Source organism: Astatotilapia calliptera, chromosome 2 (genome assembly GCF_964374335.1).
Source record: "Astatotilapia calliptera chromosome 2, fAstCal68.1, whole genome shotgun sequence".
NCBI lineage: Eukaryota > Metazoa > Chordata > Actinopteri > Cichliformes > Cichlidae > Astatotilapia > Astatotilapia calliptera.
In genome coordinates, this window is record NC_137423.1 from 2,640,557 (window position 1) to 2,712,645 (window position 72,089).

General features: G+C 44.2%; 1 long non-coding RNA gene and 1 other non-coding gene across 2 annotated transcripts; both read left to right on the forward strand.

Moving 5' to 3' along the window:
• The first annotated feature begins 30,697 nt into the window (after positions 1-30,697).
• Positions 30,698-30,753, forward strand: LOC113009622 (U7 small nuclear RNA). The gene has a single exon (XR_003270213.1). It is a non-coding gene; the product is annotated as a U7 small nuclear RNA (small nuclear RNA).
• LOC145432285 (uncharacterized) lies at positions 30,750-31,067 on the forward strand. The gene is made up of 2 exons (XR_013912571.1): positions 30,750-30,860; positions 30,941-31,067. It is a non-coding gene; the product is annotated as an uncharacterized LOC145432285 (long non-coding RNA).
• The last annotated feature ends 41,022 nt before the right edge of the window (positions 31,068-72,089 follow it).

Consider the following 72,089-nt stretch of genomic DNA (forward strand, 5'->3'; position numbering starts at 1 on the left):
CTCGAACCTTAATGACCCTCTGAAGTGCCTTTCTGTGTGCCATGGTGCAGCTGGAGAACCATACAGAGATGCAGTATGTAGTCTGCCTCTCAGTGTTTTCTGTTTTAATTTGACAGTCATGTGTCCTGTGTGTTTTGCTTTGTTTCTCCTGCCTCGTTATGTATAATTCATTCCTGCTGTGTTCTCATGTGTTTTCACTTCCCTCATCAGCCTTCAGTGTTTATATTGTCCCTGTCCTCCTCAGGCCTTTGTCAGTTCATCTGTTCACAGATCATGACATATTATGCTTAAATGAAAGCTGTCAGCTTCTGCTGGTGATGTCTTTCACGACTAGAAATCTTACAATGATCAAGTCGAGGGGTGCTATATCCACCAGTCACTCGCTATGTGTTTATACGCCTCTTTGCATTGATTCATTGCTTATTATTAATCTCTGGCTCTCTTCCACAGCCTGTCTTTATCCTGTCTTTCACCTGCTTCACCCCATCAGCTGTGGCTGATGGGGTGAAGCAGGTTTCTTCCTATTAAAAGGGAGTTTTTCCTTCCCAATGTACTTGCTCATAAGGGTGTCATGATTGTTGGGTTTTTCTCTGTATGTATTCTTGTTGGGTCTAAAGCACCTTTAGATGACTCTTGTTGTGTTTGGCACTGTATAAATAAATAAATAAATCGAAACCGAACTGGATGCAGTAACTTTGAAGTATAATTTGTTTTGTTCAATTCAAACCATAGCTTCAACTTTGAGCTATAGATCATATGGTATAGCAGTGGTCCACTGTTAAATTTTTTTGGTGATGTTCCCAAGCTATTTGACGGACATGTACTGGGTCTCCTCCCAGAAAGCGTCCAGGAGGCATCTTAGTCATTTCCTGACTTGGCTCCCAAGTTTCAATGTTGTGGTGTAGCTGAGCTGCTCTAATACCTCCCAAATGACCAAGCTTCTCAATCTATCGCTTAGGATGACCCACAACTCATGGTAATGTGTAAGAGTAGGAATGTAGATGGACTAGTAAACTGACAGCTCACTAGCTCAATACTCTATTTACCAAAGCAGACTGGTACAGTGATGCAGGTACAACCCTCACCTATTAATCTCCTGCTCAAATCTTCTTCCACAAGATCCTGATTTATTCAAAGCCTTCCACTTTAGGCTGCAATAAGACATCAAAATTTATCTCAGAAATTGGATGTCAGAGATTTGCTTGTCATTATTCCCAAGTTAATGAAATGACAGTAATAATGTCTCATTCATTCATTCATCAGCTCGTTCATCACTAGTAATACAACACAATGTCTGTCATGGTCCTGGGTCGTTGACCCAGCGTTTTGTGTTTTGTGATTATTTCCCTCTGTTCTAGTTATTCTGTGTCCTCCCCCCTTGTGTCCGGTTCGGGTTCTAGATTTCCTGTTTTGTTCTGAAAGTCTGTGTCTGTTGTCATTGTGTTCAGCTTGTGTCCTCCAGTCATCATGTGTATTCAGATCAGCTGTTCTTCCCTCCTGTGTGCGATTACCTGATTACCTTGTGTGTGTGTGTATATATATAGTGGGTGTCGGTCTGTGTTCGTTGTCGGCTCGTCTGCGTTCTATGGTGTTCCTGTCTCTGCGTCTCTCTGCCCCGCACCCCTTTTGTATGGTCCCAGGTTTGTCACTTAGTTTCTCCCAGTTTAGGTTTCCGTTTGTAATTACTCATGCTTCATTGCCTGTTTTTGCCACTACCACCCTGTAAATAAACGTCACTCGTATCATCAGTTTGCTGCATTTTGGGTCCTCCTTTTCCTCCACACCACACGGCTCCCTCCGCCAGCCGTGACAATGTCTGACATTTTGCACTTAAAAACTGCTGCATTATGTTATATCTTTGTCAGATATAACAGCTGAACACAGCCGTGGCTTCTTTCTACAACAGAAATCAAATCTTCTCCCATATCTGTAACAGAAGTTCCCATGAATGTGGACCTCGTAGCTGCTTTGCTTTCACTCTTCTGTCCAGTTCAAACCAGCTTGGTGGGGTTTAAGTCTGGAGACTGTACTGGACCTCCATGTTTCCAAGCTCATCTTGTTCTTTGTTCCTGAGGTGGTTCTACCATACCTTGGACTTAGGTTTTGGGTCTTTATCTTGCTGTAGGATGAAGCCCTGACCAACTAGGTTCATACCAGAGGATCCTGCATGGTGCTGCATGATTGCTGTGGTAGCTGTTCTGGTTCAGGGAGCCTCTCACTCTGTACCAGTCACTGACCCTGGATCGGCAAACAGCCTCAGACCATCACACTTCCTCCTCCATGTTTGACAGTTGATGCCACACACTGTGGAACTTTCACCTACTCCACGGCGTACAAAGATCCTGCGTGACGAACCAAAGATTTCATATTTTGATTCATCAGTCCATAAAACCTTCTTCCAGTCTTCAGTAGTCCAATGGCAGTGTTTGGTGGCCCACACAAGCTTCTTTGTCTTATTCTGGCGACTTAGCGACAGCTTTCTTGCTGGAACACCTTGACTTTCTTTGCATTTTCTCTGTAGGACAGACCTACATTTTTAAGTGTTATGATGGTCTGTCTCTCTTCCACTGTTCATTTCCTTTTTCTTGCCATTTTTGTAGCAACACTCTACTTTCTGCAGTACAATACTGCTCAACTGATGCACACGAGGGTCTGGTACCACAGTGTGTTCAACACTGCTTTTATGCAGACAGAGGGGGCTGGAAGCAATCTACCTGTAGGGATTAGTAGCAGCAGCTTTCAAAGGTTGATCAACCTCCATTGCTGCAGAACAGATTTTAAATTGTTAACCCATGTTGTGTTCACTGATAAAAGGCCTTTTTGTACAATTCTGAAATGTACATTACTTTTCCATTTTGGGTAACTTTACCTTTTTGTCACGGCTGCTGAGGCGAGCCGTGTGGAGTTGGAGGAAGAAGGACCCAAGATGCAAGCAGTGGATGAAATGCTAGTGAAGTTTATTTACAAAGAGGGGAAGTGGCAAAACAGGCAACGAGGGGGAACAATAAACTAAAGAAACCTAAACTGGGAGAACTAAACCACAAACCTGGGATGATACAAAAAGGGATGAGAGGCAGAGACGACAAACAGACCACCGTGAACCACAGAACACCGCAGACTGACTGGGCATAACGCAGACGAACCGGCAACAGGCAGGAGAAGACACAGGGCTTAAATACACACACCGGTAATCAGGGGATGAGAGACAGGAGGGCAACACAGCTGGGAGAAATCAGAGCTGACGGGACAGGGGAAACGTAAATTGAACACACTCACATCAGACAGAGACCTTCACAATAAAACAGGAAACTCAGACACGGGGAACCAAACAAGACAGAACTAAACAGACAGATTCACAAACAGACGGGTGACACCATAGACAGACAGAGACACAGACGCAGACTCAGAGGCAGACCGAATATAACACAGAACTCGAACAATAATAATCATCATAATAAACTAGAAAATGATAATAAACTAAAAGCGCTGGGTCGGTGACCCAGGTCGGTGACCCAGCGCTTTTAGTTTATTATCACCGACCCAGGACCATGACACTTTTTTTGTCTCTGGTAGTTAACCACTTACCCTTACCCTTTCCATTTCAAGCTATTAACTTGAATTACTTGAATTGCATTAAATAAGTGGAAAAATCGGGGTGTTTTAAAACCTTAGTAGTGTATATTAAAACCAATGCGATGCAGTGTTTGGAGTTTTCCATTGCACTTCTAATTTAGTCTTCACCCCCTCAGAGGAAAACAAGTCCACCCAGCTAGCAAATTAAGCAATGTGCAGCAGATCCAAGAATAGCCCGAGGCCCCCTTTTTCCTGCACACCTGAACTAACTTGGTCAGAAGCAATACTGTTAGGAATTATATTTTTCTGTTTAATACATTTGGAAATCCTAGCTGTATAGCATCCTGCTTTTTCCTTTGTTTTCCAAGTTCACACACACACACACACACACACACACACACACACACACACACACACACACACACACACACACACACACACACACACACACACACACACACACACACACACACACGTATACATATAGATATAGATATATTTTATAGTAGACTCATGAACACTGACCTTAACTGAGGCAAGTGAAGGTTCTCCACTGGTCCATGTTGTTGCCATTTGTGAATACCGGCTCTCACTGTGGTTCGTTGCAGTCCCACAGCTTTAGAAATGGGTCTATAACCTTTTCCAGACTCAGCAATCGCAATCACTTTGTTTCTCATACATTCCTGAATTTCCTTGGATAGTGGTATGATGTCTGGCTTTTGAGGATCTTCTCATGTACTCCACATTGTCAGGCAGGTGCTATTTAAGTTATAAGAACAGGCGTGGCAGTAATCAGGTCTGGGTGTGTCAGCTTTCCAAAGATGTGATATACCACAGTTAATTTATGTCATAAAATGGGGGTGAAATTTAGAATTGCTGGTTCCGTATTTTGATATAAGTTCTTCAAATAAAATAAACTTTCCATTCTAGATAACAGGTTCTAGATTTCTTATCTGTTTCTTATGCCAAATTTAGTATTTTCTTTTTCTGAGGGATAAAGACTTGTCTGATGTAAACATAATTTTTGTTTTAATTCCAGCTGTCAGAGAGATGTTGAGGCTTTTAAAGCAGTTATGATGCATAATACTGAAGAAAGGCAGAGATTTTTAACTTTTCCACACAGTGCTTGTTCTAGGTCGGGTCAGGGACAGTCTAATAAGCTTGGTTTAATCCTGTCAAGGCTGGAAGCCCAGTACATGGGAGTGGATCCGGATGCAGACATAACACAGAGTGTTAATGAGATTTTACAAGTTTCATTGAAAACACGGGAGCAAACAATGGCAAGACGTGAGTATTTGGTGAGGGAACCTCGGACGAGGATACACTGAAACTGAGGGAGCGTATGGTTAGAATCTGAGTGAGCGAACGTGGTAGTGGAGGGATGGTGGTTTGTGGCCAACCTGCAGATGGAGACATGAGGCTCCACGGAAGGGGGTAGCGGAATGAGCTAGGCATGGGTAAGTAAGTTCCAACCTCAGATTCCAACGTTCCAGAGAAGTTGTTGGAGACCAGTGTCTGATAGAAGCCAGGAATCATGTATGTGAAAGGTCACATAGAGAGAGAGAGAGAGAAGCAACAAAATGTGACTTAAAAAAGGGTGATGCAGATGTAACCGTGTGATATGAGCGTCAAAGAGAGGGAGGAGAGAGGAGAGAATCCACATGAGCAAATGAGTCTAAAAGGAACATTTGAGGTTTTTCCATTCGTCTCCTGCAAAATAAGCAAAAAAAAGTCTGGATCTAAGTATTCAACTTTAGAAATTACAGCAGAGATGCTAGAGGGATCAATCTCTGCAAAAACTGTGGACTTAAAATTTGGTTTTTTTTAGCACATATTTTTTTGTGCTATTTTTTGTTGTATTGGATTGCAACTTTCAAGGATATGAAGGGTATCTACATGGAGCAGAGATAAGCGCATCATGGCCAAGGCATGGTCATTCTTGTGAGCTGTGAAGGAACAGACTTCAGCATTAATGACCAGTTTCCCAGAGAATTCCTGGAGTGAAGCAAATGTCCTGTTCCCAATCCGTAAAAAGTTAATTCAAGGAAGCTCCTGAGCTGTCATTGCAATCGATTAGCTGTATGTCAACAAGCAGCTTTATTGCAACCAGACACCACTCCATGGCTGCTGAGTGAGTTGATCCGTAGCTACACATAGACTTTTTTCTGATTCTCTTTCTCATTCTTTTTTTCCACTGATCTAATAGACTTGTCTAAATAGAAGAATCAATGCCGGTTTAATCAGCATAGAGTTTTTTCTTGAGGAAATTGATAAAAAATCAAATAGATAAGTGATATCAATAATAAAATTCTTCTTTTATCAGTTTCCATTCCTAATCTTAACACTGCAGCCAGTTTGGACTTAATGACAAGAAGCTTGATTGACTAGTCAAGCCGCAACCTGGAGCTCCACCTTAAACCACCAATAAGTGTCGGGGCTGTGGTGACACAGCCCACGCACTGGGCAGCTGCTGCTGAGGACGGGGTTGTAGGATGGTGCGGAGGTAATCAGAGATCAAGGGAGGTAGCGCCTCCCATAACCAGGGAAACACAGTGACGGTCACCCGCAATGGGTGGAGTAACTCCTCCATTATCCTCCTCCCCAGAACGTTACATCCACTTGCAGCATATCGCTTCCACTGTCTGAATAATCTCTGTCACGAGCTGCTGTGGCAGACCGTTTGGGGAGTGTATGGAGGACCCAGGTGTGAACACAGACAGGGAGACGGAATTAACAAAAGGTGAGCCTTTATTATGGCTGATACAGGGGCAACATAAAGCAGCAAGGGCAGTGACGAAACTAAACGAGAACCTACACTGGGAAAACTGAAAACTAAGAAAATGACTTAACTATGACAAAACTAGGAGGACTGGCAATGACTGTGAACAGGACCTGAGTGCATGACAAAACTATGAAATACATGAATCACTTACAGGAACATGAACTGCACAACAATCCTGAAACCACTTAACCTGACATCACATGAGGGATGTAACACAGACGACGCAACGCAGACTGAATGAGACACAGAGACTAAATACCCACAGGGATGATCAGGGGAAGTGGAAACACAAGGAGAACAGCTGACACACATGAACCTAATAACAGGACAGGGGAAATGAAACTAAATACAATGAACAAAGAACACCAGACTCCTTCAAAATAAAACAGGAAACATGGAGACATAGACATGACACGAACTTGACAACTAGGACCACACAAACATGTAACATGACAGGTAGACGCATGGACCAGGGAGACTTAGTACAGGGGGAGTTGACAAAAAGAACTAAGAAACAAAGGACTAAACTGCAACCTAGAAATTAACTAGATGAGCTAAACTAGAACACAAATGAATACCAGAGATACATAAAAACTCAAACACTGGGTCACATGACCAAGTAGCGTGACACAGACGGCATCTGAGACTGAAGGGCTTAAAAAACAAAAAATGTCTTTAAAGGCTTCTTCTCCTTGAACGCCACAGAACCAACTGTTTGAACTTTGCAAAAGAGCACCAAACACGGGACACTGGAAGGAGGAAGACAGTTCTCTTCTCTGATGAGAGAAAAATTAACCTTAATGGTCCTGATGGTTTCCAACGTTACTGGCATGACAAACAGATCCCACCTGAGATGTTTTCTACGCCCCACAGTGGAGGGAGCACCATAATGGTCTGGGGTGCTTTTTTCTTCAGTGAAACAATGGAGCTGCAGGAGGTGGGACTAATAAAGGTTATCTTATCTAATCTTGAAACAGCCTATTTCAGTTTAAGCATTGTTTTCAATAAATTGCATGCTCAAATATAAATAAATTAATAAATTAATAAATTAATAAATAAATATAAATATTTATAAATAAATATAAATTAAAATATGAAAACAAAAAGAAAATGCACATTCTCTATATTTCACATCTTAACTGCACTACTGTTATAATTCTGTATAAATAATCATTCTGTACAATACGACAATTTTAATTCTACAACTGTTTATAACTTGCATAGTTCACATTTCTGTATAGTTTTTTTATTTCATGTTTCTGTATAGTTTTCATATTTATATCCTGTTCACAGCCTGTACATACTTATAGTTATAGCATATTCATAACATTCCTTCATAACGTGTACATTATAACTTACCCATAATAGACCCATATTTTGTACCCTCGTACCTATAACAGACCCATTTCTGTAATATATTTATGTGTCTATATTATTGCTAATATGTATTTTGTAATATATCTATTTCATGGCTAAAGCACTTCTGGATGGATGCAAACTGCATTTCGTTGCCTTGTACTTGCGACATGTGTAATGACAATAAAGTTGAATTCTATTCTATTCTATTCTATATGGACCTGCATGAATAAACTTTCTGAATCCTTTATCATCTGCAACTGAAAATAGTTGTGGGTGATTACTATACCTTTCTAATGTGATGTTGTTGTCCCTGGCTCTCTTTCTCTCCCTCCCGCTCTGTTCCTGTGCTACTGCGAGTGTAACTACCGCCCCTCCCCTCTCTGCTCAGCGCAAAGCACAAGGCTCGCGTGCAGTGAAGCGGGGAAAAAGTGCGAGAGAGAGAGAAAGAAAAAAAACCCACGGCTCACGTCGTTCACTTCAAAGAGTTGGCTCTAAGAGCCGTTTCGTTCGCGACCAGCACATCACTATACCTCTGGTTTGCACAGGAAATATAAATTAGTCAGGTGTAACACATGATGAAGGGGTGGCTGTTGCTCAGGAGGTAGAGCAGGTCATTTATTAATGGGTGGTGGTTTGATCCCCGTCTGCTCCAGTCTGCACACCAAATATCCTTAGAAGATGCTAACCCCAAATTTCTCTCCGATGCATTCATCAGTATGAATTAAAGACTCAGATATCTTCTAAGACTGTTGTTGTGTCAATGCAAAACAAACAAGCGACTCTGATAGGGAGTAAAATTCATTTTGGGTCATTTCAAACACATTGTATGGTAAATGGGCTTTTATTTTTGCTCAATGAGCACTGCAACCTCTTTGAGTTTCATCTTGCTTCTGAAAAAGAAAGATGGTGATCAATTGCCAACATGAATGAGTAGACAAAGAAGTGAGTACTGCTGACAGAAACTTCAAATACAAGAACAGACAGTCACACAGGTACCACCTTCAGTTAGCATCAAGGCCTTTACTGCTGCTGTTTCTCCCCTTAATGTTTGAATGGGACTGCTGTGACAACAGTGTGGTCCTCTCCATGCTTAGCAGTGTCAGTGTTGTTGTCTGATTGTCTGTGTAGAGGTAAATATGTCCATGTTAATACCTCTGTCAGCATTGTTTTTGCTGCTTCATTGTCATTCTGGGGAGAGGTAAGTGCTTTTAATTGTGCAGCAGCATCCAACACTCCTCTCTTACTTTGTCTTATTCTGCTTTTCTCTCATTTGTTTCCCCCTTTGTCCTGATCCCCTCTCTCTCTCTCTGTCTCTCTCTCTCTCTCTGTCAGCATCTTCCTAGCTTTCTTCATTTACAGTCTTCAACACACTCCCTCTTTTTCAAATTCCATTTCAGTGTCTTGCTTTGGCAGGACATGCTGAGCTAGTGCCAAGGCAATAATGAGAACTGTCAAGCAGCAACAAATGATCAGGTGCGAGAGACGCACGGAGAAAGAAAGAGAGATGAAGAGAGAGCTGTGGATATGAAGTACTGGCAGTGCTGTGACTACTGACAGTTCACTCACGCATACATGGACACACAAGTAGGCTCGCATACAGCTATCTGCATTGGCTTTGCGGAGTTACACTGACGCATCTTTTACAGCTGACACACGAAAATGGATACTTTTACAATAAAGTGGTTTTTCCCCTTTGTGTGAAAGGTGCAAACATAAATTTACCATATGTCTATATTTATATATATCTATATATATCTATATATATCTATATCTATATAACAAAACAACACCCAGCACGCCCCTGCGGGCGGTTTATCCTTCAAGCTCGGGTCCTCTACCAGAGGCCTGGGAGCTTGAGGGTCCTGCGCAGTATCTTAGCTGTTCCCAGGACTGCGCTCTTCTGGACAGAGATCTCCGATGTTGTTCCCGGGATCTGCTGGAGCCACTCGCCTAGCTTGGGAGTCACCGCACCTAGTGCTCCGATTACCACGGGGACCACCGTCACCTTCACCCTCCACATCCTCTCGAGCTCTTCTCTGAGCCCTTGGTATTTCTCCAGCTTCTCGTGTTCCTTCTTCCTGATATTGCTGTCATTCGGAACCGCTACATCGATCACTACGGCCGTCTTCTTCTGTTTGTCTACCACCACTATGTCCGGTTGGTTAGCCACCACCATTTTGTCCGTCTGTATCTGGAAGTCCCACAGGATCTTAGCTCGGTCATTCTCCACCACCCTTCGGGGCATATCCCATTTTGACCTCGGGACTTCCAGGTTATACTCAGCACAGATGTTCCTGTACACTATGCCGGCCACTTGGTTATGGCGTTCCATGTATGCCTTGCCTGCTAGCATCTTGCACCCTGCTGTTATGTGCTGGGTTGTCTCTGGGGCATCTTTACACAGCCTGCACCTGGGGTCTTGCCAGGTGCAGGCTATATATATATATATATATATATATATATATAGCCTGCACCTATATATATATATATATATATATATATATATATATATATATATATATATATATATATATATATATATATATACATTTGTCCAACAACCTGTCCCTTGTCTAACTAACTAAATTTTTTCAGTTTTTTCCTACTTTTCTAACACATCAGCTTTGGGGACAAAATGTTCACTCCCTAAAATACCAACAGGTGCAACAGTGAAGAGATAATCATTGTTATGCTTGATCGAATCAGTTCTAATTAAACTGACAGTTTACTATAGCAACAATACAACTGTACTGTGGTGTTGAAAGGCAGTGTGTCATTTACAGACCAAGAGTGTACACATATGAGATGTAGAAAACAATGTGTCAGCAATAGATACATGTGTGTATGAATGTGAGTGAATATGTAGAACAATGCATAACGATTTCCTAACAGTCCTTAAAGTCCTTATGTGAGTGTAAAACATGAACAGTTGGTTACAGATGGAGCTGAGTTGTGTTTGTATTTGTTTCCTGCATATGACTGTGGCAGATATTTTACCAGACTAAGGATCGCCACACATTAGCTGAGCACTTTATACTTTGATTACCGTATCACTGCCAGGAGATTTTTTTAAAGACCTTTGCATGTGAACTGCTCTATCCATCCATCGATCCATCTTCATCCGCTTTATCCGAGGCCGGGTCGCGGGGGTAGCAGCCTAAGCAAAGAGGCCCAGACCTCCCTCTCCCCAGCCACCTCCTCCAGCTTATCCGGGGGAACACCAAGGCGTTCCCAGGCCAGCCGAGAGATATAATCTCTCCAGCGTGTCCTGGGTCTGCCCCGGGGCCTCCTCCCGGTGGGACATGCCTGGAACACCTCACCCAGGAGGCGCCCAGGGGGCATCCTTGTCAGATGCCCGAACCACCTCAGCTGGCTCCTTCCGATGTGGAGCAGCAGCTGCTCTACTCTGAGCCCCTCCCGGATGGCCGAACTTCTCACCCTATCTCTAAGGGAGAGGCCAGCCACCCTTCGGAGGAAGCTCATTTCTGCCGCTTGTATCCGCGATCTCGTTCTTTCGGTCACTACCCACAGCTCGTGGCCATAGGTGAGGGTAGGGACGTAGATCGACCGGTAAATTGAGAGCTTCGCTTTTACACTCAGCTCCCTCTTCACCACGACGGACCGGTGCAGCATCCGCATTACTGCAGCTGCAGCCCCAATCCGTCTGTCGATCTCCGGCTCCCTTCTCCCATCACTCGCGAACAAGACCCCGAGATACTTGAACTCCTCCACTTGGGGCAGGAACTCATCCCCGACCCGGAGTGGGCACTCCACCCTTTTCCAGCTGAAAACCATGGCCTCAGATTTGGAGGTGCTGATCCTCATTCCCGCTGCTTCACACTCGGCAGCGAACCGTTCCAGTGCGAGCTGGAGGCCCTCACCCGATGAAGCCAACAGAACCACATCATCTGCAAAAATCAGAGATGAGATTCTTTTTTTTTTTTTTTTTTGCCTGTCCCGTTTGGCTCTTTTGCCATCAGAATTGTTGTCTAAAGGCAAAGAAAGATGCCCAACGAATCTACTTTACCAAATTGACCATCCCAGCCTTGCCGTAATGGTCCATTTGATTCACCTTTTATTGTTTATTTTATTTTCACTTACTGAATACGGGACAGACTTGACTGGGGGAAAGAAGGGGAGAAAGAAAGAGGGAAAGAGAAACAGCTGAGAAGAGGAATGGGGGAGAAGGGCAAAAGACAAAAACCAACAGAATGAGCACAGAGATGAGATTCTGAGGCCACCAAAGCAAAAGCCCTCCGCCACTTGGCTGCGCCTAGAAATCCTGTCCATAAAAATTATGAACAGAACCGGAGACAAAGGGCAGCCCTGGCGGAGCCTATCACCCACCGGGAACGAGTCCGACTTATTGCCGGCAATGCGAACCAAGCTCTTGCAACGGTTGTATAGGGATTGAATGGCCCGTAGCAATGGGCCAGACACCCCATACTCCCGCAACACCTTGTGCCCAGGAGATATTTTATTTTGTATTCTCATGACCACAGTTATAATCAGAATTATCATTGATTAATCATTTACCATTGTTGAATCAGTTGACAGAATAATCTTTGAATAACATCTATGTTACTCTGAGCAAATATTAATGCACGCAGATTATCAGTACTCTATAGTCTATTGTTGTTCTGTATGATTCTTTCTATTTGCTTAAGCAGTTAACCGCTCGGACTGGTGGGTCCTTTTGGACCCAGCCCTGTGTAACAGGCAGTTCTGCACGTACTCAGGCCTGTAACAACATGCACACACTTATGTAAGACACGCACGTACACACACACTTAGTAAGAGTAGGAAGGTTGTCTGAGGACAGTTTTTCTGATAGATATACTTTCACAAAATGCACAATATAATACACACTTGTTTTTCTCTAAAAGTAGCAGTTGATGTCCATATAAGGAGAACTTTTTGAGAGGTGGGCAATTGTTATCATTTCCAGTAAAGATCTAACTGTGATGTCATCATGGCAATATAAGGAGGCGAGACGGTCCATTCGAGGAAGGATTGTATTGCAAATTGTCTTCCCACACTGACTGCGCAAAGTGTGTACAATAAAGATCACTATTTTTGTCACCTACTCGGACTCAGCCTGCTTTTCTTCTCTTACCCAAACTGAACGAACTTTAACAACCTCCCACAGGACACCCCGAGGGACACGGTCGAATGCCTTCTCCAAGTTCACAAAACACATGTAGACTGGTTGGGCAAACTCCCATGCACCCTCGAGTATCCTTGAGAGGATAAAGAGCTGGTCCAGTGTTCCGCGACCAGGACGAAAACCGCATTGTTCCTCCTGTATCCGAGGTTCGACTAGCGGACGAACTCTCCTTTCCAGCACCCTGGCATAGACTTTCCCAGGGAGGCTGAGGAGTGTGATCCCCCTGTAGTTGGAACACACCCTCCGGTCCCCCTTCTTAAAGATGGGGACCACCACCCCGGTCTGCCAGTCCACAGGTACTGCCCCTGATCTCCACGCAACATTGCAGAGGCGTGTCAACCAGGACAGCCCAGAGCCTTCAGGAACTCGGGGCGGACCTCATCAACACCAGGGGCTCTGCCACCAAGGAGTTGTTTAACTGCCTCAGTGACCTCGCCCCCGGAAATTGGCGGGTCATTCCCCTCATCCCCAGACTCTGCTTCCTCCTCGGAAGACTTGTCAGTGGGATTAAGGAGGTCCTCGAAGTATTCCTTCCACCGCCTGACAATTTTCTCAGTCGACATCAGCAGCGCTCCGCCAGCACTATACACAGTGCAGGTAGAGCACCGCTTTCCCCTCCTGAGATGCCTGACGGTTTGCCAGAATCTCTTCGAGGCAGTCCGAAAGTCTTTTTCCATGGCCTCTCCGAACTCCTCCCACACCCGAGTTTTTGCTTCAGCCACTGCCCGAGCAGCATTCCGCTTGGCCTGTCGATACCTGTCGGCTGCCTCCGGAGTCCCACAGGCTAACCAGCCTGGTGGCTCCCTTCACCTCTGGTGTCCACCATTTGGTTCGGGGATTACCACCACGGCAGGCCCCAACCACCTTGCGGCCGCAGCTCAATGCAGCAGCTTCGGCAATGGAGACGCTGAACATGGTCCATTCAGACTCAATGTTCCCAGTCTCCCTCGGAATGCTGTTGAAGCTCTGCCGGAGGTGTGCGTTGAAGATCTCGCGGACTGGGGCCTCTGCTAGACGTTCCCAGCACACCCTCACTACGCGTTTAGGTGCACCAGGTCTGTCCAGCGTCCTCCCCCGCCACCTGATCCAACTCACCACCAGGTGGTGATCAGTTGACAGCTCAGCCCCTCTCTTTACCCGAGTGTCCAGAACATATGGTCGCAGGTCTGGTGATACGATTACAAAATCGATCATCGACCTACGGCCTAGAGCGTCCTGGTGCCACGTGCACTTATGGACACTCTTATGTTCGAACAGGGAGTTCGTTATGGCCAAACTGTGATTAGCACAGAAGTCCAATAACAAAGCACCGCTCGGGTTCAGATCAGGGAGGCCGTTCCTTCCAATCACGCCCATCCAGGTCTCGCTGTCGTTACCCACGTGAGCATTGAAGTCTCCCAGCAGGATAACAGAGTCTCCAGGAGCACCTCCCAGCACCCCCCCCCCCCCCCCCCAGGGACTCTAAGATGGCTGGGTACTCTGAACTGCCACTCGGCGCATAAGCGCAGATGACAGTCAGGACCCGCTCCCCGACCCTAAGGCGCAGGGAACAAACCCTCTCGTCCGCCGGGAAAAACCCCAACATACCGGCAGCAAGCCGAGGGGATATTAGAATACCCACCCCAGCCAGCCGCCTCTCACCAGGGGCAACTCCAGACTGAGCCAGAGTCCAGCCCCTCTCCAGGAGACTGGTTCCAGAGCCCAAACCATGCGTAGAGGTGAGCCCGACTATATCTAGCCGGTACCTCTCAACCTCACGCACTAACTCAGGCTCCTTCCCCACCAGAGAGGTGACATTCCATGTCCCTATTGCCAGTCTTGGCAGCCGGGGGTCAGTCCGCCAGGGCCTCCGCTCCTGGCCGCCACCCGACACACAATGCACCCGACCCCAATGGCTCCTCCTGCGGGTGGTGGGCCTGCGGGAGGATGGGCCCATGGCTCCTCTTCGGGCTGTGCCCGGCCGGGCCCCATGGACTAAGGCCCGGCCACCAGACTCTCGCCCTCGGGCACCCTCCCCGGGCCTGGCTCCAGGGCAGGGCCCCGGTAACCCTATCCCGGGCAGGGTAAACTGTTCCCTCGATATCCTTTTCATAAGGGTCTTCTGAATCGCTCTTTGTCTGGTCCCTCACCCAGGACCAATTTGCCATGGGAGACCCTACCAGGGGGCAAAAGCCCCTAGACAACATAGCCCCTGGGATCCCTGGGACACACAAACCCCTCCACCACGATAAGGTAGCGATTCAAGGAGGAGTGAACTGCTCTATTTTATTCAAATTAGAATTTTCATAGATTAACGTTTTAGTCCCTTTTAGTACTTATTGTAGCATAAGCTTTAGCATGTGCAAGTGAAAACAACTGAAGCGCAGATGTCATTTTAGACAAAAAAGAAGTTATGACCACAAATGTCACCTGTTTCGACCACTATGTGTTAAACCATGATAAAAAAAAAACAAAAAACGTTATTCTTAATTAAACCGCTGCTTTTGTAACAACAGAGGGCAGTGAGGATGGGGGGGGAGTTGGAGGCTGCATGCTCCGCTGGAAGGCTTTCATTTGTTTTATTTGTGTTTGTTTAATTCAAAAAAGGAAAATCAGAATCAAAGTTAGACTTACACATGCTCCACCTCAGGGTGAGAGGGTCGTATCGGAGCAAAAATCCCCAAGAGAGTCAGGTGCATCTTCACACTACTATACACTTTAAAATATATAAAAGACTTCAGGTTAAAAACAGTTAAACTCTCGGCCAGATAACATGGCTTCCTCTGGTACGTCACAGCATTTTTGCTCGTGTCTTATTTTTAAATGTTTTTAAACTTGTTTCTTTTCTTTATTCGTTTTTAGACTCTGATTTAAGTAAAGTCTTTTCCAGCCCTCTATCCATTCCAGATATCGGTGAGTTTGTAATTGTTCTGATGAATGTGTATAATTTTAGACAATAACAATAACATTATTTTAATGTTTTGTTTGTTTTTTAAAACTGTTTAGATTTCTTGGATTTGGATTATTTTCTCTTTAGTCAGCCTCACCGCTGTCTTCAGAAGTGGGTCCAGCACCACCAACACCACCAGCCCCCGTCGTGGGACACAAAAATATTCACTTAACAGTTTCGGAAAGAGACCGATTGTTGGAGGAGCTAGGCCACCTGACTTTCAGGCCACGCAATGACCAGTGAGAGAGGCCTCCGAGTCTCAGAGGCCTAGATGAACGAATCCCATTCTAGGGGTGTTTTAACTTGGCTTACTTACTTCCTTTTTCTCTTCACTGTCTATTTAGGGGGGAACTTTAATCGTCTCAGAACGTGAAGAACGGGAAGGTCAAAAAGAGGAGGAGGAGGAAGAAGAGGAATAACAGACATCAGTATGTCTCTTTGTTGTTTCGTACAGTCTGTCTCTTTTCAATGTTAAAATAAGAATAAATTATCTGGGGTTTTTTTAAGTTTTTTATTTTACATTTGTGAGTGAAAACAGAGTCGGAGGGAGAGGACATCAATCAGAAATCAGAAACTTAGCTCCAGCCATGATAAACTCAATAGCTCTGATTCTGACAACACACTTTCACAAAACAATGACCCCACTGTGAACAATCGTAACGACCTCAATTTTGCCTTAGCTCAATTACCACGAAGTGTTTTGCAAAATAGCTGTCACTGTTCAGGTGTGGAGACAGAAGTACCCCAGATGCAGTCAAACGATAATGAGGCTCAAAACACACTGTCACAAAACATTTCAGCTGATCCTTTCCATTAAAGCCATTAATCAAGCTTCAGAGGAGCTGGCACAAAGAGCGGGAGATGTTCATATACCCTCTGAGTAGCTGATTCATTTTAACAAGGTGGAAATGCAGAACAGAGTCACAGTGATGATTCATCACACTCTACTGTAGATGTCAGAAATAAATTCAATAACATGGAAATTAGACAAATTTAGAATTTTCCACCTCCAGACAATATACCCAATTATGCAGAATATTATGAAGGTGTTATGGGGAGTGCACGTAAGCTCATTCTGGCAACCTTGTACAGTTAGAGCTAAGGGGGCATATAATCATAACTAGTCTGAAATTGAAAATTTGAAACTGTACAGTCTAATTAGTCAGTAATGTGCGACGGGTCGCTTGAGTATCAGAGCACAGATCGTCAGATCCCCCTCTCTGGTAGCGCTAAACGTTTGCTTAGACAGATACTTAACACAATGAAGTGATTAAAAGTTGAAGAAAAGGTGTTTTTTGTGCATGGTCCATAACCCAAAAACTCATTTATGTTTTGCAATAAGTCTGGCTCACCTTCTGAATCTGGTGGGAGGAGCTCTCAAACACCTGGACCCAGCTATATAAATAAAATTGAATTGAATTGAATTGAATTGAATTGAATCCACATTTTCACGATCTTCAGGCAGAAACCTTCCGTAGATAAATTTAACAAAAACGGGGTCTAAGTAATCAGACACCAGTGAGCTTTAATGGCATTAATACATTTGAAAGGGTTGTTGGCTGTAAAATTTACTGTAATGAGGACAATCGCAAGTCTGTGTAAATTTCAGACTGCTACACACACCACACCGAATTCCTTTATTGAATGTTTTCTGAAAAATATAAAGTGAGATATTTCTGTTTGTCAGCAATGAAGTGGCCTGTGAGAGGGTCAAATTTGAATCTGTAAAGAAACTTTCCTGTTTTATTTTGAAAGACTCTGGTGTTCTTTGTTCATTGTATTTAGTTTCACCTCCCCTGTCCCGTCATTAGGTTCATGTGTGTCAGCTGTGTCCTCATGTGTCTCCACTAGGGATGGGTACCGGTATCCGGTGCCATGATGGCACCGGTTCTGACATAAACGGTAGTAACCTGACCGAAAAGCAGCGCACATTTCGGTGCTTTATTTCCTCAGATGTGATACACTTTGAATTCTAGCCAATCATTTTACGTTTCCAAAGATAGTAGGCGGGTCCAGGTACGTTCTTTTAGAGCAGAGCTACAGATTAAAAATGCCCAAGGCGAAGCGGTCAAAGTCTGGCTGTACTTCATAGCAAAATATGCAAACTCAGCAGCCTGCAACAAGCGCTTTAAGCTGATACTGTGATACTGTCAAAGGAGGTAACACCTCAAATCCGATGAAACACTATGTAATTGTAATAATAATATAATAATATAGCTTCATACTGATTACAGGACATCAGACTACTTGTTCTTATTGCTTAATAATGCAGAATAATCATATAGAAATAAAAAAATCCTGAAGGTGTGCACTATTTCAGCATATCGCCTGCCTGCAGCACTAAAGGACTCCACGAGGGACGTCTGTCTTCCCTAGCAGCACCTGTCCCTGTCCTCCTCTTCAGTTCGCCTCAACATAAGCTCGTCGTATTCTGTGATATGATTTACTCTGAGGTGTTTGACGAGGTCGGTGGTGTTGCCACAACATCTCACTATCTTACCACATGTATCGCAAACTGCATCTTGGCTGTTTGTGGAGGTAAAATACGTCCACACATGACTGTTTACGCTCAGCCAATGTTGTGAGTGTGCATGCCAGGGACATTTATACAGCCGTATTTCGCATATGACTATGAAAGGTGGAAGAGGGAGTAGTTCCTTCCAAATTAGATGATCCGAATGATATACAGGGAGTGCAGAATTATTAGGCAAATGAGTATTTTGTCCACATCATCCTCTTCATGCATGTTGTCTTACTCCAAGCTGTATAGGCTCGAAAGCCTACTACCAATTAAGCATATTAGGTGATGTGCATCTCTGTAATGAGAAGGGGTGTGGTCTAATGACATCAACACCCTATATCAGGTGTGCATAATTATTAGGCAACGTCCTTTCCTTTGGCAAAATGGGTCAACAGAAGGACTTGACAGGCTCAGAAAAGTCAAAAATAGTGAGATATCTTGCAGAGGGATGCAGCAGTCTCAAAATTGCAAAGCTTCTGAAGCGTGATCATCGAACAATCAAGCGTTTCATTCAAAATAGTCAACAGGGTCGCAAGAAGCGTGTGGAAAAACCAAGGCGCAAAATAACTGCCCATGAACTGAGAAAAGTCAAGCGTGCAGCTGCCAAGATGCCACTTGCCACCAGTTTGGCCATATTTCAGAGCTGCAACATCACTGGAGTGCCCAAAAGCACAAGGTGTGCAATACTCAGAGACATGGCCAAGGTAAGAAAGGCTGAAAGACGACCACCACTGAACAAGACACACAAGCTGAAACGTCAAGACTGGGCCAAGAAATATCTCAAGACTGGTTTTTCTAAGGTTTTATGGACTGATGAAATGAGAGTGAGTCTTGATGGGCCAGATGGATGGGCCCGTGGCTGGATTGGTAAAGGGCAGAGAGCTCCAGTCCGACTCAGACGCCAGCAAGGTGGAGGTGGAGTACTGGTTTGGGCTGGTATCATCAAAGATGAGCTTCTTCAAAGACACCTTCTTCAAGCAGTGGTACAGGAAGAAGTCTGCATCCTTCAAGAAAAACATGATTTTCATGCAGGACAATGCTCCATCACACGCGTCCAAGTACTCCACAGCGTGGCTGCAAGAAAGGGTATAAAAGAAGAAAAACTAATGACATGGCCACCTTGTTCACCTGATCTGAACCTGCTGCTGGGGGCTTCCCATGATGCACTGGGTGTTTCTTTTTCATTCACCTTTCATTGGAGACCTAAATATTCTTTCATACTGTCCTTCTAACCCTCTGGTAAAAGATTTTATTAATCTTATCAAAGCTTTAATTTTGTATAATTTATAATGACTCCCATGCAAAAGCAAGGACACAATCTATATCTGGTTGTATCTTGTGGTATTCCTGTTTTTAATGTTGAAATATCTGATGCTCCCAATGTTGATGCTGATCTTCTTGGATCACTTGTCTGTTTTATTCAACACATCTTTATCCTGTTATTCTAAGCAGGCTGTGGTGCACACTCTGAAAAAAGAAAATAAAGACTGCAGCAGCCAGAGACTAAACCACCAACCTGCCAATTAGCAGATGCTCTACCATCTCAGGTACAGCCACCCACAATAGAGACAAAAAGCAGTGTCTTTGTTTTTCATACTTCACGCCTCAGTGGCCCCACCACCAGCAACCAAGGCAGAAACACAGCCACAGCTGTAGGGCTCCAGCTCCCAGGGAGATACCTGCAGTCCTAAAGACCATCCCATGCCACCTCACAGGCACACAGGGAGACAAAGCGAGTTTCACATGTTTATTGACTTGCCAGGAAGCAACACAGAAAGTTTATGTAAGTGCTCACTGGGGGGTGGGGGGATTCTGCCAAGTCTTTTTACACATCTTTTATTTATGTGAACCAATCTACACTCATCCACAGGACAGACGTGACCTACCTGCATATTCCTTCAAAGAACACAGTTCATTTAAACAGCGTTCTACAGCATAATGCTAATAGTAAGCATAGGGCAGGCAAGGGCAGTGAACCCTTCTAATGCTTTAGCAACTGTTCCATCAGGTGCAGTGTTTAGGGAGGAATGTTCAACAGGTACCTTTGAACTTTCTACATACTCCACCCCTTTCTGCCAAAGCCAATCTATTCTCCTAAGCCATCACAGAAGTTGCATGCAGTTGTTCAGAAAGCCCATTCACAGCATCCCAGATGTGATTTGGGAATCTTTGTTGGTTGTGGTAGAGATAATTGATCCAATCTCCATTTTTATTAATTGTTATAGTCACCAAAAAAGGGTGACTCAAACCCAACAGCTATTTGACTTCTAGTTTTATATTTGTTGGGCACTCCTCATTGAACACCAGTCATGTCCACAAACACACCTCCAGAGTCTGGGGATATTAACTCACGTTTTTTTGGTCCTTTATGGCTTTGGTTAGTTGCTTAAAGTCCAAGAAGGTGAACATTTTAAAAGGCAAAACTGGTGCACAGGTTTCTTTCCAATCAGGAGGGAGTTTAGCTCTCAGCCTTCAATCCCCACAAAATCATCACACATTAGCCCTTCCAGTGGTATGGTTAACAAACCAGTGCTTGTGGTAAGGGTCAGTGGCTTGTGCAATGTAATAGTTGATGTTAAACCAGTCGTGCAGGTCCCAACCTTGCCTATTCCCATAAAAAGAGTATAAAAGTGAATTTAACATTGTGGTTTTATAGGTGGGTGCAGATGACACAGAGTACCTGATATGGGCCTTCCAACCAGGGTTGTGATCATGTTTTTCTCCTTATCGCTTTGACCCAGACTCCAGGCTTCACCAGTTCGCCTCCTGTGTGTTGTTGTTTGGAGGAAAAATGTTAGCTGCCGTTACTTCTTTGATTTGTCTCATAAAATGGAAGGGTTATGGTTCCACTTCTTTGTCCTCCCTGGATAACAGCTGTATTACTTTAAATGGTGTTAAACCACTAACACTTGGTGTCATGTGCTGGTTTCTTTCTTTCCATCATAGCTTTCTGGCTAATTTGGCTGGCTGTCCACATTTCTCTTCACGATCTATATGGTCGACTTAAAGCACATCACATAAACTTGTTTTCTCCAGAAATTCAGATGACACGACCATTATCTGGAGTGTGGAGATGGGACAAGAGGAGGAATACAGAGGTCTGATTGACCGCTTTATCCCCTACACCTGAATGTGGCCAAAACAAAGCTGTTGGAGGTGGATTTTGGCAGGAAGAAATCCCCACCCTGCCCTGTCTGCATTGGTGGGACCAATGTGGAAATAGTCACATCCTACAAGTGGGAGTCCAACTAGCTGACAAGTTGGAGTGGTCTGCCAACACAGACACGTTGCCTGCAAAAAGTGTCCTTCAGCTCAGTCAGCATGCTATTGCATCTGTTTTATCAGTACTGCAAGCACTCTTCTTTTTGCTGTGGTGTGCTGGGGTACAGGCATCAAGGCAGAGGATGCAAACAGACTGAATAAAGTCATCAGGAAGGCCGAGTCTATTTTCAGCATGAAGCTCGCCACCCTCAGTGACAGATTTCTGGCAAGACTGCTAGCACTGTCACTATGTATGCAACGTATACTTACACACTTGTACACTTAATCTGTAATATCCCAGAAACATAAATGTTAATATATATATATTTTTTATGTATACATTTATTTATATCTCTATTTCTATGCTTCATTTTATACAATCACTTTGTCTGTTGTATGTATGCGCAGCTATGACGACTACATTTTCCTCTGGGATTGATAAAGTTTCTCTGATTCGATTTTTTTTATCCTCCCTTGTTCAACTTTGGCCCTCTAGTTTTGGTATAACCATATATCATCATGTCTCTCTTCTCTCTCTTATCTGTCTGTTTTACATTTGTATAGTTGTGATTGTATAATTTGTAGTTTTAGATTTGTTTCTATTGCTAGCTATTTATTTGTTTTTATTGTTAAATCTTGCTACCATGGCGTTGGTTCTAATTTCATTGAACATTTGATATTTAATGACAATAAAAGGATTCTGATCCTCTCTCTAACATTTCTCCACATACTCTCCACTCCTCAGCCCGAACCCTATTTTTCTCGCCTCTCTTTGTCTCTTTCCTCTTTCGACTGCCAACTTGACTCACTTGGGGATGCTTCTTTCTTAAACCCTCCACTCTTTTCCCAATAACTCAATACTTTCAATTTACTGTCCTCCTCTCTAATCTACCCCTCCATTCATCCTGTGCTTCATGTCATTATCTCTCCCTATCGTCCTCCACCTTCTCTCCTCATCTTGCTTTCAGCTTGTCTGAAGGATGGATTCAAGGATTCTCTTTCAGGAACTCTTATACTGTATGTTCACACTGTTGAATGTGTTTATGTGAGTGAGAGGGAGAGAGAGTGTTGTCTGTTCTTTTTAGTGAAGTTGAGCTCAGCAGGTATCCTTTGACAACATGCAGGATTAACACTGAGAACAGGCATATTTACAGTTTTTCTCAATTGCTGGCAGGCTTCTCCCCACTGAGGAGCAGAAGCAGCTTCCAGTCCAGGTTATTCTTCCTCGGAGGAAGTGCAGCCTTTGTTGGCCCTCTTTATCAGGGCGTTTGTGTTGTGGGTCCTGATCTACATTTATAAAGAGAGTAAAGTGGATCTGTCTGTGCCTCCTGTCCCGATTCGTGATTGAGGTGAGAGACAAACGACCACAGGTCCAAGTGCGTCAAAACAATGATTTTATTAAACACACGTGTGGAGGAAATACACCGTCACAATCCTCAGCATGAATCCCACAAGAAAGCATACTTAAAATGTTTTTATATGTCAGGGTATCACGCCGCCTCTACATAACATGCATAAGTTACAGTAACCACAGCTCTTCTGTTGACAACCTTTGACACACACTCAAAAAGACATTTTCTCCGTCTCCACGCCAGGTGCTTCCTGTCGATCTTCTTCTCGCTTATCTCTGGAACATCAGAAGCACATTCTACAAAAAACGCTGTTGCTTATGCAGGCACAAAATGCAGTTACAAGCTAAATATGTCTTAATTCTTACCTAGAAATGAATCTATATACTGTCTGTCTATGCAGGCAAGCTGTCTCGACCTCACTGCACTCTGTCTCACCTCTCACCTCGCCAGATACAGCTTGTAACCTCTTACAGACAGAAGGCCAACTCTTCTATGAGCACATTTTACAATATGTGTAATAACTAGGGATGGCACGATACCACTTTTTTATGTCCGATACCGATACCGATATCATAAATTTGGATATCTGCCGATACCGATAGGAATCCGATATATCTATTTTTTAAACTGTTTTTGTATAAGTTCAAAGTCAAATTTAAAAAGACAAAACACTAAAGCTATTCTCTTATACTTGAATGCAAGAAAAAGACTGCACCCAAAATATTGCTCACTTCAACAATGCATATCTCTTTATTTAAACTTTAGCACTGTTTAGCTGTCACCACTATCAAAATATCCATCCTGAAAGTGTGCACCATTATGCAGAACTTTAAATCTTGAAGTATTTAAAGTAAAATTCAAGTAAATAAAAGTGCAACTTTATGTAAATTTCAGAACCCCTTTGGTACTGAAAAAAGGTGCAATTTTAGCAGAGCAAACAACATTCTTGTAATAATGCAGTTGTAACTTTTTTTTTTTCACTTGAGAGGTAGGTTCTTCTTCAGAAAGATCAACATTTCAACCTTCTCAGCTGTCAGTCTGCTTCTCCTTTCATCAATGGTAATGGAGGCTGTACTGAAGAGTCTCTCACTCTCAATACTTGTGGTAGGTGCACAGAGAAATTTAGCTGCTGTAGAAACCAGAGTGGGAAATCTAAGTTTGTTGGCTTGCCAGTACAGCAGTGGATTATCTGAGCGTTGAATGGTTGGCTCACTAAGGTAAGTTTGCACTTTTCCTCCATAGCTGCAGCGATGGACTCTCCTGTGTGTGAACCACGAAACTCTTTGGCCTGCAACACTGCTTTTTGCATTGTAAAACTCGAGTCTATCCAGTGTACAGTCAGGCTTAGCAGGGACAACGGACAAACGTCCGAGCTCCAGATATCAGTCATCATGCTTAACGTGGGAATTATTTCCAAACTTTCGGAGATGAACTTGCGCACCTGTTTGTACTTGCCTGGGATAGCTTCCTCCGAGATGAAATGCCGGTTTGGCAGCATGTAGCGAGGCTCTAAATGCTCAATCAAGCGTCGAAAACCATCATTTTCCACAACGGAAAGGGGCTGGTCATCAAGCACAACAAATTCAACTATTTTCTCCGTTATCAGCTTCGCTCTATTGCTTTCCGGAGGGAATTTCTCACGTCTCTGAATATTTTCCAAAAGCGTTTGTTGATACGGTACACTTTTCTGCTTAGCTTTGGAGGCCAGGCTAAATTCCGTGTCCCCCCTGTTTCTGTAAGTGTTTAATCATGTTTGTGGTGTTAAAATTCCCCACACTGCTACCACCCCGCGAAACACTTGCATCGCATAAGTTGCATTCGGCAGTCTTGCTTTTTTTGTCTTTTAGTTTGAAATAAATCCACACTGCTGACATGATGGCTCTGAGCTCTCCCACACGATAACCGCTCGATCACGTGACGCATACTGCTCTGACGTGCTATGGTCATGACCTGGGTTATACCATGCTAGCGAGTTTTTGAGGTGCTTTTGTGATATTCACTGGATCGGATAAAAATTTTAAATTTCTCTCCGATATCCGATCCAGTAATTTACGTCAATATCGGACCGATACCGATACTGAATATCGGATCGGTCCATCTCTAGTAATAACATGATTGAAACTATACGTGTAATATATTGAATAAATGTTTTAATCAAATGCCATTACTCAAAGCTTAATAAAAAGGATATAAAATAATAAACATGATATTAAAATGATATAATCGCCACACTCTTAATGTCTATTATGAGTTCTTTTGTTTTAAGGACATTCAGTTTCAGGTTATTTTTTGAGCACCACTGGGACAACCTCTCTGCCTGCACCCTTTTCATCAGAGGTGAGTCCAAACTAATCCGAATCAGAATCAGAATACTTTATTGATCCCTAGGGGAAATTCTTTTTCGTTACAGTGCTCCATTATAAACAACCATTAACAAAGACAGACAATACACTAACTAAGAATAGCACAATATATACAGGTGTATATATATATATATACATAAAGGCAATGTTCCCTCTGATGTTTCATGTGTCTGAGCGAACACACAAACTCCCTGAGCGTCCCTTGGACCACTGTGAGCGACAGCAGACGTGTGCCCTGTCGTCACGCCAGCATCGAATCCATCCAAGTTACATGTTTATTAAAATAATCAAATTACAGCATTTACATTTATGTTAGACTACTTTTGATTAACTGCTTTAGCCCACTTACGATGAAAATTTTAAAAAAAAATCTTGTTGATGACCTGTGTAGCATGTTAACACTATTGGAAGTAAAAATAACTTGAACTCCAATTTTGAAAACACAACTTTCTTCTTTTTCTTTTTTTTAAATAAAGCTCTGACTTGTATTATGAGTCTGTGGTCTGGGAGAGAGTCTGTAACTCTGTCTGCAAAATACAGTATATAATGACCAGTGTTGGGTAATTAATTATATAGTTACTTCTTCAAAAAAGTAACTGAGTTTTGCAAACAACAAAGTATTTTGCAGCTGTTTACCTAAAAATGCAGCCAAGGCGTTTTTAAATAAACATTTCAAACTATTTACAGAACAATCAGCTGTTCTGCATCAAATCTGATGCCACACAAATTATTTGTGCCACTCCAAACAATAATTTGTGTCCACTATGAGATGAAGGAGAACAACAGCCTGATACCTGCAGGCCTGACAGCAGCAGATGTGTCACTGCTGTAACACCTGTAACACTCAGCAGGCGCCTCATTGTTCTGACACACAACAAAACTACTAACTGCACACTAACTGCACACCAACTGCACACCAACTGCACACCAACTACACACTAACTACACACTAACTACACACTAACTGCACACTAACTGCACACTAACTGCACACTAACTACACACTAACTACACAAGATTTGTGCTAAACGTCGCAAATCACTCACATCTCAAAACACCGCCGTCACTCCTAAAACTTTCCCCTCCCTAAACAACTAGATGCCATGTTGCCATATCATTTTTTGATTGGTAGACATGGTACATTTTTCCACCAATAGGAAAGGGTGGTGTTTTTTTGGTGTTGTTTTTGATCACAGGCTTTCCAGCGTTTTCCTTATAAAACGCCGTTTTTACCGTAGGAAATATAAACAACGACAGTATTCAGGAAGAAAACCAAACATTGCAGATATTTTATCATAACTCTGGTTTTACGTGGCCGATCAACACAATTTAAAAACTGGTATAAAGTCCACACTTTGTCCGTCAGTTGTTCCGTCTGTCCTGCTCACATCTCCAATGGTTGTACAGGTTGTCATTAACGTGGCTTCACTCCACATCAGCCGCTTTGCTAAAACACCGGTGTCGTCACATAAGGACGCTGTCATAGCCTGTCAACGTCGTTGATCAGCTGCGTATATACGAATGTGAATCGCATCATTGGCTGGACTGTGGGATAAGGTGGCATCATTGTAATCAGCCAGTCACTGACTGACTAACACTGCAAAACAGAATTGTTAATGTATTAATTTTAATTTCAATTCAGGTTAGATTTTTTTTTTTGTGTGTGCGCAGAGACGTGCCAGCAGTGCACAATTGCGCACGCGCGCAGCTTAGAGGGAACATGGCATAAAGGTCACTTATTAATAAATAGCTGAAAAAGGAAGAACATGTGCAAAAAGGGTCTAGCTGTAGCAGCAAACAGTGTGTTAAGTGGATGCGTTGTACAGGGAGCCACAGGCAGGAAAGATTTCCTGTGTCGTTCAGTGGTGCTTTTCGGTAATCTCAGTCTCTCACTGAACGAGCTCCTGTGGCTGACCAGCATGTCATGGAGTGGGTGGGAGGTGTTATCCAACATTGTCTTTATCTTGGACAGCATCCGCCTCTCCGACACCACCTTGAGGGAGTCCAGCTCTGTCTCCACAACATTGCTGGCCTTACGAATCAGTTTATCGAGTCTGTTGGCATCTGCAACCCTCAGCCTGCTCCCCCAGCATGCAACAGCATAGAGGATCGCACTGGCCACAACAGACTCAAAGAAAATCCTCAGCATTTTCTGGCAGATGTTGAAGGACCTCAGTCACCTCAAAAAATAGAGACGACTCTATTCCTGTAAAGTGCTGTGGTGTTTGCAGCCCAGTCCAGTTTATTGTCAATGTGAACTCCAAGGTATTTATAGTCCTCCACAATGTCAACACTGACCCCCTGGATTGAAACAGGGGTCAAGTACCCCTTACTGTGGTGTCATCAGCATATCTGGCAATGGCAATTGGGTGGGTTGGTATACAGTCATATGTGTACAGGGCATACAGTAGGGGCTGAGAATGCAGCCGTGCTAGGGATCAAATGCTGAGTGACAGTGGGGGAAGCGATGAGGGCTGAGTTGGACTTTAGTTCATAGTTCATGGTCTTGATTTCTTGCATTACTGTGTTGTCTTGTAAATAAAGCTTCGTAAACCACACAGTCCCGCTTTTCTGTGTGAGTCCTGCTCTGAGTCAACCTGTCTTGTGTGGCCTTGGCCGTGACAGATTTACTCTGTAAGCAAACGGGAGGGGTCGAGGGACGTAGTCAGTCTCTGATGTGCTGAGACACTACCCGCTCGAAGCACTTCCTGACGTGAGGGCTATAGGTCTGTATTCATTGAGACCATCTATACCAGTCTATACCAATAGGAAAACCAAATTCAATTAGTTGGAATCTATAATCTGACATGCAATGGTGACATTTTACACACTCTATGTTTAATGAAGATGATTTTACATTTTACCTATCACGTGCCATTATTCATATTCTCTGTACCAAATTATCCAACTTATAACCATGATTTTTATTTATTAGTCCTTTAATTATCCAGGTAAAAAATCTCATTGAGATTAAAAATCTCATTTTCAAGAGAGACTTGGCATCATGGCAGCAAAAGTCAAAATACACATACCACATAAGTATATAACATTTAAAACAAATACAATATCCCATACCAACATGTGTAAAATATACAATAACAGATCAAATTAATTCCTTTAAGACAGACTTAAACTCTCCCAAGGTAACCAAGTCTGATCATTTCAGTTCCTTCTGCAGATTGTGGCCATGCAGATGATAGAATGTGAATGCAAAGTATTATTAGATATTTTTTGCAAAGTTGGTTTTGGCAAACTAGTTTCTTTCAAAAAGTCACAGCAGTTAAGCCAATAAATCAAAGCAAATTTATAAATGAAGGTAAAAATGACAGGAGGGGAAAGCATGAAAAAGTGAAAAAGTAATAATTTCAGTGGAATGGGGTCAGAAAGCTGGAAAGAGAAAACAACAAAATGCACAGAGAGAGCAAGAGAAAGACAGAGACAATAAAGAAGACATGGAGGGAGCCAGAGGATGAATCAACAGGAATGAATGGGAGCACAGGGGGAGAAGAAGAATGATTGAGGGTGAAGGTGCGTGCGTGTGTGTGTGTGTGTGTGTGTGTGAGTATGGTGGCAGCAAGGGGATGATGGTGGGGGAGGGGGCCTGAGGAGCCAACGGCAATGAGAACATTATGGCTGGATAATGAAGAGGTTCCACGCTGTCAGCCAACACCATTCACCCTGCATGGCTCTGACCCCAAAGTGTCAACAAGCTAAACGACCAAGCAGCAACGCATTACTGCATGTACACACACTCACAAACACACATGGATGCACACACATGTGGACAGACAGATAGACAGACAAACAGATAAACAGGAATATCTGTGTGATATGTGACTCAGCAAAATTATACACAAATACCCAAAATACATGGGCACTTGTACATTGAGTGAATCAGAGCACACTGTAGTAATGACTTCTACAGTGGGCTCTGCATGAATGTGTGTGTATGTTGTATAACCTAATAACAGATACTGATTCACTCAACACACACAGCAAAGAGCCAGCTTGCTGTTGTTTGTACAGTAAATATTATATTCTTTATTGGTCTTCAGAACAGTCAAATTCAATACAGCAGCAGATGTGTTTCATAAATCTCTGCTCATACATCACATGATGACACAACACAGTCATGGGAAGAAATACAGCTTAGACTGACTGAAGCCTGCCTTTAACAGTCACTGTTCCTATAGCTCTCCCGGTCTCTCTGCCCTACCAAAATTGTGATTTATCATGCATTAGAACACAGTGATCTTTTCCCCATTAATTATTTATTTATTTTTTCTGTCTTGTATTAAGATATCGCAGCGATTTAATGTGTAGTTACACTTCTTTCACTGGTCTGCCCCCTACTGTAGACTAAATCCCATTTTAAATAAGAACTTATTGAACTGTGTTTCTAGGACATTAATTAAAATAGTGTCAGACTTTTCTAGTCTGGAGTTAAATAATATAATTTCTTGAATTAAGCCTAGCGCTAATCCAGGTCTAAATGAGGACTTAAATTAAACCTGGTCAGAGACATGTTTAACTTCACCTTAAAGGCCATTTGCCAAGTGAAAATGGATTATCTTGACCAAGGTTATTATCGTTAACGAAAACTAACGAAATAACGAAAACTAGAAGTGAAAAAATATTTTCGTTAACGGAAATAAAAATAAAAACAAAAAAAGGAAAACTAACTAAAACTGTAATGAGTGTTCACAAAACTAAAATTAACTGAATTTATAGCAAAAATGTGTTTAGTTTTCATTGATGTGTGCGTGTCCTACAATAGTCGAGGGTGAAAATGAAGTTTAGTTTCCAGATTTTTTCTTGCTGTGTCTCATTATGCCAGCAGGTGGCAGCACGTTAGTCGAGTCGTCTGTGTTGCTGCTCCGTCCTCGCGCAGAATCATGTCAGGAAAAGTCGGGAGAAAGCGCCAGAGTCCAATTTGGGATTACTTTGAATATGACTGTGTTTTGGATAAAACAAGTGTCTTGTAGTGGAAAGAGACAAATTATGAGGGACATTTCTAAAGGGAAAAAAATCCCACAAACCTTAAAGTGCACTTGAAAAGCTCACACAAGAAGGCTAACCTAGCTTACCTTGAGAAGGGAGCACACTCAACCCTCACCCCCAGAAAACAGAAGCTAACCCCAGGCAAGGCAGCGTGATGCATCCCGAGACAACAGGACGGGGACATCTACATAACTGTGTGAGTCAATTGGCTTCAAAAAGTTTATCAATTCACTTGAACCAAAATTACGAACACCCGGTGCTGCAAGAGTTATAGTCTCATTGGGGCCAAGATATACATTTTATAGTTGCCTGGTATCAATGGTTGTTCATCTGGCTTTATTTATTTATTTATTTATTTATTTATTTATTTATTTATTTATTTATTTATAAGGAATCTTTGCTCTTAGATATTTGTCTAGTAGGTTTCTCATAAAGAGAAGCCCTCACTTTTTTAGGGCAGGGATAGCTCAGTAGGTAGAGTGGTGGCCCCATGATCGGAAGGTCGGGGGTTCGATTCCCCTGAACAGCTACCCTGAGGTACCCCTGAGCAAGGTAAGTAAGTAAACTTTATTTATTAAGCGCTTTTCGCAGACAGGCAATCACAAAGCGCTGTACACAAATATTAGGACAAGGTACTGTCCCTACACACTGCTCCCCGGGCGCCCAGTGGCTGCCCACTGCTTCACTGAGTGAATGGGTTAAATGCAGAGAGGGATTTTCCCCACGGGGACCAATAAAGTACACTTTCTTTCTTTCTTATTTATTTATTTATTTAAAGAACCCATAGGTGGGAATGTGAGTTGTCTGTCTCTGCTTGTTAGCCCTGCGACAGACAGGCGACCTGTGCAGGGTGCAGGGTATGGTAGCTGGAATAGCAACATACCCAAGGATAAGCAGAAGTCAATGACTGATATGATGAAACTGGGATTTTGTTAGACTTAATTATTGCAAACACAACTAAAACTATAACTGAAACTAATCAAAACTAAACTGAAACTAAGGATTTTCAAAAAAATAAAAACTAAACTAAACTAGCAAACAATTGGTAAAAACTAATTAAAACTGATATAAAATTGAAAATCTGAAGTCAAAACTAAATAAAAATAAAAACTAATGAAAATTGCAAAACTATTAAAACCCTGATCTTGACATATTGCTCCTGCTGCTGCTGGATGAACACTTTCTGATGTCTCTCTCCATCAGAAAGTGTTTTCATCTTAAGTTTATATTTTTCTTTTAAGTATCTTCATTTTAGCTCATAGAGTCTTTAAATACAGATAGAACATTTATTAAATTAATTAGGCAGGGACAAATCTACCGCTCAATTAATAATCACGCTTTTAACCTGAGTTAGGAAACCGGTTTCCTCAGAGGAGATTGGAACCCCCGGGATGCTTTGAATGGTGAGACCCCAGTGGATGTTGAATTATGTACTCCACCAATGCAAGCTGGTCCCTCCAAGTGGTTTGGTTGGAGGAGGCGCAACACCGAAGAACAGCCCAGTTCTTGGTTGGCCCACTCTGCCTGACTATTTGTCTGAGGGTGAAACCCCGAAGATAGACTCACTTGCGCCCCCAGCCCAGAACAGAACTCCTTCCAAACTTGTGACGTGAACTAGGGCCCGCGTTTGGAGACAATGTCCTGAGGAATGCCAAGTAGTCGAAACGCACGTTGGGTTAGTAACTTTGGGGTCTCCAAGGCAGTGGGCAGCTTGTGTAATACCACAAAGTTCATTCAATGATGGTAAGAATTGCGGTGTTACCTGTCGATGGCGGGATGCTCGTCACCAAGTCCAAGGCAATGTGCGACTGTTGCCGTCTCAGGACAGGTAGCAGTAAGAGCAGGAACCTTAGTTTTATTTTCAAGTGCTTTATGAGTAAAGGTGGTATGGTATTGCCAGCTATAGCTACTTTCTTTTGTGCTTTATTGGCTACAGATGAAAACTGACAACTCAGATTTAGAAGCCTTAACCAGCAATCTGACATTGACCTGAGAGTACAAGTCAGTTTAACAGCTGGATTTGTGTGTATGTGTGCAGTCACCTAGGTATATGGTTTACAGGAACAATGGTGTATACTGGGACGATATGTGTGGTACAAAAGGACCAGACACACATACTGGTGCAAGCGGGTGAGTCTTTTAGCGTTTTCTTGTCACTTTTTGTTTGCGCAGCTTTCCTGCTGCCTTCTCCTGATCATCACACACTGCACCTCTCCAATCAGGTCCTGACATGCAACTCAAATAGGACAGGCATGATTAGATGAAAGACAACACCTGTGTTGGTCAGTCTCCCCTGAACCAAACCCTGAACCCACTGCTCCACCCTTCCCCCGCAAGAGGAGGGGACACCACTCAGTTGTGGCCATCTTCCTGATGTATTCCTGGATGTTTGTTGTCTCATCCTGTTCTTACAGGCTCAGGGTCCTGGATGTGGGGCAAAACCCTCCATGCACAGTCAGGAGCTTCCTCTTCTTGATGTCAGTAACTTCTATCGCCTTGTTTGACCAGCTCATTATCTCAAGAGGCTAATCAATCCGGATGACATTGTCATTTCTCTAGATCCTTGTGGTGTGTATCAGTGAATCAAGGTCTTTTTCACTCCTTGCTTCATGTCATCCAAGCTGACAGTAGCTCTATTCTATGGTTGGTATCCCTAGCCAGTCTTGTCAGTAATCTTTTTTTTTTCTTTTTTTGTCCCGTTTGGATCTTTAGCCATCAGAATTGTTGTCTTAAGGCCAAGAAAGATGCCAAGCAGATTTATTTTACCAAGTGGATCATCATGGCCTTGCCATATTGGTCCATTTGATTGACCTTTATTATAATTATGTGTTTATTTTATTTTCGGTTGCTACAAACGGGACAGATATGACAGGGGGATAGGACAGGGAGAAAGAATGAAAGAAAGAGAGGGAGAGAAAGAAAACCAGAGGGGAGAAGAGACTGTGAGAAAGGGGGGAAGAAAGAAAAACAAACAAAACACCTGGGTCACCTGTATGGAGAAAAAAAACAGAAGAGGAAGCAAACAAATAAAAGCAACATAATAAATACAGCACCATCACAATAAACTAGCTAGCAGTAGATTTCAGTAGATACTAAATAATAAACGATATTGTGCAGAACGCAAGATAGACAGCGCACAATGTGCTTTGAGGCAGCAGCCAAGAAAGCTGTAGTCCGCGTCTGTGAACACCCGTGTGTACACCTGTGTGCACACCTGTGTGGATCAGCATGCTTGTATTCCAAAGGTTTCTCCATGTAACGATCTGCTAGGGAGTGTGGGGAGCCATAGCCCCGTCCCCCAGGGCATGAAGCAGGTATGGAGGAGATCCAGGCCCGAGACATCCAGAGGCCCCAGAGTACGAGGACCCGAGGAGGACCACCAAAAGGGGGGGAACCGTGCCACCCTCCTGGGAAGAGCTGAGTAGAGCCCCAAACGAGAGGCCACCCAGCAGCTATGGAGCAGAGGCCAGAGGGGGTTGCAGTGGCGTGCCCGCAGGCTCTGCCGGCAGCCAGCTGTGCCAGAAAGGAACCGAGCTTCAGGCCCAGAGGCCTGAGGGCACCCGCCCCCCGGAAGGAGCCCAGCCGGGCCACAGGCGCCCGGCCCCGCCAATCGGCCACCAGGAGTGAGCCGGTACATACATGAGCGCCCAGCCCCAGTCAACAAGAACCACCAACACACCAACGTCTGAGGGCATCAGCCACCGGCAGGGAGTGTGGTGAGGGGAGATAGGCCTCCGTACTTAGGAGGGCCTGAGATGCACCCAGAGAGGTTGAGTCTAAGACCCAACCTGACATATAGACACAGACTAACAGGCACATGCGGACACAAATGTGCATTCCCACCCCATATGCACAACCAAATACTCGGCACTCACCAAACGTGTAGACAGACACAAATAGACACTGCACAGACAGTCGCACTCCCCAAACATACTATATATCCCAGGTCCAGGTACCCCCGCCCCCAGAGGGGCAAGCCGCACCTAGACCCAGGAGATGTTACCCTTCTCTCTGGGGTGGAGGTCTTGTCAGTAATCTAACTGAGGGGGTTCAGGTGTATGCAGAACAGCAGTGGGGACAGAGCATCTACTTGGTAAATCCCGTACTTGAGTGTGACTTGTGCTGTTGGCTTGAAGTTGACCTGTAGTGTTGTTCGACACATCCCCGCATTGATGTTCTGGTTGAAGGCCTTATGGGTCCCAATGATCTTGTACAGTTCTAGGCATTCCAGGATCCATGTGTGGGGCATTGAGCAATAGGCTTTCTTTTAGTCAGTCCAGGAAGTCCACAGTCTCATGGGCGACTACTCTATCGACCAGTAGTTGGTGTTTCGCCACTCTGGTTTTCCTGCAAATTGCTTTCTGTGCCCAGTACATTTGGAAATGTACTGTTTATAAGCCGTGGCAGTCATGTATGGAAAGGGAATATGAGAGGAGGGCGGGAGTGGGGGGCTCTTTTTTTTTTTTTTTTTTTTGCCTGTCCCGTTTGGCTCTTTTGCCATCAGAATTGTTGTCTAAAGGCAAAGAAAGATGCCTAACGGGTTTACGTTGCCAAACTGACCATCCCAGCCTTGCCGTAATGGTCCATTTGATTCACCTTTTATTGTTTATTTTATTTTCACTTACTGAATACGGGACAGACTTGACTGGGGGAAAGAAGGGGAGAAAGAAAGAGGGAAAGAGAAACAGCTGAGAAGAGGGACGGGGGAGAAGGGCAAAAAACAAAAACCAACAGAACGGGCAGAAAAAAAAAAGAAAAAAATGCATATATCAAATTCAAATTCAAATTCAAATTTTTATTTGTCACGTACACAGTCATACACAGTACGATATGTAGTGAAATGCTTGGACAACTGCTCGTGACCTAAAGAAAACAAAAAAGGAAAAGGCTATGAATAAGAAAGGAAATAAATATGAAAAATTAAAAAGGGTAAATTTAACTAGGAAGGAATAAAATATAAATTAAGGTTAAAAATGAAATAACTGTACAACACAAATTAGAATGAAGGGTAAATTTAACTGGGAAGAATAAGATAAAGATAAATATATAAATTAAAGTTGAAAATAAAATAACTGTACAACAAAATACACAATACACAATATAGAACTATATAAGAATGTATGAAGAAATCTAAATATAAATAAATATATACACAATAACAGCAGCTGTACAAGTATTAACCGGAAATGAAGAATATAGTGACCAGTGTTGTGCAAAACCAAAGTCCAGAAAGTCCAGTGTGTGTGTAAGAACCATATGTGTGGGTCAGTACTGTGTGGTGGTGTGATTGAGAGACCGTATCGCCTGCGGGAAGAAGCTCCTCCTCAGTCTCTCTGTGTTGGTCTTCAGGGAGCGGAATCGCTTTCCTGACCTCAACAGAGAGAACAGTCTGTTGTTGGGATGGCTGAGGTCCTTCACGATCTCCCTGGCCTTGGTCCAGCACCGCCTGCTGTAGATTGAGTGCAGGTCAGGGAGCTCGGAGCGGATGGTCCTCTCAGCTGACCGCACAACCCTCTGTAGAGCTCGTCTGTCCTGCATGGTGCTGTTCCCGAACCAAGTTAAGATGTTTCCCGCCAGGATGCTCTCTATGGTGCACGAGTAAAAGTTCCTGAGCACCTTGGAGGGCAGTTGGAAGTCTCTCAAGCGTCTGAGGTGGTAGAGACGCTGACGGGCCTTTTTCACCACGGTGTTGATGTGACAGGACCATGACAGGTCCTGCGTGATGTGAACTCCGAGGTATTTGAAGCTGTCCACTCTCTCCACTGGGCACTCGTTGATGACGGGGGTCTGGTAGTTCCTCTCCTGCTTAGTGCTGAAGTCCACTATCAGCTCCTTTGTCTTACTGACGTTTAGAAGGAGGTTGTTCCTCTGGCACCAGTTCTCCAGATTCCTAATCTCCTTCAGGTAGGCCGTCTCGTTGTTATCAGAGATCAGGCCCACCACGACGGTGTCGTCAGCAAACTTGATGATGGTGGTGGAGCTGGTAGTGGCCACACAGTCATATGTGTACAAAGAGTACAGCAGGGGGCTCAGAACACACCCCTGGGGGGCTCCAGTGGTGAGAGTGGTGGAGGCTGAGACATGTCCGCCCATCCTTACTGCCTGTGGTCTGCCAGTTAGGAAATTGGAGATCCACTGACACATAGATGAGCTGAGTCCCAGATGCTCCAGCTTGGTGGTGAGTGTGGAGGGAATTATGGTGTTAAATGCAGAGCTGTAGTCTATGAAGAGCATTTTAACATAATTCCCCCTTCTAGTGTCCAAGTGAGTGAGTGATGTGTGGAGGAGATGAGAGATGGCATCGTCTGTGGAACGATTTGGACGGTAAGCGAACTGTAGTGGGTCCAGTGTGTCTGGTAGTGAAGAAATGATGAAGTCTCTGACCAGGCGTTCAAAGCACTTCATCACTACTGAGGTGAGGGCTACAGGGCGATAGTCATTGAGAGAAGCAGGGTGGGGTTTCTTCGGGACAGGAACAATGATGGACTCTTTGAAGCATGTGGGGATCACCGACTGAGATAAAGAGATGTTGAATATCTCAGTGAACACAGGAGCTAGCTGGTATGCGCAGTCTCTTAGGATACGACCTGGGATGCCGTCTGGTCCTGCTGCTTTCCTGGTGTTCACTCTCTTGAAGGCTCTCCTTACTTCATGCTCGGAGATGACGAGCACGTTTCCGGTGCTGGCAGTATCTTCCTGTCTGCAGCCGTTAGCGCCGCTAACACTAGCATTGTTGGAGACCTTAGCTGCAGCCTCGAAGCGAGCATAGAAAGTGTTCAGCTCGTCTGCCAGAGTCACGGCCGCGTTCGTCATACCGGTTGTTGGTGCTTTATAGTCCGTTATTGTCCTTAGTCCCCGCCATAGGCTCCTAGAGTCACTCTGTTGGAGTTGTGACTCTAGTTTCCTCCCGTAGCACTGCTTCGCCTCTTTCACCGCCCTCTGCACGTTATATGACGCGGCTTTGTACGGGTCCATGTCCCCCGTCATGAGTCCCGTGTTGTAGGCAGCGGTGCGGGATCTCAGAGCGTTGCGGATGGTTTTATCCACCCACGGCTTCTGGTTGGGAAACGTTGTGATAGTCTTTGTCTCCACGGTATCATCCGCTAGTTTCCCGATGAATCCCACAACCGCTTCCGTAAACACGTTGACGTCATCGTCGGAGCTGTTTCTGAACATGCCCCAGTCTGCGTCATCGAGTGCGTCCTGTAACGCGGCCACCGATTGATCCGTCCAGCGCGCGACCTTCCTCTGAACCGGAACCTCCTGTTTTAGCCTTTGTTTGTATTTTGGCATGAGGAAGATGGCGGCGGGATCAGATTTGCCAAACGGGGGGCGGGATTGTGCCTTGTAGCCGTCCTTGACCGTAGTGTAGCAGTGGTCCAGTGTCCTTTCACCCCTGGTGGGGCAGGTGATGTGTTGATAAAAGTTCGGCGCTGCGCGTTTGAGGTTGGCGCTATTAAAGTCCCCCGTCACAATAAGCGCAGCGTCCCGGTGTTGTGTCTGGTGCTGTGTGAGTGCCTCATGCAGCTCGCATAAGGCGGTGACCGTGTCCGCTTGTGGTGGAATATAAACGGCACTTACAATGACCGATGTAAATTCCCGAGGTAGATAAAAAGGACGACACATGATGGACAGTAGTTCCAGATTTGGTGTGCAGGAGCGTGTGAGAGGAACAACGTTCGCACTGTTGCACCAGTTGTTGTTCACCATTAAACACACGCCGCCTCCCCTTGACTTCCCCGAGTCCCGTGTCCTGTCCATGCGGTGAACCGAGAAGAACTCGGCCGGCTGGATGGCGTGGTCCGGCACCGCTGGGTTCAGCCATGTCTCGGTGAAGCAGAGGAGATTGCAGTCCCGAATGTCTCTCTGGAACTTTATCCTGGCCCTGAGGTCGTCAAGCTTGTTCTCCAGTGACTGGACGTTGGCGAGCAGGATGCTAGGCAGAGGTGTGCGGTGTGCACGAGCTCTCAGCCTGTTCCTGACGCCGGCTCGCTTCCCTCTAGGCCGCCGCCGCTTCCCTTTGTTCTCCCTCGAGATCTCACTCGGCCAGCTCGGATCCGGAGTTAAAAACTTCGAATTGTGAGTACATTGTATACCAATAGAAACAAGAGTGTCACTGTCATACCTAATGTACCCAATGGTTTTGCCGATTTAGAAACGCTGAAAACTAACTTAAAAAACAAAGACAAAGAAAAAGAAAAAGTGGTCGGAGCAGTCGTGACGGCAGCCGACCTCACCGGCGCCATCTTATGATCTCAATCACCTGGATCACCTGCTGAGAAAGAAAAAAGAAAACAAGCAGAAGAGAACAAGAGTAATAGAATAAACAACATCACAATGATATATGGGAATATGACAGTAAATACTAAATATTAAACATTATTGTGCAGCACATAAGATCGAGAGAACACAGTGTGCTTTGAGGTAGCAGCCAAAAAGGGTGTAGTTTGTGGGTGTGATCACCAGTGTGTACACCTGTGAGCATGGACGCGCTTGTTTTTTTAAAAGGTTCCTTCATGTAATGATCTGCTAGAGGGTGTGGGGGGGCCACAGCCCCGTCCTCCAGGGCATGAAGCAGGTATGGAGGAGATCAAAACTCCAGACATCCAGAGGCCCCCAGAACACAAGAGACCAAGGAAGACCAACAGAGGGGCAGCCGCGCCACTGTCCCAGAAAGAGCTGAGGAGAGTCCCAGATGAGGGCTCACTCAGCAGCCGCGGAGCAGAAGCCAGGGGGAGTTGCAGTGACGCGCCCGTGAGCTCCGCCGGCAGCCAGCTGCGCCTGAGTGACCGAGCCCCAGGCTGAGAGGCCGGGGGCACCCCACCTCCGAAGTGGCCCGAGCGAGCCCCAGGCTCCAGGCCCCGATAAGCGGCCGCCAAGGAGTGAGCCGGTGTGTACCTGGACGCCCATCCCCGGACACAAAGAACCACCAACGCACCGATGTCTGAGGGAGTCCGCCACTGGCAGGGGAAGTGGTGATAGGGGGAGATAGGCCTCCAAACCTTGGAGGGCCTGAGATGTCCCCAGAGAGGTGGCGTCTGATACCCAACCTGACATATAGACACAGACATACAGGCACACACAGATACAAACATCCATTCCCACCCTCGTGCTCTCATATGCACTTACTCCACACTCAACCAACGTGGAGACAGACATACAGAGACGCTGTACACACGATCACACTCCCCAAGCGTACTCTACGAACCGGGTCTAGGTACTCTTGCCCCTGGAGGGGGGAACTGCACCAAGACCCAGGTGGCGTTACCCTTTTCCCTGCGGTGGGGGGAGGCAGACCGCCCCGATTCCACAGCAGCAGGGAGGCCCCACACTCCAGACCGCAGTCGGACGGCCAACTCCTCCTCCTAGCCCCCCCGCTCCAGCAGGCCGCAGAGAACGGGGGTGAGAGAAGACTCCAAACCTCCCTCCACCCGCTCATTGTAGTGTTGATGCATGTGTGTTCTAAGGTGCATTTAAAACCCAGGAGGGCATGGAGCTACCTGCCAGAGAGCAGCAGGTAAGCGCATGGTCCCTCCTGCTAGCCCTCAATGTCTACGTGTATTTAAAATTGAGAGGTGGGCAACAACGCCAGGGGTGAGGTGTACACCCTGGTGGTAATTTGGATTCCGTGTATCGTGCCCACCCCCGGGGGGGGGGGGGGGGTAGCCTCCTCTGCACCCTGGTGACATACCCCTACTCCAAGGTCCTGCATGTGTGGGTGGTTGTGGTGGAGCGGGAAGGGGGAGGCAGCTGGAGATGGGGAGGGAAGGAAGGGAGGGGCAAGTGACCCCTCCCTGGGGCCAGCTCCCCCGCTGACCCCAGTAGGCACCCCCATACTCCGCGACCCGCCAGGGAAAGGGGGCCCAGGCCCATCCAGACCGGGGCCCAGTGCAGCAGCGCCCCCCAGCCCCACAGAGCCCGGGATAGTCCACCCAACCCCACCACAGAGAAAACTCCACCCACCCCTCTCATCTTCCATAAGACAATAAACACCCAGGCTGAGATCTTCCTCCACCTCTCCTGTATCTCCCCCTCCTGCAGAGAGAGTTCCTGAAGAGAGGAAAGTTCCTGCAAGATGTGACAATCTCCCCCACCAGTTGAAGAGCCCCCCAGGTGGCTCGATGCACCGGCAGCACCCTGCTCCAGGGCTGGGCCCCCATGCACCCACCCACCCACAACCCCGGCAACACACCAACCAGGACCCAAGCCCCCGAGGCCCGGCCCGGGCCCCAGCCCAGAGACGGAGCGCCCCCAGAACCTCACGCCCATCCCGGACCAACCCAGGGGCAGCCAGGCTACCAGGTCAGTAACCTATGTCCGTCAGCACAGACCCTCCCCTAGCCCCGCTGCATGCAGCCGTGAGGAAACTGTCACCTGAGAGCCAACAGAGCCCCTAACCGGACATGACCGCTACCCCGGGTTGAGCCCCCCAAGGAAGATGCCTACGGGGAACCCCCCGATGCCCTAAGCCTGTCCCTACCCCCACACCAATCACAACAGGTTCAAGGTTCAAGGTTCAAGGTTCTTTATTTGTCACATGTATAGTTATACAAGTATAACACACAGTGAAATGTAGCCTGACACGCTCCTCGACATGTGCAAAAGAATGGGGGGGGGGGGGTAGAGGAAGAACACTATATATATATATATATATAGTATATACATTGGGTGAATGTGCAGTAGTAGCAGTGAAGGCGGGACCAAACTATGACCCCCCACCCGGGAGTGGAGTGGCAGGATGTATCCATCCCATCCATTCGCTTCCGCTTATCCTTTTCAGGGTCGTGGGGGGCGCTGGAGCCTGTCCCAGCTGTCATAGGGCGAAAGGCGGGGTACACCCTGGACAGGTCGCCAGTCTGGCGCAGGGCTAACACATAGGGACAGACAACCATTCACACTCACATTCACACCTAGTGGCAATTTGGATTATTCAATTAACCCATCCCCACAAGCTGCATGTCTTTGGACGGTGGGAGGAAGCCGGAGTACCCGGAGAGAACCCACGCAAACACGGGGAGAACATGCAAACTCCACACAGAAAGACCCCGGCCTGATGGTGGAATTGAACTCAGGACCTTCTTGCTGTGCGGCAACAGTGCTAACCACCGTGCCACCGTGCTGCCCATATGGACATTACTTTTATTTTTATTGCCCAAAAGAATGAAAGTGCGCTGGTAAAGTGGAGACTGCTCCAGGTCAGGAACAACTGCATTATGCTATTAATGCAACTTCACAAGCTCTTCGCAAACACTGGCACAGACAGCATGCTAACGCTAAGCTAGCCAAGAATGCAGAGTAAACACAGACCCCAAACCCACCATCGTGACAAAGTGCTGAACTTCAACAGGTAACATGCTGATGAGGAGTCAGGCCGCAGGTGGAGGAAGATCTCAGCCTGGGCGTCTATTGTCTTGTGTAGTCTGGAAGATGAGTGGATGACGGGGTGGGTGCAGTTTTCTCTGTGGTGGGGTCGGGTGGGCTGTCCCAGGCTCTGTGGGGCCGGGCGGCGCTGCTATGATGGGCCCCTGTCCAGATGGGCCTTAGAACACACATGCATCAACACTACATATGAGTGGGCGGAGGGAGGTTTGGAGTCTTCACACACCCCCATTCTCTGCGGCCTGCTGGAGCGGGGGGGGGGGGGGGGGGGGCTAGGAGGAGGAGTTTGCCATCCGATTGGGGTCTGGAGTGTGGGGCCTCCCTGCTGCTGCCGAGTCGGGGCAGTCTGCTTCTCCCCACACCAGGGAAAAGGGTAACACTACCTGGGTCTGGGTGCAGTTTCCCCCTCCAGGGGCAAGGGTACGTAGACCCAGGGCTTAGAGTACGCTTGGGGAGTGTGACTGTGTGTACAGTGTCTCTCTATGTTTGTCTCCATGTTGGGTGAGTGTTGAGTAAGTGCATATGAGAGCATGAGGGTGGGAATGGATGTTTGTATCTGTGTGTGCCTGTATGTCTGTGTCTATATGTCAGGTCGGGTATCAGACGCCACCTCTCTGGGGACATCAAGGTATGGAGGCCTATCTCCCCCCACCACTTCCCCTGCCAGTGGCAGACGCCCTCAGACATCGGTGTGTTGTTGGTTCTTTGTGTCCGGGGATGGGCGTCCAGGTACACACCAGCTCACTCCTTGGTGGCTGCTTGCCTGGGGCTCGCTCGGGCCACAAGGGGGTGGGGTGCCCTCGGCCTCTCAGCCTGGGGCTCGGTCACTCTGGCACAGCTGGCTGCCAGCGGAGCTCACGGGCACGTCACTGCAACCCCCCCTGGCTCCTGCTCCGCCGCTGCTGAGTGAGCCCTCATCTGGGACTCTCCTCAGCTCTTTCTGGGACAGTGGCGCGGCTGCCCCTCTGTTGGTCTTCCTTGGTCTCTTGTGTTCTGGGGGCCTCTGGATGTCTGGAGTTTTGATCTCCTCCATACCTTCTTCATGCCCTGGTGGACGGGGCTGTGGCCCCCCCACACCCTCTAGCAGATCATTACATGAAGGAACCTTTTAAAAAAACAAGCGCGTCCATGCTCACAGGTGTACACACGGGTGCTCACACCCACAAACTACTGAGGGAACTGAGGGAACTGAGGAGGATTAATGGCAAGAAGGCAGCGGGCCCAGATGGCATCAGCTCGAGGGTCATCAGGTCCTGCGCAGACCAACTGTGTGGGGTGATGGAGCACCTCTTCAACCTGAGCCTGAGGTTGGGAAGAGTCCCACAGCTCTGGAAAACCTCCTGTGTTGTACCAGTGCCAAAGACTTCACGCCCCAAGGACCTCAACAGCTACAGGCCGGTGGCTCTGACATCCCACCTGATGAAGACCCTGGAGCGGTTGGTCCTGGCTCAACTTCGGCGCCTAACAAGCTCATCACTGGACCCACTTCAGTTTGCCTACCAGCCTGGCATTGGAGCGGATGATGCCATCATTCACCTCCTACATCGTTCCCTCGCTCACCTGGAGACCGCTGGAAGCACTGTGAGAATCATGTTCTTTGATTTCTCCAGTGCCTTCAACACCATTCTTCCCTCGGTTCTGAAGGACAAGCTGGAGAACTCTGGAGTGGACCATCACCTCACTACCTGGATTTTGGACTACCTCACCGACCGACCACAGTATGTGAGGACTCAGGGCTGTGTGTCGGACAGGGTCGTCTGCAGTACGGGGGCCCCACAGGGAACGGTTCTGGCTCCGTTCCTCTTCACCATCTACACTGCAGACTTCTCCCACAATTCCACCCAGTGCTTCCTGCAGAAGTTCTCTGATGACTCTGCAATAGTCGGCCTCATCACTGATGGGGACGACAAGGAGTACAGAGGACTGACTCAAGACTTTGTGGACTGGTGCCAGCTGAACTACCTCCAGATCAACGCCAGTAAAACCAAGGAACTGGTGGTAGACTTCCGCAGGCACAAGCATTCTCCACTGCAACCACTGAACATCCAGGGTATGGACATTGAGGCTGTGGACAGCTACAGGTACCTTCATCTGAACAACAGACTGGACTGGACTCATAACTCAGACGCCCTCTACAGGAAAGGGCAGAGCAGGCTGTACCTGCTGCGGAGACTCAGGTCGTTTGGGGTGGAGGGCCCACTCCTGAAGACCTTCTATGACTCTGTGGTGGCTTCTGCTATCTTTTATGGTGTGGTCTGCTGGGGCGGCAGCATCTCTGCTGGGGACAGGAAGAGACTTAACAGGGTGATCCGAAGGGCCAGTTCTGTTCTAGGATGCCCTCTGGACCCAGTGGAGGTGGTGAGTGACAGGAGAACGGCGGCTAAGCTGTCATCCCTGATGGACAACGTCTCCCACCCCATGCAGCAGACTGTGACAGCACTGAGCAGCTCCTTCAGTGGGAGACTGCGGCACCCACGGTGTGGGACGGAGAGATTTCGCAGGTCTTTCCTCCCCACTGCTGTCAGACTCCATAATAAAGACTTTAACTGATCAAGCACACACATCCATACATATGCAATAATACTAAGTGCAATAATCCTTTCTGTCATCGTTGTATTTTTACTCAGTTGTATATAGCATTCGTATTCTATTTTTATCTTATTGTATATTTTTATTCTATTTTATTCTACTGTATATAGTATATTATTTTATTCTATTCTGTACAGCTGTGTACTGTATTTATTCTTATTGTATTCTAATTTTTGCCTCATAACTTTTGCACTGTCCACTTCCTGCTGTGACAAAACAAATTTCCCACGTGTGGGACTAATAAAGGTTATCTTATCTTATCTTATCTTACACCCTTTTTGGCTGCTACCTCAAAGCACACTGTGCACTGTCGATCTTGCATGCTGCACAATAATGTTTAATATTTAGTATTTACTTTTTTCTTTTTTCTTTCTCAACAGGTGATCCAGGATTGATATATGTATCTTTTTTTTGTCTGCTTATTTTGTTGGTTTTTGTCCTTTGCCTTTTATCCCCGTCCCTCTTCTTGCTGTTTTTCTTTCCCTCTTTCTTTCTCCCCTTTCTTTTCCTCGTTCAAGTCTGTCCTGTATCTAACAAGTGAAAATAAAAAATAAAATAAACAATAAAAGGTGAATCAAATAGCTCATTGCGGCAAGGCTGGGATGGTCCATTTGGTAAAGTAAATCCGTTGGGCATCTTTCTTCGCCTTTAGACAATAATTCTGATGGCAAAAGAACCAAACGGGACAGGCAAAAAAAGAAAAAAGTAAAGCCAGATTAAAAAATCAAATGTTCTATATTTTAATGTAATACTTTTGTAATATATAAATATATAAGCACACACACACATACAGATAGACAGAGGTGTATTTATGCTAATGAGGTAGGTTTAATAAGTGACATCACTGCCCCTTTAAAGTCCTTATAAAGTCCTTGTTTTGACCTTGTAAACCACATATTTGTCAAAACTTAAAATGTCTCCATTGACCATACCGTTAGGTTGATGTGTATGAGGTTTTACTGACTTCTATACAAAGTGTATGGGGCTTTAAGGGGCCCAAATGTTTGTCTGATTTTTTAGAACAGTGTAGCCTTATTCCCAGGGCTCTAGGACCTCTGGAAAGGGCGGTCCATGTTAACCACCAATGGGCGGGGGGGTGTGTGTGTGTTCTGTGTGTGCGTGTGTTTGTGGTGTGGCACTGGCTGGATGAGGAGAAAAGCCCCTGATGTTCCAGTCACTCTCCCTTGATCCTGCTGGATTAACTGGACACACATCCAAAATTAAAACAAAGAAAGAACCAGATATATGCACAGCAAATACACGCGCACACCCATGCACACACACACATAAACTGGTATAAACTGCATTAGATTGAATGAAACACAGATATGTTTACTGTATGTCAGAACGCATTGTTTAAATAGGAACTCATGAATATATATGTGCAGGTATGGGTATGCACACAATCATTTCAACATTATTTGTGGAATGAGTTGCCTTTACATGTTAGACAGGCACCTTCCTTATCTGTTTTTAAATCACGTCTTAAAACATATTTATTTACCTTGGCTTTTAGCACAGCAGGACTTGTTGATGTCTCTTAATACGTTTCTTATTAATTATATTATTTTTAATTTTAAGATATTTTATATGTAATTTAAACTGTTTCCTCTCTGTTTTATATTTGTAGCACTTTGGTCAACATTGTTGGATGTAAAGTGCGTTATAAATAAAGATGCTATGCTATGCTATGCTATTATTACAGTGATTAGAGCACGCTGTAGCTACTGCACTGCAGTGGTTTGAATCATATCTATCTAATGGAGAGTCCTGTTCACACACACTAAGGTTACTGAAGGAGGCTCTACAGGGTTAAGTGCTGGGACCAATTCTGTTTACAATATGATTCCCTTAGAAAGTATGATAACATACATTTTCACTGCTATGCATATGACACCCAACTTTAACTTATTAGTCTGTGTTATGGATATATAAACTGCAGGAATGTCTTGAAGACTACAAGATCACCTCTAATTTCCTACTTCTAAATTCAGATAAAACTGAGAAATATGGTATCTAACCAGATATTTACTGTGGAGGTCTCCAGTAACACTGTGAGAGGAATCTTGGAATCATTTTACCAGGATATGCCCTTCAATGTGCATATAAGCAAATGTGTACAACTATTTTTTTGCCCTTTGCACAATATTGCTAAAATTACAAATATCCTGTCTCAGAAACTCAAAAATTAGTTCATGCATGTATTACATTTAGGCTGGACTACTGTAATTCATTACTATCAGGAAGTCCTAAAACTCCCTGAAAGCCTTCAGTATATCATGGTTAGCTGTGTGGCAGGCAGGGTGTAGGACCCAAATGCAGGATTTGAGACACGGGGGGATAAACTAAATGACGCAGCTTTTATTGTAGTGTAAAAACTCAAATACAAAATACAAGAGAAAAAACATAATAATTGGAAACACTGAACTCAGAAAACTAGAAAACTACAAAAACGAAAAACTAGAGACTAGGAGCTGACAAAAAACAACAACAGAAATAACGACACGATAACGGACAGAGGAAAACACAGGGCTTAAATACACCAGGGAGTAACAAGGGAATGGGAAACAAGAGGGAAACACAGCTCGGACTAATTTGACAAAACGAGACAGGGTGGAAGCAAAACTGAAAACACTGAACACATGACACGAGACTGTCAAAGTAAAAGAGGAAACACAAGACAGGCATGGAGACGCAAACTTGACGAGAAGACACGAGTGAGTGACTGACTGACATACAGGAGATGCACGACCAGAGACCAGGAAAGAACAGATGAGAAAACATAACTGACTCGACGTGAAACATGGAACACAATAACAAAACCTGAGATCTAAAAATCACTAAAATATAAGCAGAAACTAACTGAATCAATGATATTAATAATCAAAAACATAAACACTGAATCACCAGACTCAGGACCATGACACAGTTAATCCAAAATGCTGCAGTAAGAATCCTGACAGGGACTAGAAAGAGAGAGCAGATTTCTGCTGTATTGGTTTCTCTTCATTGGCTCCATTTGGTTGTGCATTTGGTTCCCTCAGGATTAATTTGTAAAATGAACCTGCAAGCACAAGACAAAATATATAATTTCTTTAAATCCACTTCCTTTCACAATCCTTGTTCTTCTATGCATTGTAACTTAAATAAAATAATTAAAATTAGAATCATGTATTACAACAAAATGTATTTTCAGTATTTTGTTTGCATTTGGATAGCCCAGCCCTTAGACTGCAGCTGATGCTGCCCTGAGCTGTGAGCTGGCGTTACTCTAACAGACCCTGCAGATGATTGGTTCATGAGCCACCACACAAAGCTCATGAAGGCTGCAGAGCAGAACAAGGAAGCATCCCTCAACATTGCAAATCAAGGCATCTATATTAGTAGGTGTAAAGCAATGAAGATTTTTTATTTTACTGTGTGATTCCGACTCAGGGGTGACTTAAATGTAGCCAACGTTCCAAAACTGCAAGGACAATTCACTAAGCCACAACCGAACACGGAGTTAGCTAGGTTCCTATGCATTTTGATATTGTGTTAACAGTTGATACATTGCACTGTTTACAAGCTAGTATTCAAACTTGGTGACTAGGTGAGAAAGAAAAGATCTGACATAGCCGTACTACATAAAGGAGGTGGTGATGTGTGGGGGACAGGGAACGAAAATAAATCTTGATTTTTAACAGTTTGTTTTTATTCTAGAATAGAATAGAATAGAATTCAACTTTATTGTCATTGCACATGCACAGGTACAGGGCAACGAAATGCAGTTTGCATCCATCCAGAAGTGCTTTAGTGATATAGATATATTACAATATATATTAGCAATAATATAGATATGTGAGTATATTACAGAAATGGGTCTATTATGGTATGTTATAATGTACACGGTATGAAGTATGTTGTGAATATTCTATAACTATAAGTATGTACAGGCTGTAGTGAGTACAAGCTATGTACAGGATATGAACAGGATATAAATATGAAAAACTATACAGAATATGAAATAAATAACTTTACAGAATCTGAGATATACAGCTATACAGAAATGGGAACTATGCAAGTTGTAAACAGTTGTAGGATTAAAAATTATCAAATGTGCAGAGTGATTATTTACACAGAGCTATACAGTAGTGCAGTTAAGATAAGTGAGATATAATTCCTACAGAGGCTATATAAAGTGCTGGTGGTTGTGAGTGGTGGTTCAGTCCATGTTATTATTGTGTGTTTGAGGGTACAGTTGTCCATTGTGGGTGTGTGTATGTTCAGTCCATGTGTTAACGTGGGTCAGATGTCAGGAGGCAGAGTTCAGGAGTCTGACAGCTGTGGGGAAGAAGCTGTTCCGGTACCTGGTGGTCTTAGTCCGGAGGCTCCTGTAGCGCCTCCCAGAGGGCAGGAGGGTGAAGAGTCCATGTGATGGACTCTTTAAGTCTGCTCCTCCAACCAAACTCAGTAGGCAAGAAACTTATATGCACCTTTGATTTGTCTTTAGCTTTGGTTTACTTAACTTAATTCAGTGATGTTAGCTTACTCACCCAACCCTCTGGGCTCCATCCTGGCCATTTGTGGCCACTTCACTTTTCTTTTTTCAACCATTTTTGTTCTGTTAATGCAAATGGAATAAAACTTCGCATGGTCTAAATTTTTTATTCAGAATTTTTAATTTTCAACATCAGCTCCTTAATAATGTCAGTAATATTCACTATACACCAAATTGTTCCTCTTGACTCTATCGTGGCCATTTTTGGCCAATTGAAACCCATTATAACAACCTTTTTCGATTCCTTGTTATTGACAGTACTAAATCATGCAATTTAGGTAAAATTGCTTTCATTCTAAACTCAACACATGAAAATTGTAGTTTTTAATGTTTTTTACCAAATAACATCATTTACCCATTTTTGGCCAAACAAGCGATTTCATGTAATATTATGTAATATATGTAATATAATAATAATGTAATATAATAATAATATAATATGTAATATTCTTAGTTTCCAATAGTGGCGTTTGATGGGTTACCACACTCCAGTGGACCAAAAGAATGGAATAATTTTGACATAGGTTTGATCTTAAGGATCTAATAGTTTGTGTTTGTGCATGACATTGCAGCACAAACACGTATTTGCAAGACAGACTGGAATAAATTATGACGCCTCAAATATTACATGGGCTGCAGTGAATTTCTGTGGATGCAGACTATTGAGCTTTGAGGTCCCCAGTCAAACTTAGCTTCAAAGCACATATTAAAAGCACTTTTACTCTTGTACTTTTCATAAAAAGATACCATACCCAAGATATTAACTCTAAAAAAAATCCAATCACAGGACATTTTGCAGAGTTTGCAGCTGCAGCACAAACAACAACAAACACTGTTTGTACTGTTCTGTAAGTAAGCCTAACAGCTTCCAGATCATTTATTCTGGCAATATGGCAATAAGGTCATCACTATTTTAAGACTGTGATTTTACATGTCAAAGGTAAGATAATATAACATCACTGTAAATATAGTAAAACACAATTTACTTGTTTTTTAAATATATATATTTTTTGTACATACTGTATGCATATTTAGATTGTAAAAATACATTCAGAAATGTATCACAATTTCACAAATATTTGTCTGTTATGTGAGAGAATGATCTGTTAAATTCAAATGTAATACTATGGAAAAATATATAAAATGATAGAAAATTAATTAGAATAATCAATAATTAAAAGAGTATTTGAATTATAATTTTGCTGAAAATTACATGTCATCTAGGTCTGATTTAATAATTCAGAGGTAACAAGTGAAAATATAATTAATAGGAATAAAAACTAAAAAAAAAAGATATAAAACATTGCACGGCCACGCTGTGCTAATTATATATTTTTAAAAAATTAATGTAGAGGTAGGAATTGCAATTATAATGAATCTCAAAGTATTCACAACGTTCCTGAACAGAAATAGGCCTCTGCACCTGGGATGAGGGTGTGGCCATGAAAACAATGTGACATGCCATTGGATGTTGGGACACATAATAACATGACGCTAAGCATCGGCCAATGAATGTGAACTAACAACCACAAGGTCGTGGGTATGGCTGTACTGTAGGAAAACATCCTAATACAAAAGTATTTTACTGCATTTCACAGTTTTGTTCTGTTCTTCTAGAACATCATTAAAGTTACATAAATAGACTGATTTCACATTTCAAATGTAAATTTAACTTTAAATCACTGCAATGTAATAAACATGATTTTCATGGTTATTAAATGTATCTGTCTGTACATATGCATATTTAGATTAAAATACATTCACAAATGTATCATGATCTCACAAATATCTGTCCGTTATTTGAAAGATCGAACTGTTGAATTCAAATGTAATGCTATGGAAAAGTATATAACATGATTCTTATAAGCTTGTGTTACATCACATAAGTATTATGTGCCGGTTCGAACCCCGGCTCGGACACTCGCGGTGTTGTGTCCGTGGTCAAGGCTCTTCACCTACCGCCTACTGGTGTTGGCCAGAGGGGCCGATGGTGCGATATGGCAGCCTCGCCTCTGTCAGTCTGTCCCAGGGCATGCAATCCATTATTATTTAAACTGACTGTTGACTGTATATTTCTGTACATTTTCATTGTTTGATCATGTTAAAATGTTCCTAATTTAATGTCTAAACGCACTTGGAAAAGGTAGAATCCCATGTAAAATTAGTGCAACAAACCCTATTTTCATTACTGAAACTAACTGTATTTTCATGAGAAAGTTATTTTCTGTTATTTTACGGTAGTATTTTGGCGCCCCAGCTGCCGGAATATTACCGTTTTTTTAGGATGTTTTTTTTTCCTATTTATAGATTATTTCATTGTTTAATCACATTAACATGTTCCTAATTTAATGTTTAAAATCACTTGAAAAGGCAAGACCCATGTGATATTAGCGCAACAAACTGTATTTTCATTACTGAAACGAACTGTATTTTCATGAGAAAGTTATTTTCTGTTATGTTACGGTAGTATTTTGGCGCCCCAGCTGCCAGAATATTACCGTTTTTTTAAGATGTTTTTTTTAACAGTGCAATGCTCACCCTGTATGCCAGGGGTGGGCAACTCCAGGCCTCGAGGGCCGGTGTCCTGCAAGTTTTAGATCTCACTCTGGGTCAACACACCTGAATCAAATGATTAGTTCATTACCGGGCCTCTAAAGAACTACAAGACATGTTGTGGACATAATTTAGCCATTTGAATCAGCTGTGTTGGATCAATGACACAGCTAAAACATGCAGGACACCGGCCCTCGAGGCCTGGAGTTGCCCACCCCTGCTGTATGCAGTTCCCTGCAATAGCAGCCTGATATCTACTTTTGACTTTTATATAACAAAAGAGATCTTTTAGCTGCTGTGCACCCTTACAAACCTGCACGAGAGGCAAAGGTGTGAAGACTGGAGGATTATATGAACTGAAATTCTGTATGTCACGTGTTACTCTGGAAGTTTTAACAAGCTATCTCCCCACTCCTTATTTTTATCTACTTCCAATTTATTTTAATCCCATTATTAAATCTCCATCTCTCAAACTCAGCTGTCTTCTCTCTTCCTCTCCCTCCAGTCCTCGCTGGCAATGAATTCTAATGACAAAACACAGGGGACCAACAGAATAATTAGTTTAATGTAGATTTGCATGCCCCCCTTCTTTGTTTCTGAGCATTTGTACACACACACAGATGTACACAAACTCCATCCCTCGAACTCAGCTGTCTTCTCAGCTGAGTTTGAAAGATGGAGATTTTCACACCATAGACAATTGCCTTCAGATGACCCCAAAGATAAAAGTCTAAGAGGGTCAGATCGCGAGACCTTGGGGGCCATTCAACTGGCCCACGATGACCAATCCACTTTCCAGGAAACTGATCATCTAGGAATGCTCGGACCTGGCACCCATAATGTGGTGGTGCACCATCTTGCTGGAAAGGGAACGTGCCAGCTTCAGTGCATAAAGAGGGAAACACATCATCATGTAGCAATTTCAAATATCCAGTGGCCTTGAGGTTTCCATTGATGAAGAATGGACCCACTATCGTTGTGCCCCATATACCACACCAAACCATCACTTTTGTTGTTCCAACAGTCTTGGAGGGATCCATCCAATGTGGGTTAGTGTCAGACCAATAGCGGTGGTTTTGTTTGTTAACACCATTCACATAAAAGTTTGCCTCATCGCTGAACAAAATCTTCTGCGTGAACTGAGGGTCCTGTTCCAGTTTTTGTTTTGCCCATTCTGCAAATTCTGTGCACCGACCTGGGTCATCCTCGCTGAGATGCTGCAGTAGCTGGAGTTTGTAAGGGTGCCATTTGTGAGTAGCTAATATCCGCCGAAGGGATGTTCAACTAATGCCACTCTCCAGTGACATGCGGCGAGTGCTACACTGTGGGCTCTTGCTGAATGAAGCTAGGACAGCCACTGATGTTTCTTCATTAGTCACAGCTTTCTTGCGTCCACATTTTGGCAAATCCAACACTGAACCAGTTTCACCAAACTTAGCAAGCAGTTTGCTAACTGTAGCATGGGAGATGGGTGGTCTCGTAGGGGGTCTTGCATTGAAATGTGCTGCAATGACCCGGTTACTGCGTTCACCAGATATCAACACAATTTCGATCCGCTCCTCACGTGTTAACCTCTTCGACATGTCAATGGCTGTGAACAAAGAGAAACTTGTAAATAAGTCATGAAAGAATAAAGTTACGTTGAAACAAAGCACACCATTGTTGTTCTTGTGACATTACCAATAAGTTTGATGTGTCACATGGCCCTCTTCCTATTGAAGAAACAAAAGTTGTATCCAAGATGGCCGACTTCTAAATGGCCACCATGGTCACCGCCCATCTTGAGGAGTTTGCCCCCTCACATATACTAATGTGCCACAAACAGGACTTTATTACGGTGTATCCATATAAATGGCCCACCATGTATTCTATTCATGTATCAAGTGGCTTTCTGTTTATATTGTTGTTAGGCTCAAATGTGCAGTGTTATCAGAAGTTTTCATATGTACAGATATATAACTACACATCCTGGTCATGTTTATAAAAATCTAAAATAGTCACCACAGCTTAACTGTAAACATCATGCTATATCCAGGCATTGAGGACTGAAATTCTGTATGTCATGTGTTACTCTGGAAGTTTTAACAAGATATCTCCCGACTCCTTATTTTTATCTACTGATGGGTTTAGATTTTATTATTGTCATTTGTATAAGGAAACATTTAACCATATATGCTTAGAGGTGTATAATCAATTGTGTAGTGATAGGATGTGTGATCTTTAGCAGGCTACAGAGGCTTGGTGTGTATTCCACACTGGAATGCACACCTACATCCTAGGAGCATGAGAGAGGTCGTACCTTGTCTTATTGTTTTATGGTAGGATTAACGTAGCTACGTCTGTTCTAGTCTAAGTGCTTTTTGTTTAGATGAACTGCTGGACTTCTTCACCATGTTATCTAGGGTGAACCATCTAGGGTGAGGGGGAGGCTACCCTCTTCCTGACCAAGGATGTTTGCTTTTGTGCTTTCATGTTATATGACCCTTTGATCAGCAGTACCACACACACACACACACACACACACACACACACACACACACACACACACACAGTATTCTTTGTTCACATGTATACCTATGTAAGATGCTATATGTTAATGACCCTATGCATATTCATGTGACCACAATAAAAGGAGTGCTATGGGGAACCTGGCTGAGAGTCTGACAGAGGTCAAGTGGTGGAACGACGCTTGGCTCCAGCCAGGTCTCCCTCATGCATGAGTAAACCAGAGAACTTTGGTGCCTTGTGTCTTGCTTTTAGCTACGTAGCAAATTGTCCTTAATGTTCCAGCGAATAGGTTTATGCTACAAACCTATCATCTACTTCCAATTAATTTTAGCCCCATTATTAAATCTCCATCTCTCAAACTCAGCTGTCTTCTCTCTTGCTCTCCCTCCAGTCCTTGCTGGCAATGAATTCTAATGACAAAACACAGGGGACCAACAGAATAATTCGTTTAATGTAGATTTGCATGCCCCCCTTCTTTGTTTCTGAGCATTTGTACACACACACAGATACAGTACACAAACTTGTGTTAACATCTGTACAGTATGCACACACAGACATGAATTGTCCCGTTAGTCATCTGGTGCCAACATTGAGTTGTTGAAGGAAAACTAACTGATGGCTGCTAGATCTTTTCTCCAATCTCTTGGATGTCTTGGGATACGATGCCTTTGTCCCACCGGAAACAACTTCACTGTAGTGGGGGAGTCCTCTACAACCTACAAATGAAGAGTGATCCTGGGAGAGCTGGGACACATGCTGGTGACCTCAACAACTGCAAGACACCCTTGTTCCTGATTCTCAGCCACTTCTGCCATTGATCTCAAGATACAGTAGTCTGAACCAGAGTGTAACCCAGAGTGTGACCCAGAGTGTGACCCACGCCTCACCAACAAAATCAGAAGAAGGTGCAAAAGGCACACCTCCAGGATTGGAACAGCAGCCCCTTTCTCCAGTTGTGGACAGTGTGCCTTTTTTTTTTTTTTTTTTGGCCTGTCCCGTTTGGCTCTTTTGCATCAGAATTAATGTCTAAAGGCAAAGAAAGATGCCCAACGGATTTACTTTACCAAACTGACCATCCCAGCCTTGCCGTAATGGTCCATTTGATTCACCTTTTATTGTTTATTTTATTTTCACTTACTGAATACGGGACAGACTTGACTGGGGGAAAGAAGGGGAGAAAGAAAGAGGGAAAGAGAAACAGCTGAGAAGAGGGACGGGGGAGAAGGGCAAAAAACAAAAACCAACAGAACGGGCAGAGAAAAAAAAATGCATATATCAATCACCTGGATCACCTGCTGAGAAAGAAAAAAGAAAGCAAGCAGAAGAGAACAAGAGTAATAGAATAAACAACATCACAATGATATATGGGAATATGACAGTAAATACTAAATGTTAAACATTATTGTGCAGCACATAAGATCAACAGAACACAGTGTGCTTTGAGGTAGGAGCCAAAAAGGGTGTAGTTTGTGGGTGTGATCACCCGTGTGTACACCTGTGAGCATGGACGCGCTTGTTTTTTGTTTTTTTAAAAGGTTCCTTCATGTAATAATCTGCTAGAGGGTGTGGGGGGGGCCACAGCCCCGTCCTCCAGGGCGTGAAGCAGGTGTGGAGGAGATCAAAACTCCAGACATCCAGAGGCCCCCAGAACACAAGAGACCAAGGAAGACCAACAGAGGGGCAGCTGCGCCACTGTCCCGGAAAGAGCTGAGGAGAGTCCCAGATGAGGGCTCACTCAGCAGCCGCGGAGCAGAAGCCAGGGGGAGTTGCAGTGACGCGCCCGTGAGCTCCGCCGGCAGCCAGCTGCGCCTGAGTGACTGAGCCCCAGGCCGAGAGGCCGGGGGCACCCCACCTCCGAAGTGGCCCGAGCGAGCCCCAGGCTCCAGGCCCCGATAAGCGGCCGCCAAGGAGTGAGCCGGTGTGTACCTGGACGCCCATCCCCGGACACAAAGAACCACCAACGCACCGATGTCTGAGGGGGTCCGCCACTGGCAGGGGAAGTGGTGGTAGGGGGAGATAGGCCTCCAAACCTTGGAGGGCCTGAGATGTCCCCAGAGAGGTGGCGCCTGACACCCAACCTGACATATAGACACAGACATACAGGCACACACAGATACAAACATCCATTCCCACCCTCATGCTCTCATATGCACTTACTCCACACTCAACCAACGTGGAGACAAACATAAAGAGACGCTGTACACACGATCACACTCCCCAAGCGTACTCTACAAACCGGGTCTAGGTGCCCCCGCCCCTGGAGGGGGGAACTGCACCCAGACCCAGGTGGTGTTTCCCTTTTCCCTGCGGTGGGGGGAGGCAGACCGCCCCAACTCCGCAGCAGCAGGAAGGCTCCACACTCCAGACCGCAGTCGGACGGCCAACTCCTCCTCCTAGCCCCCCTGCTCCAGCAGGTCGCAGAGAACGGGGGTGAGAGAAGACTCCAAACCTCCCTCCACCCGCTCATTGTAATGTTGATGCATGTGTGTTCTAAGGTGCATTTAAAACCCAGGAGGGCATGGAGCTACCTGCCAGAGAGCAGCGGATAAGCACATAGTCCCTCCTGCTAGCCCTCAATGTCTACGTGTATTTAAAATTGAGAGGTGGGCAACGATGCCAGGGGTGGGGTGTACACCCTGATGGTACTTTGGACTCCGTGTATCGTGCCCACCCCCAAGATCCTATATGTATGTGTAATGAGAGTGTGAGTAATGTGAATGTCTAAGTTGTGGGATAAAATTGAGGCAGAGGCAGCCAGAAGGGGACAGAGGGGGGGGTAGCCTCCTCTGCACCCTGGTGACATACCCCTACTCCAAGGCCCTGCATGTGTGGGTGGTTGTGGTGGAGCGGGAAGAGGGAGACAGCTGGAGATGGGGAGGGAAGGAAGGGAGGGGCAAGTGACCCCTCCCTGGGGCCAGCTCCCCCGCTGACCCCAGTAGGCACCCCCATACTCCGCGACCCGCCAGGGAAAGGGGGCCCAGGCCCATCCAGACCGGGCCCAGTGCAGCAGCGCCGCCCGGCCCCACAGAGCCCGGGACAGTCCACCCAACCCCACCACAGAGAAAACTGCACCCACCCCACCATCCACTCATCTTCCAGACTACATAAGACAATAAACACCCAGGCTGAGATCTTCCTCCACCTCTCCTGTATCTCCCCCTCCTGCAGAGGGAGCTCCTGAGGAGAGGAAAGCTCCTGCAAGATGTGACAATCTCCCCCACCAGTTGAAGAGCCCCCCAGGTGGCTCGACGCACCGGCGGCACCCTGCTCCAGGGCTGGGCCCCCATGTACCCACCCGCCCACAACCCCGGCAACACACCAACCAGGACCCAAGCCCCCGAGGCCCGGTCCGGGTCCCAGCCCAGAGACGGGGCGCCCCCAGAACCTCACGCCCATCCCGGACCCACCCAGGGCCAGCCAGGCTACCAGGTCAGTAACCCACGTCCGTCAGCACAGACCCTCCCCTAGCCCCGCTGCACGCAGCCGCGAGGAAACAGTCACCGGAGAGCCAACAGAGCCCCTAACCGGACATGACCGCTACCCCGGGTTGAGCCCCCCAAGGAAGATGCCTCCGGGGAACCCCCCGACGCCCTAAGCCTGTCCCTACCCCCACACCAATCACAACAGTGAAGGCGGGACCAAACTATGACCCCCCACCCCCACTAGGTGATGGAGCTGATCAAAGGAGCCCAGAGCAATTGATCTGATGTGGTGGCAGAGGCTGTATCAAGACTAATGTAATCTAATAGATAATTTCTATATTGGTTAGAATTAAGATTATTTTTATTTTTCCAGTTCATGAGGACTGTTTTCTTGGCTATGCATAGGGCAGTGAAAACCATATGGGCGATATTCTTTTCTGAAGTGACATTATCTAAGCTGCCCAACAAACACACTAAGGAGGAAGTTGGAATGTTACATTTCAGACACTTCGATAAGTCTTCACATATCTCGCGCCAAAACCTCTGAACTGGTGGACAGAACCAAAGAGCGTGGATATAATTGTCCGGTGAATTGGTTTGGCAGTGTGAGCAGTTGTTGGTAGACGTAAAGCCCATCTTGAACATCCGATGACCTGTATAGTGTACTCTATGTAATATTTTGTATTGAATTAATTGAAGACTGGGGTTTCTAATTAGATGAAAGGTTTTTAAGCAAATCTGAGACCAGAAGTTTAGGTCTAAGTTAACTGATAAATCCGCTTCCCATTTTGCAATAGGAAGTGATATTGATTCATCTGTTTTAGAAAGCATTCTGTATATTTTGGATAGTAATTTGGGGGGTTTAAGAGTAAGAAATTGAACCCCACTTGGTGGTGTTTGTAGTTCAACTTGACCCGGTTTAAATTTCTTTTTTACTATGGATTTAATTTGTTGATATTCTAAAAATCTTTTCTTGTTGATCCCATATTGTGTAACTAGTCCGTCAAATGAAATAAATTCTGTTCCTTCTAGTATATGTTCTAAATATTTGATTCCTTTATCACTCCAATCTGAAAAGTTTATCATATTATTGTTTTGTAATATGTCAGGGTTGTTCCAGATAGGTGTACGTTTGCATGGGATTAATGAAGACTCCGTCAATTTTAGAAACTCCCACCATGCTGTCAGAGAAGAGCTGATGTTGATGCTTTTAAAGCATTCATGTCGTTGGATGTTTGAGCTGATAAATGGTAGGTCTGAGATCTCTAGATTATTGCAGAGTGCTTGTTCTACATCTAGCCAAGGTTCATCTAAGAGGGTGTGTTTTAGCCATCCTGAGATAAACTGAAGCCTGTTGGCTAAGAAGTAGTGCTGAAAGTTAGGCAGTTCTAGTCCTCCTTTATCCTTGGTCTTTTGTAGTGTTTTTAAGCTTATACGTGGGGGTTTATTTTTCCAAAGGAATTTGGACATACATGAATCTAGAGATCTGAACCAATCTTGTGGCGGTTTAGTTGGGATCATTGAGAATAAATAATTTATTTTTGGTAAGACCATCATTTTTATAGCGGCAACCCTTCCCATGAGTGATATGGGTAGACATTTCCATCTAGCCAGATCATCTTCTACCTTCTTTAAAAGTGGGATATGGTTTAATTTAGTTAGATATGCAAGCTTGGGAGAAACATTAATACCTAAATATTTTATATTTCCCGATTGCAGTGGTGTAGAAGAGGAATTATGGAAGGAGCAATTAATTGGTAGGACTGTAGATTTTGACCAGTTAATTGAGTAATCTGATATTCTTGCAAAAGAGTTTATCAATTCAATCACCCCAGAGATATTGGTTTGTGAATTTTGGAGAAAGAGTAACACATCATCCGCATAAAGGCTGATTTTATGTTCCACGTTCTTGCATTTTATGCCCTTAATTACTGAATTCTGTCTAATTGCTGCTGCTAGTGGTTCCATAAAAATTGCAAACAGTGAAGGGGAGAGTGGGCATCCCTGCCTGGTGCCGCTCAAGAGACAGAAGCTGGAGGATGTCTGGTCATTTGTTCTAACACAAGCTGTTGGGGAATTATATAATATTTTTAACCAGTTTATGAAAGAGGATCCAAAACCAAATTTGTGTAAAGTTGCAAATAGAAATTTCCAGTTAACTCTGTCGAATGCTTTTTCTGCGTCTAAAGAGAATATTGTAGTTTCTAGGTTTTTACTGTATGAGTAGTCTATCAAATTAAGTAATCTACGTGTATTTGTTGATGAGTGCCTACCTTTTATGAAACCAGTTTGGTCAGGATGAATTAAGAGGGGGGTTATTTTCTCCAGTCTCTTTGAGAGAGCTTTGCAGATTATTTTAAGGTCTACATTTATAAGGGATATTGGACGATAGCTTGAGGGATATACAGGGTCTTTGCCTGGTTTTAGCAGGAGATTAATGTTTGCAGAATTCATATTTGATGGAAGTCTGCCCTTTTCTTTAATTTCCAACAACGTTCTGTAGAAAACTGGTGCTAGAATCGACCAGAATTCTTTGTAGAATTCTGCAGGAAAGCCATCTGGACCTGGAGCCTTATTATTGGGCATACTTATCAGGGCTTCCTGGAGTTCACCTGGTGTCAGTGGTGAATCCAGTGCCATTGCTTGAGTGTCCAATCATTTTGGAAGAGTTATGTTGTCCAAAAACTGATCAATTTCATTTTTAGATGGGTTTATTTGTGGTGAATACAACGTTTTATAGAAATCCCTGAAAATGTTGTTTATTTGTATCGGTTCATATATTGTGTTCCCAGATGAATCTTGAACAGCACATATAGTTGTTTTTTCTTTATTTATTTTTAGCTGGTTTGCTAGAAATTGACCGGATTTATTACCATGTTCATAATTTTGTAGGCGTAGTCTTTGTACTAAGAATTTTGTTTTTTTTATCAATTATCTCATTTAATTCTAGTTTTGTTTTGCGTATTTTGTTCAATGTTTCCTGATCTTGGTGGGACGCGTAGGCTTCTTCTAGTGATTTGATGTTTTTTTCTAATTCCTGAATATTTTTGTTTTCTTTTTTCTTTTTATGTGATGAGAAAGAAATTATTTTACCTCTCATCACAGCTTTCCCTGCTTCCCATAGAACAGAAGCTGATATTCCGGGAGTGTCATTAAAGTCTAAATATGAAGTCCATTCCTTTTTAAAGTATTTAATAAAGTCTTCATCTTTAAGTAGTGATATATTAAATCTCCAGTTTTTTCTTGGCGTAGTATTATTCTTGTGCATTAGTGTTAAAGATACAGGACCATGATCGCTGACAGCTATAGGATGAATCTCAGTGTCTGAAATGTCGTTCAGCAGTGAGCTGCTGACCAAAAAATAATCCAGACGAGAGTAGGAGTGATGGACATGTGAGAAAAAAGTATATTCCTTACTGGTGGGGTGAAGGGAGCGCCATGCATCGCAAAGACCAAAGTCACTCATATATTGTTTGATTATATTTGTGGACTGCCAATTACGCTGAGTTCCCGCTGTATTGAGCCTATCCATGTCTTCATTTAGTCCAAGGTTGAGGTCACCTCCAAGAACAAGTGTGCCATCTAAGTGTTCAGAGAGTGCACTGAAAAAACCGTGAAAGAATGAGGGATCATCAACATTTGGACCATATACACTTGCAATACATAGCTTTTTATCACGTATAGATAGTTTAATGATTAAGAATCTGCCCTCTGGATCTATAACTGTATCGAGTACTGTGAAATTAATATTTTTATGTATTAAAATTGCTGCTCCCCTTTGTCTAGAATTATAACAAGCTGAGAACACATTAGGAAACTCCGGTGTTTTAAGTTCATTCGAACCTCTAAGAGGTCTGTGGGTCTCTTGTAATAGGACAACATCTGCCTGTAGTTTTTTGAGTTGGTTAAATATTTTTAACCTCTTTTCTCTGGAGCCAGCTCCATTTATATTCCATGTAATGAACCTCAGTGTACCCATAGATGTTTGTGTATAACTAGGGATGTATGCTGTGTGCGTCGCTTAGCCAGGTGGAGAGAATACGTCACTTGTTCATAAATAAAGAGAAGGAGAGAGAGAAAAAATGTGTGGCGAGATGCTCCCTGAGTCTGACTTTGTGTATGCATAGTTACTAATATGAGTAGGCTTGGCTTAAGTGTGTGTGTATCTTATATGACTGTGTGCGCTGTCTGACTGATGTAAATGTGCTGCCGTTGAGCGCATGGTGCGTATGTGTCGAAATAAAGGATGTTTGTGGATGAGTGTCGAAGCAGGTGATCAAGGCAGTGAAAGGAATAAAGAAAGAAACCAAGGACAGGGGTGAGCAGCATAAAACCAAGAGGAGGAAAAGAGAGGAGGGAAAAAAAAAATAAAATAAAAAAATAAAAAAAAAACGAGAAGAAAAAAAAAACAGAAACAAAACGTGTGGACAGTGTGCCTACAAAAACCACTCTACTGTGGTTAACACACCGTGCTGCTAATGTGGATGCACACAGAAGCACACACTGGAATATAAATTTTGATCATTTTAGTGGTCGTTTCAGTGGTTATTTGGTCATTAAATGGCCTTTCTGGCCACTAACACACCATGTGTGATTTTCTTTTTGAAAATAATAGAAAATAAAATAAAGTAAAAAAAATAATTAATTGTTACTGTTACTGGTACTGATCTGCAATGATGATTAAAAAAATATTAGGTTTCATCATTCATATGCTGAAAAAATGTGATCTTTATTGCTGTTTCCCCCCAAAACGTAGTAATAATACGTAATCTGAGTGATATTCAATCAATCAATCAATCAAGGCTTTATTCGCCACGTGCAGGTTGCCCTGCAGTGAAATAGGACCTCTACTCATGCTGGGCTCCTGGGAGGACAGCATGAGAACAGGAAACAAAAAAACTGGGTATAATTTCTGAATGTGAATTATATTTTGGTTTTTATGACTTGGCTAATTTAAAAAATCAAGTCAATGAAAGAAAAATGTTTTAATATATATTAATTTTATAGCACTTTGTAAACATAGACAGGAGGTGGCCATTTTGGGCCACGAACAAGCTGAGAGGGAGTTTTTTTGTTTTTCTATCACTGCACAAAAAACAATGATGCACAAAAATCATTGATACTGTTAATTATTGCTATGCATCTAACCTCCACCATGCTTACAAAATGAATCTGTTTATTTTCTAACCATGTATTATTTAGAAAATAAATTGGGATTTTATGCTTTTATCCCTATGTAAATCATTACAATTATGTGGACTTAGGGCATCGGGGGGTTCCCCGGAGGCATCTTCCTTGGGGGGCTCAACCCGGGGTAGCGGTCATGTCCGGTTAGGGGCTCTGTTGGCTCTCAGGTGACTGTTTCCTCGCGGCTGCGTGCAGCGGGGCTAGGGGAGGGTCTGTGCTGACGGACGTGGGTTACTGACCTGGTAGCCTGGCTGCCCCTGGGTGGGTCCGGGATGGGCGTGAGGTTCTGGGGGCACTCCGTCTCTGGGCTGGGACCCGGACCGGGCCTCGGGGGCTTGGGTCCTGGTTGGTGTGTTGCCGGGGTTGTGGGCGGGTGGGTGCATGGGGGCCCAGCCCTGGAGCAGGGTGCCGCCGGTGCGTCGAGCCACCTGGGGGGCTCTTCAACTGGTGGGGGAGATTGTCACATCTTGCAGGAACTTTCCTCTCCTCAGGAGCTCCCTCTGCAGGAGGGGGAGATACAGGAGAGGTGGAGGAAGATCTTAGCGTGGGTGTTTATTGTCTTATGTAGTCTGGAAGATGAGTGGATGGTGGGGTGGGTGCAGTTTTCTCTGTGGTGGGGTTGGGTGGACTGTCCCGGGCTCTGTGGGGCCGGGCGGCGCTGCTGCACTGGGCCCGGTCTGGATGGGCCTGGGCCCCCTTTCCCTGGCGGGTCGCGGAGTATGGGGGTGCCTACTGGGGTCAGCGGGGGAGCTGGCCCCAGGGAGGGGTCACTTGCCCCTCCCTTCCTTCCCTCCCCATCTCCAGCTGCCTCCCTCTTCCCGCTCCACCACAACCACCCACACATGCAGGGCCTTGGAGTAGGGGTATGTCACCAGGGTGCAGAGGAGGCTACCCCCCCCCCCCTCTGTCCCCTTCTGGCTGCCTCTGCCTCAATTTTATCCCACAACTTAGACATTCACATTACTCACACTCTCATTACACATACATATAGGATCTTGGGGGTGGGCACGATACACGGAATCCAAAGTACCATCAGGGTGTACACCCCACCCCTGGCATCGTTGCCCACCTCTCAATTTTAAATACACGTAGACATTGAGGGCTAGCAGGAGGGACCATGCGCTTATCCGCTGCTCTCTGGCAGGTAGCTCCAAGCCCTCCTGGGTTTTAAATGCACCTTAGAACACACATGCATCAACATTACAATGAGCGGGTGGAGGGAGGTTTGGAGTCTTCTTTCACCCCCATTCTCTGCGACCTGCTGGAGCAGGGGGGCTAGGACTAGGAGGAGGAGTTGGCCGTCCAACTGCGGTCTGGAGTGTGGAGCCTTCCTGCTGCTGCGGAGTCGGGGCGGTCTGCCTCCCCCCACCGCAGGGAAAAGGGAAACACCACCTGGGTCTGGGTGCAGTTCCCCCCTCCAGGGGCGGGGGCACCTAGACCCGGTTTGTAGAGTACGCTTGGGGAGTGTGATCGTGTGTACAACGTCTCTTTATGTCTGTCTCCACGTTGGTTGAGTGTGGAGTAAGTGCATATGAGAGCATGAGGGTGGGAATGGATGTTTGTATCTGTGTGTGCCTGTATGTCTGTGTCTATATGTCAGGTTGGGTGTCAGGCGCCACCTCTCTGGGGACATCTCAGGCCCTCCAAGGTTTGGAGGCCTATCTCCCCCTACCACCACTTCCCCTGCCAGTGGCGGACCCCCTCAGACATCGGTGCGTTGGTGGTTCTTTGTGTCCGGGGATGGGCGTCCAGGTACACACCGGCTCACTCCTTGGCGGCCGCTTATCGGGGCCTGGAGCCTGGGGCTCGCTCGGGCCACTTCGGAGGTGGGGTGCCCCCGGCCTCTCGGCCTGGGGCTCGGTCACTCAGGCGCAGCTGGCTGCCGGCGGAGCTCACGGGCGCGTCACTGCAACTCCCCCTGGCTTCTGCTCCGCGGCTGCTGAGTGAGCCCTCATCTGGGACTCTCCTCAGCTCTTACTGGGACAGTGGCGCGGCTGCCCCTCTGTTGGTCTTCCTTGGTCTCTTGTGTTCTGGGGGCCTCTGGATGTCTGGAGTTTTGATCTCCTCCACACCTGCTTCACGCCCTGGAGGACGGGGCTGTGGCCCCCCCACACCCTCTAGCAGATTATTACATGAAGGAACCTTTTAAAAAACAAAAAACAAGCGCGTCCATGCTCACAGGTGTACACACGGGTGATCACACCCACAAACTACACCCTTTTTGGCTCCTACCTCAAAGCACACTGTGTTCTGTTGATCTTATGTGCTGCACAATAATGTTTAACATTTAGTATTTACTGTCATATTCCAATATATCATTGTGATGTTGTTTATTCTATTACTCTTGTTCTCTTCTGCTTGCTTTCTTTTTTCTTTCTCAGCAGGTGATCCAGGTGATCGATATATGCATTTTTTTTTCTCTGCCCGTTCTGTTGGTTTTTGTCTTTTGCCCTTCTCCCCCGTCCCTCTTCTCAGCTGTTTCTCTTTCCCTCTTTCTTTCTCCCCTTCTTTCCCCCAGTCAAGTCTGTCCCGTATTCAGTAAGTGAAAATAAAATAAACAATAAAAGGTGAATCAAATGGACCATTACGGCAAGGCTGGGATGGTCAGTTTGGTAAAGTAAATCCGTTGGGCATCTTTCTTTGCCTTTAGACAACAATTCTGATGCAAAAGAGCCAAACGGGACAGGCCAAAAAAAAAAAAAGTAAAGCCAGATTAAAAAATCAAATGTTCTATATTTTAATGTAATACTTTTGTAATATATATATAATTATGTGATCCAACTGGTATTTAAAGGGTTAAAATTCTGAATTTGAATTAAATTTGAATTTGATTTACATGAACAGCACTGACGCCAATTTAAAAAATCAAGTCAATGAAAGTGGAATTTTTCTTTTAATATATATAAATTTTATAGCATTTTCTAAACGTAAACAAGGTGTGGCCATTTTTGGCCAAGAACAAGCCTAGAGGGAGTTTTTATGTTTTTGCTCTCCCTGCACAAAAATAACAATGCATTATAATCAGTGTTGATGTGAAGCAATTACATCTCCCAGACTCTACTATTAATAATACAAGAAATTCCAGCAGCAATGTAAATATACAAAATTGTGAGATTTGAGGTTGTCTTCCAGCCAGTGCAGTGGACAAACAAACTGGTGTTTAAAGGGTTAGAAATGTAAAAAGTAATAACTATTTTATATTTATGAAAAGAACCAAAGTTAGTTAAAAGCTTTATGCAGAAAAAATGGCAAAAAACACAAAGATAATAAAAATTTCAGACCCAATTTGTTGGTGGACACATTTGGCCATGAGCAAGCTGAAAGGGTCGTGATTTTGGACAAACCCAGAGGGTTAAGTTTCCACAATCAAACTCAGTCCAGATACCAGCCACAAAAGGCTACAGTGAACATCTCACAAATGATAATTTGGCTAAAACCTTGAAGAAAAGGTCCCTGTTGGGATTTAGCACGGAATAAATAAAATTGAATTGAATTGTAAAAAATAATATAAAGAAGAAGAAAATTAAAAGGGTGTCACATACACACCACAATGATACATAATACATTTACAGAAAGACAAATGTGTATTTGAGCATTTACTCTCTTTGTATCCATGTATGAACACTTGAGGGTATTATTCATACCAAGTTAGGTTACAGGAAGTGTTGCACTGGCTGTTTTTAGTCCTGGATATTAAATATTTAAAGGGACCTATCATAGGGTTTAATTGAATCTGAGGCCCCTCCTTACAGGGTCGACAGGCTCCAATCACAGCTTATTAGGGGAAATGAGCCTGACAGTAATGGATGCTATCTGTTACTCCCCGGAGAGACATAGAAATAGAAACAGGGACACTCACACACACACACACACACACACACACACACATGCGCGCGCGCGCGCAGAGAACTAACGGGACAATTCATGTCTGTGTGTGCATACTGTACAGATGCTAACACAAGTTTGTGTACATCTGTGTGTGTGTACAAATGCTCAGAAACAAAGAAGGGGGGCATGCAAATCTACATTAAACTAATTATTCTGTTGGTCCCCTGTGTTTTGTCATTAGAATTCATTGCCAGCGAGGACTGGAGGGAGAGCAAGAGAGAAGACAGCTGAGTTTGAGAGATGGAGATTTAATAATGGGGCTAAAATAAATTGGAAGTAGATAAAAATAAGGAGTCGGGAGATAGCTTGTTAAAACTTCCAGAGTAACACATGACATACAGAATTTCAGTCCTCAATGCCTGGATATAGCATGATGTTTACAGTTAAGCTGTGGTGACTATTTTAGATTTTTATAAACATGACCAGGATGTGTAGTTATATATCTGTACATATGAAAACTTCTGATAACACTGCACATTTGAGCCTAACAACAATATAAACAGAAAGCCACTTGATACATGAATAGAATACATGGTGGGCCATTTATATGGATACACCGTAATAAAGTCCTGTTTGTGGCACATTAGTATATGTGAGGGGGCAAACTCCTCAAGATGGGTGGTGACCATGGTGGCCATTTAGAAGTCGGCCATCTTGGATACAACTTTTGTTTTTTCAATAGGAAGAGGGCCATGTGACACATCACACTTATTGTTAATGTCACAAGAACAACAATGGTGTGCTTGGTTTCGACGTAACTTTATTCTTTCATGAGTTATTTACAAGTTTCTGACCACTCATAAAATGTGTTCAATGTGCTGCCCATTGTGTTGGATTGTCAATGCAACCCTCTTCTCCCACTCTTCACACACTGATAGCAACACCGCAAGAGAAATGCCAGCACAGGCATCCAGTATCCGTAGTTTCAGGTGCTGCACATCTCGTAATTTCACACCATAGACAATTGCCTTCAGATGACCCCAAAGATAAAAGTCTAAGGGGGTCAGATCGGGAGACCTTGGGGGCCATTCAACTGGCCCACGACGACCAATCCACTTTCCAGGAAACTGTTCATCTAGGAATGCTCGGACCTGCACCCATAATGTGGTGGTGCACCATCTTGCTGGAAAAACTCAGGGAACGTGCCAGCTTCAGTGCACAAAGAGGGAAACACATCATCATGTAGCAACTTCAAATATCCAGTGGCCTTGAGGTTTCCAGTGATGAAGAATGGACCCACTATCGTTGTCCCCCATATACCACACCAAACCATCACTTTTGTTGTTCCAACAGTCTTGGAGGGATCCATCCAGTGTGGGTTAGTGTCAGACCAATAGCGGTGGTTTTGTTTGTTAACTTCACCATTCACATAAAAGTTTGCCTCATCGCTGAACAAAATCTTCTGCGTGAACTGAGGGTCCTGTTCCATCCATCCATCCATCCTTCCATCCATCCATCCATCTTCATCCGCAGGGGAGCTTTTGCTTTCTTTATGTTTTTGCTGAACCTGCCTGTTCAATAAAACAGCTGGCATCAAACTCTGCTCTTCTCTTGTGATTTCTGGTTCTCTGAAATTAACGCAACTCTGAGAAAGGAAATCCATAATTTTTCAACCTAGAGATTTTTAGCAAAAAATGTGAGATGCGACACCACAACCTGCTATGTCACCGATCAGTGCTAAAGGGCACTGGGGTCTGTTGTCTCTCAGATACCTTGTGTGAATCTAAGCGATCCCAGCAGGATGTTTGACTATAGGCTGAAAAAAACTTGATTAAGCTCCAAGAAGCAAGAAAAGAAAGGGTATTGTCAGTATCAGTGCTTTCCACTTGTCTTTTATTTACTGAACATGATGTATGGTTGCTCACAGGCATGACTGACTTAGATACATAGTGGAAGCATTGTTAATGATATTTGTTACACTTGTGTATTTTTCATTAATGATGAAGTCCAATCCTGCTTAGTACAGTTCTCATACACTTCTCATGTAAAATAAGTTTACTTAGATATGCTTCCCTCAATCTCACACCTTCAATTTAGCACATGTTCATGGTCGTTTTAGATGCACAGACCTGAAGTAAAAGGGAACCTTTCAAACTAGTGTCATGAAGTCAATCCAGCAGAAGACTCATTCAGCCATGCTTGTTTGTGGCATGATCCTCTATTTTGCTTCACTGATTACATGCTGCATGTAATAAGTGTTTTCCTGAGTTACAGAATCCTAAAAGCAAAATAACTGTTCCAGGCTGCTGCATCTATTTGATGCAAAATTAGCATGTCTCTGAACACTGAATTCTCACTGTGAATGTGCTTGAAGGTGTGTCCACCTTTAAAAGAACAGTCAAGTCAGGGGTATATGTATAGTAGTCATGTATACCATAGCATCACATAAAGTATGAAAGTTAGGCAATTAAAAAAAATGTATCTCACATTGCCCTTTAATCCAGCTGTTCATCCAGCATTCTGTGCCAGGGGAGGTGACAGCATCTGACATTGTTACACACAGACTTACTAATTCTCACTACTAATTCTGGTAAGCTACAATTGACACAACCAAGTGTTATTAGACTTTTTATATGTAGTTTTATGAAATCTACATTTATCGTAAACCAGAAGTTTCCGTGTTTCAGTGGTTTGTTTCAGTGTCGCCTGCTCTGGCTCCTGGAAGACAATTCACTATGTTCGCCAATGTTGTTCCTCACTACATTGGCGAACATATGCAAAGCGGGGAAAACTTTGAAATGTGAAAGGTTGGTACCAGGGTTAGGGTTACACTTCCTCCTCTCATGAGCCAGCTGGCCTTGTTTTCCAGCTGCTTAGGACAATCTGTTGGGGTTGCTAATGCTAACCTAGCAGTTGTTACCATTACATCCACTGGGGCCTGGAGAGCTACAGGATTTACAAGGGTGCATTGCAAGGCCTTTCATCTTCATTGAGTAACAAACAGTCTACATTTATTGCAAGTGCCATTATTACTAAAAGGAGGCTGAGGAATAGTTAAACAGACTTTGCAGAAGGTACAAATAAAGACGCTATACTGCAATACAAGCTAGTAATCAGAGTAACCTGAGAGCAAGCAGAAAGTAAACATTTGAGTCCAGAGCTATAAACTAATATAATACTGACCAGTTGGTTATGAAAGTGGACAGAAACATTCAGGTCTCCAGCATGAAGCACCAGAAGAGTAACGTGCATCAAGTATTCTGTGTTTGAATAATGAATTGTGCTATAAAATATACATTAGTAAATGTATTTACAAATTCATTTTTAATACTTTTATTTATTTAGATGATAATAATAAATAAACGGAAAATGAAAAGAGCAATTATGAAACCCCTTTTTAAATTTTCAAATTCCAAGGTAACAGATTTTCAAAGCTCTTTTAAACCTGACAATTTGAATTTCATAAATAGTTAAACTGATTCAAAAATCAAAGATTTTTTTGACATTCAAAATAGTCAAAGGAGCTTGCAAAGAAAAGCGTCTGGACTTCTTTAAGTTACTTGAAGACGTTTCACCTCTCATCCGAGAAGCTTCTACAGTTCTAAGGTCAAATGGTGGAGAGTCCCAGATATATATATCTGGGACTCTCCACCATTTGACTGAGACTGAGAACCTTCACAGAGACATTCAAAATACAAATTCCACTCCTCAAATCCATTTCCTCACTACATTTCCCTTTCCTGTTAGATAATTAATTAGTTCTTACAGTATATTATTGTACTATTCTTAGTTAGCGTATTGTCTGTCTTGTCTTAATGTTGGTTTAAAATGGAGCACTGTAACAAAAAATAATTTCCCCCAGGGATCAATAAAGTATTCTGATTCTGATTCTGATATTAGCACATGTATTAGCTTTGGTATTAACTACGGGATTTGCTATAGGATTAGCTAACAGATTGGCTATCCTGTTTAGCATTTCCATGAGTCTTTTGGTCTGTGGAGAGAAAAATACAAATTAGCCATGCTGTTCAATGTAATGGTAAATGGCCTGCATTTGTATAGCGCTTTTCTAGTCCCTAAGGACCCCAAAGCGCTTCACACTACATTCAGTCATTCACACACACATTCACACACTGGCGATGGCAAGCTACATTGTAGCCACAGCTGCCCTGGGGCGCACTGACAGAGGCGAGGCTGCCGGACACTGGCGCCACCGGGCCCTCTGACCACCACCAGTAGGCAAACACGGGGTTAGTATCTTGCCCAAGGATATTTGGCATGCAGCCAGGAGGCAGCCTGGGATCGAACCACCGACCTTCTGATTAGTGGCTGACCTGCTCTGCCACCTGAGCTACAGCCACCCCATAGAATGTAAGGAGCTCTGCTGCGAAATAAAGAGTTGAACCTCTGAGTGTACTTAAACTATAAGGACCAGCATTTATATGCAGTGTATTAGAGCAATGGCTTCAACCTGCAGCCTATAAAATCATGATTAAAATGCTGTCTGTAAACAAAGTCCTGTGTTTTGATGCAAATCATATAATAATCTCAAGTAGAGTCCAAGGCAAGGTCAAATGAAATTAAATATATATGCAATCTAAAGTAAGGCATAAAAAAATGTATGTTTCCTCTGTCTTCTTGGAGGCTTTAATAGAGTTGGGATTTTATCTCCTGGATGAGGTGTGTGTCCATATTTATGACTTTTTGTTCATGTACATTTTCATTGGCTTGTGAAAAAGGTATTGCTTCTATGTAAAATTGGACAGCTGCTGTCAGCTACAAAGTTTGCTGTGATCAGGTGCTTTCATGGAGGACTCTCAAAATCAGAATACTTTAATAATCCCTAAGGAAATTACAGTTGCTCCAAGACAATAACAGTAACAGACTAAACTAATTAAATAATACAGTACATTACAAAGTTTACAAATATAAGAAATAGCACTGTTGCCTCACAGCAAGAAGGTCCTGAGTTCAATTCCACCATCAGGCCAGGGTCTTTCTGTGTGGAGTTTGCATGTTCTCCCCGTGTTTACTCCGGCTTCCTCCCACAGTCCAAAGACATACACTTTGTTGGGATAGGTTAATTAAAAAATCTAAAGTGCCCATAGGTGTGAATGCGGGACTGAATGTGAGTGTGAATGGTTGTCTGTCCCTGTGTGTTAGCCCTGTGACAGACTGGCGACCTGTTCAGGGTGTACCCCGCCTCTTGCCCTATGACTGCTGGGATAGGCTCCAGCGCCCCCCGTGACCCTGAAAAGGATAAGCGGAAGCGAATGGATGGATGGCTGGACTAATATATGGCACTGATCCATGATGGCGCCGGTGTGTCACTCCCAAGCTTGTTTCTCTTTCTAATGTTTCTGACTTGTGTCATTCATGAAACAAAGTCTCTGCTGAGCTTTGATAGCCAGACACTACTGGACCTCCAACCTCTGGTCCATAACTTTGTGTTGTTTGGTGCTGGAGGGCAGCAACCCTTGGCCCCAATTGCATCGGAAATCCCAGGTTACCCATAATGGGTTCTCACGCTACCTTGACATCATCGGTGCCGTGGTAAACAAAGCAGTACGCTGAGGAAGCCAAAGTTTTCAATAAGGATTTTTTTTTCTGCTGTTCTCCGACCAGCACATGGATTGTTCCCAAGATTGTGTATGTCTCTGTTTCCTGGATCCTCTTGATGTCTGCTTGGTGCCCATGGTTGGCTTTGATAATGCTCTTTGGCCTCTGCCGAGGAGCATCTGCGACCCCCAACCTACTGCCCCGCATGCAACAGCA